Below are 70,162 nucleotides of genomic sequence, written 5' to 3' on the forward strand. Positions count from 1 at the left end.
GGATTCCCGCAATGGGGAGGGAGAACACATTCTCTGCGTCTCCCAGGGACTCACAGCTGTGCATCGGAAGCCTTCTCCACCATCTTGTCCAGACCTGTCTCCCTCACGCTTCCGTCCTTGGCTCCAGACCTCCCTCCTTGGTTCCAGAGCCAGTGAGGTCTCACCGGCCTCCTCTGCTCAACTCACCAGTCTTGCATCTCATATGTCACTTCTTCCCTGGGGAAAGAGCAAGGCAACCCACTCTTCCTGAGCACGGACAGAGCCCAAGCCCCGTGCCGGGCTGTTTCGCACACGTTAGCTTATTTGATCTTTGTAGTCAGAACCGTGGCCAAGCTCCCACACTAGGAATTGGCAGAGCCAGGACTCAGACCAGATTGGTTCGGCTCTAAAGGCCACATTCTTTCCATTGCACGTTTGAACACCTACCCATGTCACTTAGTCATCGGGTCCTTCCTGAGCAAGGCTCCTGGCCCCTCAAGGGCAGGGGAGGCAGAACGGCAGAGCAGACACCGCATGGAGTCTTGCTCCGACCCTTGGGCAGACAGGAGAAGTGGGGAAGTGCTCAAGGCTCAGAAACCGGCCAGGTTGTGGCAATAATTCACTTGAGCCCAAGGCTTCCTGAATGTGGCTTCACACTGATTCCGTGCCCCATCTCAGGTCATGTCCAGCTTGGCTGACCAGCCTGGCTCGCCAGAGAGAGCTCTATCGGAGGTCCTACACAATAGCCCAAGTAACACAATGCAGGGTGTCATCACTGCCAACGCAGAGTAGATGCGTGACCTTGGGCAAGTTCCAACAAGCATCTGCATAATGGGCGTAAGATCCCCACCCAGCCCAACAGGCAGCAACAGTGAAAAGACTTCACTGGCTTTGATATAAAAAACCACATTTTTTCTTACTCTCTCACAGTGTTACCTGTAGCACATGCCTGGCAGGGATTTGTCGGATGTACTCGTATCCTAGTCTTTGATTTGGGCAGCCTGTTAGAGTTTCCTGAACATTTCCACACTTCCTATTATTCTTTCATTCTCCCAACAGACCTTTCAGAAAGCAGGGCTGCCCTTGATCTTGGCCCTGGTTTATAGATAGGGAAACTGAGTCCCATGTCTTATAGCTCCCAGCTGGCTGAGGAGTTGGGGTGTTTTTGCTGACAACTTTCTGTCTTCTTGTCATGCAGAGAGAAGAGGCCTGTCAGGGCAGCTCAGCAGTCAGCTGTGGTCCAGATGTGGAGGCCTGGAGGGCCACAGAGGAGGTGGGCGTGTGGGAACATCCTCCCACTTCCTCCCTGGAAGACAAATGGCTCGGGGGCCCCGGGAGGCTCTGCGGCTGTGGCTGGACCAGGAACCTCCCCGGAGCCTCTGTCAGGTGGGAGCTGCACTCATCTCGAAAACAGCTCCTCCACGGGAGCTGGCTACTTGGAAGATGGAACCAGAGGACAGAGGCTCAGCTAGCTGCCTCCACTTCCCCTGACAACACAGCTCCCTAAATAAGTTTGCTCAGGCCTTAGGGCCTGAGGCCCATCCTGGTTTCAGCAAAGGCGGGCGTGCTAAAAGAGGGGGCCATGTTGGCCAGCACTCTGTTGGTTTGTTTTTGGAAGACAGCATTTCGAACTCTCTCCTCTGGCCATGGAGTGAACACGTACACCCCCCACCCAAAGTATACAGACAAAGCACACGCTCATGCAACCACACACATGTGCACATGCATGTGCACCCCCCATGCACACACATGTACAAACTTGCAGGTACATCCTCACCTCCCAGGAGCAACCGTGAGCTCCCTCAAGCTCTCAGGGCTCCCTTAAGCCCCCCCGAGAGGCAGGAAGGAAGCTGGGTGTCATATATCACTTCTCCCCAAGCAGGCAGTGTCCCCTCTGCCCAAAGCGGGTGTGTGTCGGGGGGTTGGCCTCTGTGAACTGCTCTCGGGAAGGAGCCCCTCTGGCCCATATTTCACAGACACCCCAGACAGAGCCTGCTGTCAGGAGCGCTGTCTAATTTCCTCCCCTGACTGCTGGCCCAGATCCCCCCAACAAAGAGGGGCATTGTGTCCTCTTCCCCACCCCTGGCATCTGCTCCGCAGAGATCCGCCCGGGCCGCACAGAGGGGATTTGGGGGATGAAGGTGCATCCTGCACCGCGGCCCCCTGAAGGGCCACAAATTCTCGAGCTTAAAGAGCCTGGGCTAGTCTATGGGGTCCCCGAGTCTCACAGACCTCGGCCGCCCCAGCAACCCCATCCTCCCAGCAGTCCCCTCGTCCCCCCAAGGCACTGGAATAGCTTCTCCTCGGGAAAGAGGAGGGTGAGGAAAACATTTAAAGGGTAGTGGCTGAGGATGACGAGGCATTTTAAAGGGACTGGGCCTCCCCATCGTCTTCCAGAAGAAACACGGTCCCCGCCCTTGGCCTCCCCTTCTGGTGGGGACTTGCGGGCGGCCAGGTCGCCACCAGGGCAGCCCCTGGGAAGAGGCAGTTGTGCCTGGTTTTCCCTGCTCTCGAGTTTTCACAGGTTGGATATTCTGGGAAGGGCAAGTGGGGTCCTGGGGACAGGCTGAGGGGAGACAGAATGAAGGGAGGGTGAGCTGGTGAGAGAGGACTATGGGTTGAGAGCCACTGCAAGGCTTCCTGGGAGAATGCTGTCCAGCAGTGTCTGGGCAGCCACTTTCTGACTCCATCCGGGGACACTTTGGAAGTGGCTGCTCCTCTCCCCAGGTGCCAGGCCACTGGGTCAAGATCCCGTGGAGGGTGTGTGCGCACTGGGGTGGGGAGAAGACGTGTTTAACAACTGAAATCGCTCTCACGGGGTGCGCTTAAGGCTTTTGCATGTGACCACAATGTGAGAGTAGGTGGGAGTTCTGCTCTGGACCAACACATCAGAAGCAAATCTGAATCTAGCCCATTGGCTTGGGTTCTCTAAGCCCTTGACCTTCATCACCACCCCTACTGCTGCTCAGCAGTGCTCTTATGTGGACAGTTTGGTGCTTTGAAAACATTTTGCCCATAGTGTCTGGTTATCTTTTGTACTCAAGGTGGAGCAAGGTGTTAGAATGCTTTGTTTTTGTACAGCAGAAAATTGGCCCAGAGAGGGTAGGTGACTGGCTTAAAGTCACACAGCAAATGTGTAAAAGAACAGATACTGAAACCTGAGCCTCCTCCTCCTTGCTCTGTGCTTTTGTTGTCACTGGGCTGCAGACTCTGTGTAGAAAGGGAAGAAAACTCTGTCTAGAACCTGGTGCATGTGTGTGTGTGTGTGAGACAGACAGAGAGAGAGAGAGAGAGAGAGAGAGAGAATATCTCACCCTACTGAGGGCCCACTCTGAGCCAGGACCTGCACTAGGCACTCTGCAGACCTGGTCCCATTGTCCTGGGGACAGGCTGGCTCTGTCTCCACTCACCGTGCCCAGAACTTAACACACAGTTGGCACTCAAGAAATATTTTTGTGGAACAAATGAATGAATAAATCTAATTCCCCTATCAGCCTCTAAATAAAATACAATCTCTACTTTGTAGAAGTATTTTCCCACAAATGTTTTGGAGCACCACAGCTTCTGCAGGTCACTGGGATGAGGAAATTAGGCTCAGAGAAGTTGATTGACTTGACAAAAGCCACACAGCCAGCGTGTGTTGGAACCTCGGTCTGTGAGTCTCTGAAGTCCGTGTGTGTGTGAGTGTGAGTGTGAGTGTGGTGGGAGATGGGGGCGGGAAGGTGATAAGGAGTCAGGATTCCACCTCCTGCCGTGAAGAAACTGTTAAAAGAAAACAATCTGAAAAGAGCACTTTCCCACCAAGCAGGCGTTCAGCTCAGACATAGGCCTGCAGCTCTCTAGCCAGGTGTGCCGGGCGCTCCAGACAGGATTTGTGTTCCTGCAACACTGGTTTTAAATCATTAAAAAAACCCCAACCACAAATAAAACCATCCTTTACAGGCACTGGGGAAGCCTGCTGCTTGATGAAAGCCTGCAGCACATTTCTTCTATACCGTGAGGAATTCTCTAGTGACTTCGAATTTGCCCTCCTGGATTTTCTCAAAGCGCGGCAAATCAGCTGGGTGGCAGAGAAAACCGGCCGACCGGCTCTGGCCAACAGGAGCTCAGTCTCGGTGGCAGCCGCCCTTCTCGGGGGCCCTCAGACCCAGCAGAGTCTGCTCCCTTCCCAACAACGCTGGAGTTAAGCCCAGCCGTGGGCCCCAGCTCTGGGGACAGGCTGGAGTCCTGAGCCAGCAGCCCCGGTTAGAAAATTAATAAAGAATGAGAAGCTCTCGCAGCCAGGCCCATGGTGAGAGACGAGTTAGGTCATGTCTCTTTCTGTTCAATCGGATATTAGTCCCGACCCTGATGTCACCTTCCAGCTATTAAGCATCACCCTCAGAGACGCGAGTAAGCTGCTCATAAGCCTCTTATCTGCTCAGGCCCTGGACACTGTTTCTTTGCAACTGCAGGTCAAAGGGAAGAGGCTCGTTCAGACTTCAGACAGAGCTCAGGGCTCAGAGTGGTGGGGGTGGCGGGGTGGGGGCGTGAATGACAGAGAATCTTAGTCCTGTGACCAGAATCAGAGACAGCGTCTTTGGGCTATAGAACCAGGGTAAGTATTCACTGCCCCTTTTTTTAGGCAAGGGCATGGCCTGCCAGACCTGGTGGGCTCTAAAGGCCTGGACTGCTTCAGGCCAACCAGTCTAACCAGCTTTGGGACCAGAGCCTCCCCTGTGTGGTCCACAGGGCCAGCAATAGGCACTTGTGTCCTGAGAAGCCAGGCAATGCCATTAACTTAACAAATCCTCCACCCATCCATCCATCCACCCATCCATCCATCCATCCTTCCAACCATCCATCCATCCTTCCATCCATCCATCCATCCATCCATCCATCCATCCACCCACCCATCCATCCATCCACCCATCCATCCTTCCATCCATCCTTCCATCCATCCATCCATCCATCCATCCATCCATCCATCCATCCATGCCATAACTATCTATTGAGCACTTATTGTGTGCCAGACATCATGCTGGTAGCTGGGAATAAAATGCTCAGAGACATATGTCTCCCTTTCTTCCCTCCAGCTTGTGAAGCAGACCACAAATGAATAAGCAAACAACAAATAGAAGAATTATAAATTATGATGAGGGCCATAAGGGAACACAGACAAGGTGGGAAGGCAGAACTAGAAGGATAGCAGTGGCCGGGGATGATGGTGGCATTTGAGAAGGGCATGGATTTGAGATAGTGTTGAAGATGTCTATTCACGGTTTGCAGCCAAAGGGACGGAGAAGGTGACCAGTGAGCAAAGGAACATGGTGAGGGCCCAGGGCCATGTGGCCAAGAGAGGAGGCGATGGACCATCGCCACATTTGGTAGTTGTAAGGGATTAATTGGCACAGGCCGCTCTGCTTGGCTGGAGATTATATAGCTCTTAATGGAAAACATTTCCACTCAGTGGAAGAAAGAAAGCCACCCACCATGGGCTCTGCTGGTGACTGGGGCGGTGGTGCGCTGGGGGGCCAGGAAAGAGTGGATCTCTGTCTGACCCTGCTTCTCTTCTTCGTATATGAGAGCTGTAGAAAAATACACTGCCCGCACAGGGCCTGGCCCAGGCAGGTGGGTAGATTTCGGAAGCCTCGAGCATCAACCACTCCCCCGCCCCCAACCAGGCCCTTCCACTTAGACATGGATTCTCTACTCGATGCGTCTCTTTCTTCTCTCCACCTCTCTCCAAAGCGCAGCCACCCACTTGCCCGTCCTGATGCTCTCTCAAGGATGGAGAAACCCATTACTGGCAAGTTACTGTCTGGGAATTCTTGGTTGCTTGGATTCCTACCATGCCACTATTTCTGGGCACAGTCATTGGCCACCAGTGGGGTGGCCTTGCTTCCCTGGTACAGATTTGCACTCCAGGAAAAGCAGAGGATTTTTACCAAATTGAGGAGCAACTGGTCCCAGCTACTGTTCACCCGGAGCTGGTGAGTCAGATGCCAAAACTGAGGAGTGGGGGGAGCGCAGGGAGTGTTCAAGAGAAACCAGAAAACGCGTGATGGGTGTGCGAGTACATTTAATTTCACGACCAGATGGCCCTCAATGGACCCTGATGCAAAGCATCGAGGATGGGTCCCAGGTTTCTAGTGTGAGTGAACGGGCAGGTGTTTGTGTTGCCAACTACAGTACAGGAATCAGGATGCAGGCCGAGGAGCCTCATCAGGGGAATGGAGACTCTCCCTTCGGATATTTCAAGTTTGCGGTGCCTGCCGTCATCTGGGTAGCAAAGGGCAATAGGCAGAGGAGTACAAAACCTTGAGCTCCCAGGTCGGGCTCAGGGAGGTGTGGGCCTCAGGCCAGAATGCCGGGGTTCAAATCCCAGTGTCATCGCTGGGGCGGTCGGTTAGCACGAGGCAGTGCGGCAGCGACAAATGACCCCCAAGGCCCAGTGGCTTACAACACCGGGCTTTTATATACTCACTGACATACAGGGCCCGGCACAAATAATTCCCCTTTTTTATTACCAAATCTCTTATTACAAAATCATAAGCATGCAATTCTGTAACATAACAATGTCACACTCAAGCACACCATATGATATTATAGGTGAAATGTTCAAATTAAAACTATAAATTATCACACGCATATTATTACCCTAACAACGACACTCAAGCAGGCCTAACACTCAAACAGGCATTACTTCTGCAGGACCCTGTATAAAGGTAACGGGTTCTGGAACCCAGGCTATCGGTGGAACCCATTTCGGCCACGTTCAGAGGGAAAAGAGCAACGGCAGAGACACAGGATGGCACTAACACTTCTGCTTAGACCCACCTGGTGCTTTTGCTCACTTTCTATTGGCTGGGGCAGGTCACACAGACAAGCCTGGAGTCAATGAGGTGGGAAAACACTCTCAGCCCTCCCCCCCACCCCAGCAACAGCAAATGCCAATGGCCATGCAGCTGTATTCCCCTCTGGAGAAGAAGGAAGAGAACTGGGCCCAATCACACGCTCCACCACAACCACTAAGGGGCTATAAAACCCTGGGGGGTTAGTTCTGCCTTAGTTATCTCATCTGTAAGACAGGAATACTAGTAGTGCCTCTTAGAACAGCGCCCAGCACAGAGTAAACACTATATGGATGGTAGGTGGCTGGAAGGGAGGAGGGAAGGGGAGTTATTTTTTAATGGGTTCAGAGTTTCAGTTTGGGAAGATGAAGAAGTTCCGGAGAGGACAGTGTCAAAGGTCGAACAACGCTGTGAAGGGACTTAATGGCACAGAACTGCACACGTAAAGTGGTTACAATTGTATGTCATGCGTATTTTACTACAATGAAAGTGATGCGGGTAGATGGGATCAGCTGGGGAGAGCTGGTTGAGGGGAGGGCGGTGGGCAGAAAGTGAAGACCTCGGGAGCCAGCGGTGCGGGTGACGGCAGTGAGAAAGGGGCCTGCCTGGGAGACAGAGAAGGAACCTTCTGGACAGACAAGGCAAACCAAGAGAGGCCGATGTCCTCTGAGGCCACTGAAGGGGTCTGTTTTGCTGGGCTTTGAACCTGAACCTCCCCTTTGGCACCTCGATTTTGGTGCTCTGCTTTCCTCTGCCAGCCCCCGATGATGTCATTTCTGGTCTCTGCCCACACCTGGCCCAGACTGCTTCAAAACCAAATCCTGGCCAGGTCTCCTCTGCGAGGTCCCTCCCTCCCTCCGCTCTCCAGCCAGTCCTATTATGTCGGTTGTTGACACCTCAGTGAGACAAATCTTTCTTGATTAAAAAGTCACAAAATAAGGGATATTTTTTCTTGTGTCATTTTTATTACTATTGATGTATATTGTTTTACCCTGAAAAACAAAACCTCCAAACTTGTATTTTGAAAATTAAGGCTAATGCCCCAGCCATGTGGCTTGGTTGGTTGAAGTGTCACCTATGATTTGAAGGGTGGCTGGTTCAACTCCCAGCAGAGCACATGCCTAGGTTGCGGGTTCTGTCCCCAGCTGGGGCACCAGGCAACCAATCACTGTTTCTCATATTGATGTTTCTCTCTCTCTCTCCCCACTCTCTTTCTAAAATCAGTGGAAATATGTCCTCGGGTGAGAAAAAAAATTAGGTTGGCTAGTTTATGTGGTCAAGATTCCTTTATTAACAAAAGAGTTCATCTTTTGTTTACAGAAGTTTGACTATTTATAAGCCATAAGCTAGAGGAGCTGAAAGCTAAAGTTTTACAAGGCGGGATAAAGACAATACAGTTGCATGGGAGGAAAGTGGTGTTGTTGTTGTTTTTGCAATGATTACATTCACACCCCCATGTTTAAAGGACCTAAGTGGGGCTCCCTTGTTCTAGACGACTCCTCCCCCTTTTTTGTTGCTTCTAGACATTGGCCCATCACCGCGTGAGCATCAGAGGTGTTACACAGAGCTGTGGTTCTAAGCTCTGCATGGAACAAGGCTTGGGCACTTTGCTTTGTAATTGATTTTATTTCTCCAAGAGTTTTCTTACTAAGTGACTTGACCTTGCACAGTTAACTTGCTGTAATCTTAAGAAAATATATGAAGTATGCCTCAGAAAAAATGATGCATGCTCTAACCAGCATCTCGTTTGGCAATGGTTTTCCACAACAGTTGTCCTTTGGGATGGGGAAGTGGGGTTCTTTCTACAAGTGAATGATTAAATATGCATACAAGAGATCCAAACTCCTTCTGACCTCCCTCTGCGACAGCAGCTGGTATGGGGAGACAGAGCACTGGGCAGGCAGGGGGTCTCCCCAGGCTTTGGTTACCCCAGGCAGTTTGGCCATCAGTCCTGGAGTGTCACCCCAGAGGACGTGGGCAGTCCACACACATATGCTTAGCAGCCCCTTCCCTGATAACAGCATCTGTAGAACCTATCAGAGGGGCTCAAATGCATCCCGTGGAGAAAGAGCCACTGTTTTTTTGTTTTGGTTTGGTTTGGTTTTCTTTTTTTTGCCTCCTTTCTTAGTCAGAGTCTTTTGAAAGCACAGGACACTGCAGCTGGAGAGCTTTCCTCTCCAGGGTTCAAGGTTTCTAGGCCCTCACCCAGCAGTCCTGGAACACAGCAGACACTTTCCAGCCCTCCACTCAATGATGTGAGCCTCTGGATGGTTTTTCAACACAGAAATTGTGGCTTTAAAAGGAAGAGCTGCTCTGTTGCTCTGGGCGCTGCTCAACACTCCCAGCTGTAGTCCTGAATTGGTTTTGAAGAAGCAGGTGGTATCCTGGGCCCATTCTCATCCCCCTCTCCCCACCCCGCCAACGCCCCCAGGGAAGCCAGTGTGAACGGGGTTGGCAGGATGGCAGACACTTACACCAGCCCGTTTTCCTGACTGCCTTCTCCCAGTGCCAGTAGACTTGCCCACCTAACAGCCAGCAGATTTGGAGACAGGGATGGTTTCTGATTTGCAGCAGCTGAATTTCTGTCCTCAACCCTCCTCACACTGATTTTCCTTGGGGCTTTGGGACAACTCGGGACCCCCAAACCTTCAGATACATAGCCCAGAAAGGAAAGGTGGTCTGGGGGTGTGTGTATGTGTGTGTGTCTCAGTAATTCCCTTTTCTTTAGAAGCATTAGCTTTCATGAGTCACCAGCTGGTCCCAAGGCTCTTCTCCCTGCAGGCCAGGTGGTGTCCAGACCTGGGGGAGGCCTGGTGGGTGGGAGGAGGGTAGCAGCAGGAGGTGGGGGCAGCAGCCGAGAGACCCTGAGGAGCAGTGTTCCTGGAGTTGTTCCCCAGATTCACTCAGGCCTGGTCTGGCCACTGGAAGATTCCACAAGAATTGTGAGAAGCAAAGGCCCTGGGGAAAGCGCTGCTAAGACAGAGCAATGTTGGACAGAACTTTCTGGAAAACTTCAAGGTTCCCAGGAATGCTGGTCAGCTTCATATCCAAAGGTCACCACAAGATGTGGCAAGGCTGCCCCGGGGTAGGTGGGAGAGGGTGATGGGATTGGGGTTGGGGGAGTTGGGTGGGGGACCCAGTCCTCAGTCTTTTATTCTTCATGGAGAATCACTCTGAACCTGGAGAAGCTGCAGAGTCCCCCTCCTCGGGGTCCTGCCCATGAGGGGAGACGGGCTGACCGCCCTTCACACGCTTCCACTTCATCCTGCGGTTCTGGAACCACACTTTGACCTGGCAAAGGAAACAAAGGGGCGGGGTCACTACACCCACCACCACAGCGGATGCTCCAGCCAGTCGGGGGCGCAGCTCCAGGGACCCCACTGCCTGCCCCTCCTCACCCCTCCAAAGGCTCCAGGGACTGAGATGCAAGGGAGGACACACCTGTCTGCCCTGAGGTCTGTCCTGTGTCTCCAGATTTTAAAAAACGCCCTAGACAGACAGGAGAACAGGTTCTACGAGTCATTCTTCATTGGCCTCATCCCCTTCCACACGCCCAGAACAAAGGATGACCAGCTTCACCTTCAGGCCCATTTATAAAGCACTGTCCAGCTTCCACAGCTCTGGTCTGCACATTGTCTCACCTGAGCTTCAGCATTACCTGAAGATGGGGTTGTAACCTGTTTTACAGGTGGAGACCCACAGAGGGTGGGAGACATGTCCCAAGGGTCACAGGGCAAGCAAGCGGTAGAATCAGGATTTGAATTCAGGTCTTCTGGTTCTAAATCCAGTACTCTGGCAGAGCGCTGTATCAGCGGAGAGCTGCTAGCACATATTAATGCTATTATCATTATTCTTCTATTTACTGTGCGTCAGAGCCTGGGTGTGGGTGGAATGCTCTGAGGGAAAGCCCAAAACAAAGGGCTAGGAAGTTCCTTGCAGCATGTGCCCAGGAAACGGCCGCATACCGGAATCACCTGGAGAACGGATTAGCGATGCAGATCCCAGGCCCACGAATTATTACTGCAGAGTTGCTCTCTGGAGCTCCAAAATCTGCATGTGAAACATGCACCGAGGGGATTCCCATGCACACTCAATGGGGGAATAACCAGACCAGAAGCTCCAGTGCTGGCTGCATGTGGGAATGACCTGGGGGAACCTTTAAAAAGTTCTCGTGCCTGCACTCCATCCCCGTCCCAGCAGCCACCCTCCTCAGCGGGGAACATCGCCCCAGGCGATTCTCAGACACAGCCACACTTGAGATCCATTGGATGGGCAGAGAGAGAGGACAAAGGAGAAGATTCAGGGAGGGGAGGGGTGAGAGGGCCGAGGAAAGGAGTGACGCCCAGAAGAGGACGCCGGGGCAGGGGGCGCGGGGACAGTGACAGAGTCCTACCTGCCTCTCGGAGAGATCCAGGTTCACCGCGATCTCGTATCTCCGCAGCCGGGTCAGGTAGTTATGGTGAGCAAACTCGGCCTCCAGCTCCCGCAGCTGCTCCTTGGTGAACGCTGTCCTCTCCTTGCGGGCCTTGCTGGCTCCCTCCACGTGCCTTCGGTTCTCCTGGTTGTCTGAGGAGAGGGCCCCCCCCCCCCATAGGAAGATGTGAGCCTCAAAGGCCTCGGTTCCCTTCAGGGGTTTCCCTTCAGGGATTTTGTCCTCTCAGGGGGACAGCCTCTCCCCATCGCTCTTATTTTCAAAGGAGGCTGAGAAAGAGCCTCCTTCTAGTGACTTAACTCCCTGAGAATTGGGAGGTTTTTTGGCTCCCAGACTCAGGTGCCAACCTCCCCACCCCCACCTTTTTGCATCCCCAAAGCACAAGAAGCTGCCTTTGGCTCTTTAATGACCTCTGCCACGCAGCTCACCACCGCCAGTGCCCCGCCCCAGCTTGCCGTTAGTAGTGGGCCAGTCGCTCTAAACCAGAGGTTCTCTGTCCTCCTCGACATCAGCAGTTCCTGAGAACTGTTAGCCATGCCAGTCCCTGGGGCCTGGCTCACCCCAGACCTGCTGAATGAGACTCTGGGAGTGGGGCCCAGAGATCTGTTTTAACAAGCCCTCCGGGTGATTCTGACTCCTGGTCAAGTTTACAAACCACTGCTCTAAGACCTGCTGAAAGGGTGTTCTGGTGGCAGATCAGCAGGGAGCTGGTCAGACTCGCAGGATCTCAGGCCATCCCTGCCCCGCCCCCCCCATCAGAATCTGTATTTTAGCAAGATCTCTAGGTGGGGCTGTGTGCATGTAGGTCAGGAAGGGCTGCTTTAAGCTTCTTTCCCCCTCTGACACCAGGAGGAGTCTGGGAAGCCCATCTATGAAGGAGGCTCCCAGGCGGCCGCAGCAGGGGCTCAACTGTAACTGCTAGCTGGGAGCAGGGACCAAGCACAGTACATGTGTCAGTCACTCAGTCCTCCCAATAACCCAGCTGGGTGAGTTCTAGTGCCGGCCCTATTTTATGGAGCAGAGAGCTAAGCACCGGGAAGTGAACTGGGCGGTGGAGGCAGGACTCAAACCCAGGCAGCTGACTCACATGCTGTTCCAATGAAGTATGTGTAGGAAGTATATACATAAACTGAAAGCACTGTCCGAATGCCAGGCTCTGTAAGTCATCTACCTGTGGGTTTAGTGGTGGTGGTGGGCGGAGACCCCCACCTCTGCACAGGTGACTGAGTGGGTGCCCCGTGTCTGATGCAGGGGACGGGAACCACTTCTCCTGCAGGCTCCTAGGTGAGGGAAGTCTTTCACTTCCTCCTCCTGGTTTTACAGACATGGAGGCGGTGCCCACAGTCAGGTGCTTTGCTGAAAGCCACCCTCACCGCCTCCAACCTGGCTGGGAGTGTTGTCGGGGAGGCTGTCTGTTTTCAGAGGGGAGTCTAAACTGACCAGCGGTGGTGGGTGAGGCAGGGAGGCAGGGAGGCGGCCCACACACCTGGGCAAGCAGTCGCACGACCGGCTGCGTTGGGGATGAGAAACCCCTCGTGCAAGTTCCCATCTCAGCCCTTCCTTTTCCTGCTTTCTGTTCAGTCCCCTCGCGTGTCAGGTTCCAGGTCCTCCGCCCCCGCGGCCCGGAGCCCGGGAGAAGGGCCGGCGTGGGGGCTGCCGGCGCTGCGCGGGTTGCAGCGATTGCCTACCAGCCACCCCCGGAGCCTGGTGCAGGGGGGAAAATGAGTGGGCGCCGCCGGCGTCCGGGGAACCGAGAAGGAGGAGGAAGGGCCGCCCCCGGGGCTCCCCGACGTCCCGATGCCCAAGTGCTGGGGTCGTGACGCCCCATGCGGTGGGCCGCCTGCCTGCCGGGAGCGCGGGGGAGCAGTACGGGGGCGCGTTTTCTGGCCCCGGGTACCCGCCTGGCGGCCTCTGGCTCCCGGCCTCCGGAAGCGGGAGCGTGGGCTGGAGGGGAAGGACGCGCAGCCCCAGCCGGGTCCCCCAGGAGTCCTCGGCCTTGGCCGCCGCAGCAGGCCCGGGAGGGCGGCGGTCACGCAGCGGAGGGACGGCCCTTGGCGCACATCCCGGTCCGCTGGCAGGCAGCAGGCCGGGAAACCCGCTCATTTCCCGCCCCCTCCCGTCCCAGGGCTCAGTGTTTTCCAGCCCTTCCCTCCAACAACCGAGGGGGTGTAAAACCCTGGATCTCCTTGCTGGAGCCTCTGAGGAAGTCACCGAACGTCCCTGGGCTTTAGTCACCTCATCAAGAAGTTGGGGAAAATAAAGCGCCTACCTGCCAGGGTTATTGGGAAGATTGGGCGAGCTCATGTGCGGAAAATGCTTTTGAAAATTTAAAGCGCTGGAAAAATATAAAGTGCAATTCCATTTTATCTACTGCATGAGATGCCACGTGAGGGGCCGGGTTAGTAGTGGCTGGCCTTCCCTAAGGCCTCCGTGTGCTTAGACGCAGCGCAGCTTTAATCCGCCCCACACAAGGTCGGCAGGAGTAGGTCCTATCATTACCCCTCAGCATTGTCACATGGATTTGTGATAATTTGATTAACAGCTCTCCTCTCTCTCTCTTTCCCCAAGGATGTAAGTGTTTTTCTCACTTACTACTGTACCGGGCACCCAGGAGGTACTTGTTAAGTATTTGCTGAATCCTTCTCACTATACAGAGGAGGAAGCAGCCTCAGAGAGGCCCAGGACCTTGCCCAGGGTATTGGGCAGCTTTCGGGCTGCAGAACTGAGATTCCAACCTAGGTCCACTGACTAGAGCCAAGGCCATCAATCCCAGCGTCAGGCTGGCCAGGGGCCGGAGCTGTACCATGCCAGCTCAGCTTATCTCCACCTCCAGGGCTCCCATGGGGTGCTCATTCTGGGTGATGCCCGTGCCCACTCACCCCTCCTCCCAGGCAGGCTTTTCAACTGGTTGTGTGGGCAGCTGACCACTGTCAGCCCAGCCCAGCCACTCCCTGTTCACGCTCCTCTCCTGTGTCTAGTGTCCTGATTTAGGTGCTCAGGCCTCAGGATGGGGAAGAAGGGACACAGGACAAAGAATCGTGAGCTGGGAACTGAGTGTCTGAGCCACTGTGTGAACCTGGGGCAATCCCCGGGGGGTGGAGGGGTGGGGGATACCGGCACACTGGGAGGACACTTGTCCCTCATCAGCTTCCCAGAGGGGGAAGACCTTCCTTCACTGGTAGAAATGACAAAAGCGCCAAGAGTATGGGAAGCTAGCTATGAAAATGGAAGTGGAACTTACTGTTCTCTTTGTTCTGCAACTTTTTCATCAAGCTAGAAAAAGACAAAGAAAAACCGAGCACTTTCATGCCGTTTCTGGCTGGGGGTGCTCAGTCTGCCGGCCCACAGGGGCGGTGCACACGCACGCTTCCTCCAGGACGGCTTGAACCCGAGCACATCTTTGCTGGGGAGCCTCCCTCCCTCTCTGGGCCTCAATTTCCCCATGTAGAGAAGTATGGGGTTGGGCTGGGTCTTCTTTCCCTTGGAGAGCTGGCGTCAGAGTCTTTCTCCAAAACACAGCCCTGATATCATCTTCTCTTCTCCTTACTCCCTCTTTTGTTGAGAACCCTTGGCCTTGAACCCAAGGCCCCTAAGAGTTTCACATGTTCTTATCTCGGCCCCTAGTCCTTCCCTTCAGTCAGATCTGTGGTCTTGCCATGTGCTCTGACCCAATCTGCCCGATCCTCCCCCCCCCCCCCCCAAGACTTCCCAAGGTCCTCAGCCCGGGGAGTTTCTCCCTCTGACATGCAGAGTTCATTGCCCCAAGCTGAGTGCAGGGGGGTTGTGTTTGCAGAGGTGTCTGTGGACCCCTTGACAAGACTGGGCCTTTCTGGCTCTAAGAAAGAGCTCTCTGACCTTGGGCAAGTCTTGTAAGTTCTCTGAGCTTCAGTTTCCTCATTTGCAGAACGAGACTAGCTACATCCACTGATATCAGAAGGCCACTGAGAAGGTCAAATGAGACGGGCAAGGTGTGTCTAACACCTGGCACAGTGCTGAGCCCCAAAGCAGCACCAGCAGAGGTTCTGCTGGAGAGGATGTTGGAGAGATGATTCACCGCGCAGGTCAGAGGCAATGTTCCTCGAAGTACCACGCCTCCGGAGCTGTGTGAAAGGCGTGCCTTTTCAGTGTCTGGCCTTTTAAACATTTTCCCCTTCTCTACTACTCTCCTATGTCTCTGCTTGGATCTGTGTCTCTGGCCGCCATTGGCCACAATTGTGTCAGCCTTCCAGGGGTCCACGATTCCAGGCACAGTGACTAGCATCGATCAGAATCATGTGTCGGTCCTCTTGGTTCTGCTTCTCTCTCAGGTGCCATGGGTGCCTCTTCCAGGACCGCAGAGGGAGGAGGCTGGCACTCAGCTGGCCGCCACAGCCCCTGCACAGCCCCCTGAGCAAGCAGGGCCACGACTGAGCAGGCGGCAGTGCCCAGAGAAATGCAAACAGGATGTGTGTGTGATTGCGGTTTCCACTGTGAGCTTCCACACCACCCAAGTGAAATTATTTCATAAGTAGCTGTCACTTTTGGCAGGCTTTCCTGAAGTTAACAGACAGCTCTATTGGACCCACAAGGAAGTTCAGGCAGACTCCCGGGGACAGTGCCTTTTTGCAGTCCTGTCTCTCTCCTCCCGAGCTCTCACAGCCATTTTATACGCATTTCTCTCCAAGAGATAGAAAGCCATGTGCCATGTATTCAAAGAACACTCCGCAGTTGACAATGTGTTTCTTTCCCCCAGAGACAAACTTCTTTGGGGCTTCCATAGTCTACGGAATCATAGAACAGTAGGGCTGGAAGGGGACGTAGTGGTAATCTAAGGTTGCTTTCTTATTTTGCAGGTGAGCCAAGAGCAGGTAAGAGGCTTGCCTGAAGACCACAGCAAGTGAGGGCCAGAGCTGGACCTAGAACCCGGACTTCCTTGATGGGAAGCTGTTTCCCCACACCAGGCTGCTTGCTGTTGTTTCCTCTTGATTATTCTGTGAGGTAGGTGAGGTACACAGTGTCCACTGAAAAGATGAGGAAATTCAGACCCAGAGACTACACGGCTTGCCAAAACTCCCCTGGGACCAGTCCCGGACCGTGGCCCCTGCGCCACACTGCCCTGGGGAGGCTGTACTCACTGCAGGGCCCAGGTCTGTCTCCCTGGGGCTCCTCAGGGAGGGATATTGGGGGCATGATGTCAGTAGGTGAGGCCGGGACAAACCCTCTGGAAACGGTGTCTGGCTTTCTTCCCAGGGCACACCTTTGACGTCCTTGTTAGTTTTGATGCTTTCCACTTCAGAGGGAGGAGTCAAAGCCCATCAAGTTAGACAAGACCAGGGTGGAGCCGGCCCAAGACCAGCAGAGCACTGGCTTCTAGGACTTCGCTGGCTTCCTAGAACTGCCTGCCTTTTCAACTGGGCCCCACTGAACTTAATATTGGGGCTGTTTCCCTCTCCCGTAGGTGCCTAAAGAGACATGGGTAGGGATATTGGCCTCTTTGAGGAGTCCAGGAGTGAGGTTAGGGAATTCAGAGTGTGTTTTCTGGGAGAGACGCAGATTCTCCTGGAATGAAAATGCCTGGTGCTACAGTAGTCTTTGCTGCGAGTCCCAGGTGGGGTGGGCAGTGAGGGTGGACAGTGGTGAAGGAGAGTGAGGTGGGTGGGGTGATGAGACGGGTGTGGGGACCAGGAAGAGGGGCAGAGGAGTGAGAGGGAAGGGAGGCAGAGAAAGTAAGAGGTGGGGGCAGCAGCAAGCCTCCCAGACGGGCCGGAGGGAGGCAGGGGGCAGCACTGGGCTTTGTTGGTGTTTATAAGTTCCAGATGTCTCCTTAGCTGTCACCAAAGGAAGTGTGGGCTCCAGGCCCCAGGCCCCACTGCTTGCACTATTCCTCCACCACTGTGTTTAAGGAAAACAGGGAAAAACATGAAATAGAAAAGGCTAGGGTAGAGGTGGGGGAGGAATGCTGGCCAGAGGCCAGGGAGGCCTGATTCAGTGAGCAGACAGGACCCTGGGGAAGGGACTAGCTCTGGGGGTCTGCAGGGGTCTGCCCCCCAGAAAGAAGGGCTGCTCTGCCTCTGGGATGGTCCCCACCTCCCTGGGTCCAGGTGCCCTGATTTATTCCAGCCACAGAAATAGGTGAGTGGGGTGGCACTCCTGAGCTCCTAGCCTGGCAGGGCGGTAGGCAGGGCTGAGGTAGCCCCTCGACTGAGCTTCTCGTGGCCAATGGGCTCTTTGGACCTTACGTCTTAGAAACTGGTCAGAATCCTGCTGCTTTGGTGGAAACTGACTTTCTCCAGAACTTCCAGAATGTATCTGGGCAGGGCCTACGCAGGCCCAGGCCCAGGGTTTGTGCTGCTGCGTCTGAGTTCAGACCGTGGCCAAGGCCTGGGGCCCTGCTTTGGGTCTGTCAGAAGAGGAGAAGCAGGAGCTCTAGCCAGCAGTCAGGGGACTCCCAGCAGGAAGGGGGAGTTCCTGTCTCCCCCCGAGCTGGCCACTCTGGATCCCAAGGCTTCTTCCTCACTGGGGGTTCTAGGTTGGAGTTGCGGTGAGAGGGGCTGCAGCCGCCGTGCACCCCTGAAACCGCATGCTGTCCAGCACTGCAGGGCCCCTGGAGCAGTGAGCCTACAGAGGCAGGTAGGCCTGGCTGGGGGCAGGCTGCCAAGGCTCCATTGGGGTTTGCGTCCCTGCCTGGCTGGGTTTTGAACATGGGCAACCGGGGATGCAGCCAGGATAAGGGAAGCCTTTGATGAGAGAAGGGTGCTACTTTGTAGGTCTGGGAAAAATAGGTCGAGGGGTTACAAAATGCTGGCTGTGGTCTTTATCATCTATGACCTGATCTATACCTGCGGCAACCCCATGAGGTACCGTTATCCTCGGAGGAGAGACTGGGACTCACTGAGGGCCAGGGCCTGCCCGAGTTCACACAGCCAGGACGCCGTGGGTCCGGGGCTTGAACCGGGCCTGCCCTGTCAGTGCTGCGGCCCAGCAAGGGGCTGGGGCGGACGTGAGATCACCCAGTGTGGTACTCAGCACCACTCTAGTGACCCAGTTGACACTCCCTGAAGTCCGTTTATTTCGTCATCACTTCCTTTCCTCCCTCCTCTGTCCAACAGCCCACTTCTTTTTTCTTTTTAGATTTTTAAAATTTATTTATTTTTAGAGAGAGGAGAAGGGAGGGAGAAAGAGAGGGAGAGAAACATCAATGTGTGGTTGCCTCTCACACACCTCCTACTGGGGACCTGGACTGCAACCCAGGCATGTGCCCTGACTGGGAATCAAACAGGGGACCCTTTGGTTTGCAGTCCAGCGCTCAATCCACTGAGTCACACCAGCTAAGGTGTCCACTTCTTTAAAGACTCATTCCTAAAACTGTCTCAACTTTTAAAATCTCTCTCTGTGGGTGTAAGATAAGGCTGTGGGGATCCGCTCCATGTGAGTGGAGGAGCTCTAGTGGCAATGGGACCCGGGGCTGGGGAAGCTTTGAGGTCACGCCCATCTCGAGATGCTGCTTTCACTAAAGGGGTTTTAACAGGAACATTTGTGCCACTGCTGAGAACCCTGTCCTTGTCCCTATACCCCCTGTTTACAGGCCGAATTTTGTCCCTCCTCTCCTCAGAATGTGTATTTGGAGATAGAGCCTTTAAAGAAGTGATTGATTTAAAGTGAGGCTGCTACAGTGAGCCCTAATCCAATCTCACTGGTGTCTGTATAAGAAGACACCAGGGATGTCCGCACACGGAGGAAAAGACCACGCGAGAATATGGCAAGAAGATGGCCATTTGCAAGCCACGGCGAGAAGCCTCAGGAGAAATCAAACCTGCCGACATCTTGATCTTTAACTTCTAGCTTCCAGAACTGTGAGAACATGTCTGTCTGTCATTTCAGCCACCCCATCTATGGTGTTTTGTTATGACGGTCTGAGCAGACTAAGGCACCCCCTAGCTCCCCACAGCCAGTGCTTACTACTGAGGAGAGGGAGCAAAGCCATGAGGGGTGCGTGGCAAGGCTGATGCTCGCCCAGAGGAGACCTCTCTGTAATTAGAAAAAGGTGCCCTTTCCTATAGCCTGGAGAACACAGCCTCATGTCCATGTGACTTCTGGGCCCTCTAGCTGCCCAGCTGTGGCAGCCCCCCTAATTGCTCTGCCATGGTGGGTCCACTTTATTGCACAGCCACCCCAGCTTCATTTGTTTCCCACGGTGGCCCTGGTACTTGGAGCCCAGTATCCCGTGGGGGATTCCTGCAGAGTCAGCTCAGCCTGCATGTGGCTGTTTGTGTGTCTTTCTGACCCCAACCCTTGCCCTGACCCTGGGCTAGTTTTACGACTGAAGTCTGCACACTTTTTCATGAGTGAGACTGTAAAAGTGCTGATGCATTTTACAGAAGCATATCACACATGGTAGAAACCCTCATGCCAGGTGGCGGAGCCAGGTTCAGAGAGAAATAAGAAAATGAATGGATGCATGCTAGGCTGCAATAGAGACTATTGACCAGACGTGGAATGGAGCTCCTCCTGTGTGCAGATGGTTCAGTAGATGCTAGGGAGACTGCACAGGTGAATCAGCTATCATTCTGACCCTGCAGACACTTCAATTTTAGGGAGAAAGCTAGCCATGTGCATCTGTAACTCTGGGTGCAAGGCCAACTGTGGTTTGATGCTAAAATGGAAGTATAAACAAGGCTTGCTCAGTGTATGTGGGGAGGGAGGACAAGAAAGCATTCTTGGACACTCAACAAACTAGAAATAGAAGGAAATTATCTCAACATAATAAAGGCCTTATATGAAAATCCTATAGCTGATATCATACTCAATGATGAAAAACTGAAAGCTTTTTCTCTAAGATCAGGAACAAGACAAGGATGCCCAATGTCACCATGTCCATTCAGCATAATATTAGGAGTACTAGCCAGAGCAATCAGGCAAGAAAAGGAAATAAAAAGAAGTAAAATAATCTCTGTTTACAGATGATATAATCTTGTATGTGGAAAACCTTACAGATTCCACAAAAAACCTCTTAGAACTGATAAACCAATTCAGGAAAGTTGCAGGATACAAAATCAACATACCAAAAAAATCAGTTGCATTTCTATACAGTAGCAATGAACAATCTGAAAAGAAAATTAAGAAAACAATTTACATTTACAATAGCATCAGATAGAATAAAATACTTAGGAATAAACTTAACCAAGGAGGCAAAAGACTTGTACACTTAACACGGCAAATCATTGCTGAAAGAAGTTAAAGAAGACAAATGAATGGAAAGATATCCTATGTTTATAGATTGGAAGACTTAACATTGTTAAAAGGTCTATACAACCCCAAATGATCTACAGGTTCAATGCAATCCCTATCAAAATCCCAATGGCATTTTTTTTTGCAAAAATAGAAAAAAAATCATCCTAAAATTCATATGGAATCTCAAAGGACCTTGAATAGACAAAACAGACTTGAGAAAGCTAAGATGTAGGCCTCATAATTCCTGATTAAAAAAACATATTGCGAAAGCCACAGTCATCAAAACAGTATGGTGCTGGAATAAAGACAGACATATAGACCAATGAAACGGAATAGATGCCCAGAAGTAAACCCTCGTGTATATGATCAAATGATCTTCAACAGAGGTGGCAAGACTACATGATGGGGAAAGGACAGTCTTCAACAAATGGTGTTGGGAAAAGCAGATATCCACTGGCAACGGAAAGAAGTTGGACCCTTACCTTCCACTATATTCAAAAATTAACTCAAAATGGATTAAAGACTTCAACAAAGACCTAAAACTATAAACCTCCTAGGAGAAAACATGGGAGGAAATCTTCATGACATTGGGTTTGGCAACAGTTCCTTGGACACGACACCAAAAACACGGGTAACAAAACCAAAAATAGACAAATGGGACCGTGTCAAACTTAGAAACTTCTGTGCAGCAAAGCGAACAATCAATAGAATGAAAACACAACCTACAGAATGGGAAAAACATTTGCAATCCACCTCTCTGATAAGGGGTTAATATCTAGAATAGATAAGGAACTACAAGTCTACAATACAAGTCAAACAATCCAGTTAAAAGCGGGCCAAGGACTTGCGTAAACAGTTCTCCGAAGAAGATGCACAAACGGCCAAAGAACGTATGAAAAATGCCCAGCGTCGCCCATCATCAGGGAAATGCAAATCAAAACCACAGTAAGGGACCACCTCACGTCCATTAGGAGGGCCACCAGCAGAAGCCAACCAACCAACCAACCCACCCAGAAAATAACAAGTATTCATGAGGAGAAATTGAAATTCTTGTTTATCGTTGGTAGAATTGCCACATGACACAGTGGCAATGGAAAAGAGTATGGGGGTTCAGCAAAAAATTCAAAATAGAAACACATGATCCAACAATCCCACTTGTGGGTAAATATCCAAAAAAATTCAAAAGTAGGATCTTGAAGACAGAGTTGTACACCATGCTTGTTGCAGAATAGCCCAGAGGCAGAAGGGACTCAAGTGTCTGTCTGTCCACCAACAGATGAATAGATGGGTAAAGAAAATGCGCTATTACGTACAATGAAATATTCCGCCTAAAAAAGGAAGGAAATCCTGTTACGATGCCACAACATAAATGCACCCTAAGGACATTCTGCTAAGAAAAATAAACCAGTTACAAAGGGACGTATTCTGCGTGAGTCCACTTATAGGAGGTATCTAATATAGTCGAACTCCTAGAAACAGAAAGTAGAATGCTGGTTGCCAGGCCTGGGGCGAGGGAAAGGGAAGCTGTCAACCCATGGGCATAGTTTCAGTTCCACAAGATGAGAAAGTTCTGGAGGACGTTTGCACAACAAGGTGCATAGAGTTAGCACTACTGCACTGTACCCTTGAACATGTTTGTGATGGTAGATTTTGTGTTATGTGTTTTTGACCACAATAAAAAGAAAGAGGAGACTTCAGATACAAGATGTCCCATGATAAGAATCTCAGGAGAGCTCCTATGTGGTCCTAAACCGTTTTCAGAAGATCAGCACGGGTTCTGGTGGATTCCACAATTTGAAACTTCGTGCTATAGCTTTCCCTGACATGATGCTATGTGCAAGTAGAGTCATCAATTAAGAAAAAAAAGTAAGAATCCTGGAAGGGGGTGGTTTTCAAGCTGGATGCTAAAATCAGTAGGGTGGTAATCCGCAGGAGAGTGGGGGAAGGGAAAGCCGGTCCGCAAATTGGGTGGGGGGAGAAAAGGCAGAGTGTGTTTGCGAGGCAAGTACACCGGTGTGGCTGTGGCTAGGCAGGTGGAGGTGAGGGGGTGGTCGGTAGAAGGGGAACAGGTGGGGAAAAGGGCTAAAGGGGCCAGTTTGTGGAGGGTTTTAACCTCAGGAGAAACGAGGGCCCACGTGGTCGGGCAGAGGCAGGCAGAGATCAGGGCTTGCAGGGGAGAAACTCGGAGGGCAGAGCCCCCGGCGGCACTCGTGTTGGAGCTGAGGGAGGAGCGGGCAAAGCGCATCTGGTGAAGGCCGAGTGAGTTCGTGAGAGCCCAGCCGGCAGTGCGGAGCCCGAGCACGGGGGGCTTTCCCCGGTGGGCGATCAGATTCACCCGATCACACGCGACCTTCCCTTGAACCCCGTCAGAAAATCACCGAGAAATCCCTCATCCCCGTAAATTAAAGACAAGCACGGTAGCAATGACAGATTGGGGGCAAACAGCAGTGGCCTCGCAGCTGTCCCTGCCAGCAGGGGTCTTTAACACCCTGGGGTGAGATAACATCACACTGGTCTCCTACATCAGCTTTGTGCTGTGAACCAGCAGAATGAAGGTCTCAGGGTGGGGGGCCAGGGACCCCCGCTCTCCTGATCATTTACTTGAGCAAATCAACCCCACTTCCAGTGGGAGCAGTTGGGGATGGCAAAAGAAGGAGAGGGGAAAGCACAGAATGTTCCCCTTGAAAGAAACCTTCAGTAACTTTCCGTTACCTGAGGTCTCACCCAGCATGGGATGCATTCACCAGGCACAACCCACTACCCCCTACCCCGGCCCCCCCACCGCCTGCCAGGCTCCCCATCCTCCCCAGCAGATCCCTGAGCTCCTAATTGATGACAACTGGATTCTTAGGATCAACAATGATTGTAAGAGCTTCCCACTGCTTATACACCAGACTCGGGAATTTCTGAGACAGTGTATTTGGAGTATTCAGTTCCATGGAGCCCATAAATACTAGGGGGATTTGACAGAGGCTGGTTCTGGAAATACGGGCCTCGTATCATTCATAGCGGCTATTTCTGGACTTCATGGACCAGGCACAGTGCTCATCTCGTGGGTCATTGTTTTTAATCGTCACGGCCACTCTACAGGGACGGTGCTATTGTTATAGTTTCATTGCACAGCTGGGAAAACTGAGGCTCCGAGAAGTTAGGAACTTTCCCGAAGTCAAGCCGTGCAAAGTTGCCGTGCGGACGCTGCGGCCTGTCTGCTGGACTGTGAAGCACGGAAAACATTTCTGGCCCCTGCTGGCTGGCTCACCTTCCAGGGCTGGCTTAGCCGGGGCTGGGGCAGGTGTGGCAGGGCTCACGCTGAGTGCAAAGTGCAAGGGGCACCTAAAACCTCAATCAAGAGAGATAATATTGTAATGCAACTTTTACAAAATAAACCTTAACACAAAAAGTCCACGATGAATAAAATAATCAAAATTTTAAATAAGAAAGAATCTAACCAGTGACTCAGGATTGGTGGGGTGAGGACTGGGGTCCTCTGTGGGTTGGTCTCTGTGAGCAGATTCCTGGAGTGGGTGGTGAGCCTAGCCCACCACTTTCCCCTCCAGTTAAATCACAAAGGAAGACTCAAAGCAACTAGCTGGGTAATAAAAATTTCCATGCTGAATGGAGAGTAGGTCTGGGATCCCAGCGAATGAATGAAAGTCAGCTTGCTCTGCTGTGCCTCATGTGGCTTCTGCCATTGCCGCTACTCCTGAGGGGGGAACTTGAGGGACAGCCCAGGGCCCCTCAGGGATGGGAACCTCCCCTGACCCGAGGCTGACCCTATGAAGAGTGCAGGAAATTCAACTGAGGGTGTCCATGTCCTCTTGGGGTGTCAACTGCTTGGCACACAAGTTTACTTCCTAATGCAGTGTCATGGGTCCCGGGCCAAAAGGAAAGATGTACAAATGAGTCTTGCTGGAGCACAGAATGATTTTTCCTAAAGCCATGCCTTCCTAGTGCCTTGGCTCCCAGTTCCCAGCAAAGTGGCTGCATGCAGTCGAGGGAGGTGTGGGCAGAGATGTTGGCCGGCGCCGTGGAGGGGAGAGCTCTTCAACCAGGCTCCCAGCCAAGTCACTGAGAGCTCCTCGGAGAGGAGGAGCACGGAGTGCCCATTTTCGGCAAATCTCCAGCCAGGGCTAGGAATAGTTCAGGATTTAAGCGGTTGGAGATTTAAAGGGCCCTTTTGTGGAGCAGCCAGGAGGGCTGTGGTCATCATTATCCATCGTGAGCCCGTGGAGGGACTTCACGCATGTTTCAGAATCCTCCTATTTCAAAAGGAGGATCGTGCTTGAGAGCTACTGAAGGGTGTGGGGCTTGGGGTCTGAGAGTCGGGGTTTGAGCTTATTTCTAGGGTGACCCACTGTCCCAGTTTGCCCAGGGCTGAGGGGGTTCCAGGGACACTGGACTTTCCACGCTAAAATCAGAAAAGTCCTGGGCAAATTGAGGTGAGGGGATCCCTCTGTCTAGACTCCCCTCTAGCAGGTGACCCCCTCAAACTGCACCTTTCCTTTTCCACACATACAGAATCTGCTGATTAGACCTGCTGGACTCACGGTGCAAAGGAGCTGACACATGTTGTCTGCCGCCCCTTGAATGTCCCCGACGGCACGTCTGCTGTCAGACAGGCATCTGTAGGCCTCTTCTCCCTCTCGGTTTATGCTCTTTGCAGGGGCTGGAGTGGGGACAGGCTGAGGCCACCTTATTCATCTCCGCACCCCAGGGCCTTGGCTAGGGCCTGGCAAGAAGAAGATGCTCGGGAAATCTGCACTACACTGAAATGCTTTGAGAAGCAAAGCGCAGAACATAGTTCCTGGCTGGCTGGCACTCTCATTTTCTGCCTGCCCCTGGTTAGCCCCGTGAGAAGGTCCTCTAGAGGACAGACAGACAGACATTGCCCCCTGGGTGGCTGTCAGGAGAACAGAGTGGGCAGAGAGGGCAGGGGGCATGGCTGAGGTGGGGCCAGGGAACCAGACAATAGGTGAACAGGCAGGGAGAGAAGATGGGGCGGGCCACACGGGTGACAAGGAAACAACAGGTCCCTGCCACGGGGGGGGGGGGGGCGCAGTTAGATGGAATTTAGCTGGGATCTTAACAAGAGGGCCAGCTTCATTATCTGGCCTCTGGGACTCAGGCCCCGAGCTGAGCTTTACCTGCATTCTGAGGTCTAGTGCTTGCCCTTGGCTGCCTTCCTCCCTGATTCTCCCCGAAGGCCGGTGATCCCTCTTGAGAGCCTTCTCTGGGGGTCACCCAGACCTCAGCATGCTGAGCTGCCCTCTTTGGCCTAGGCACAGCCCAGCTAGGCAGGGCGATACCTGGGGGGCTGTCTGCTCCCCATGTCAGCACTCCCCCTCACTCCTTGCCTCTTCCATCCCAGCCTTAGTCCTGCCCCTCTGCCTCTAGGCTCCCGGAGACACAGGGTCCTGGTTCTGCTTGACCACCCAGGCTTCTAGCCTTGGCTCCAGCCCTGAACTTTCTCAGCTGATTCCCACGGTGAGCAAACCCTGTGGCTATGAGAACGTTCGGAGCAGGTCAGGACGTAACGGGGGGACGCATGGCCCAGAGGCAGCCCGGGTTCAGAGAAGCACCTCTCCAGCCCTTGCTGGCCTACACTGGGCTCCTTCCCACATGTCCTCCAAATCTTTGTGGGTCCTGTTTCATTCTCGTGCTGCCACATCCTTCCTGGGGCCCAGGAGGGTTGGGGACACATAGACTCACCCCCAGAGAATCCTAGAACTCTGAGTAAAAGAAACCCCAAAGGTAACTCCTGTGTCTGAATAGGTTACAGAGTATTGTTTGTAGTTCAGGGCAGTTAGGCTCAGAGAAGGCAAGAAACCTCCCTAAGGTCACACAGTAAAAGAATGGTCAGCTGCTCTTCAGCCACCTACCTGAACTCTCCTTCTTCCGTCTGGTTGACTTCTTTTCCGTCTCGTTGGTGGTGCTCCCAGGGACCTCGTAGTCTTCACCTGGCCCTCCCGTGGTGTCCACCAGACCTGGGCTGCTGGCTCCCATCTCCCTGGAGCCCCCTGTTGGGCCCGGGTTGAGCCTGCGCCTGGCCTCTGAGACAGGGAAGTGCCAGTCGGGGGGCTGTGGGAAGGCAGAGTGCTGCTCAGTGAAGACCCGCTCCTCCTGGGGCAGGCTGTGCGGGGTGGCTGCCAGACAGGAGGCCGAGAAGTCGGGGTATGCTGCTGTCGCCGGGAAGTCTGGTTTCTGGTGGAAGGAGAACGGGGTTGGCGGGTAGTGGGGTAGCCCCGAGGCCCCACTGCCTTCTGAGTGGGGATTTCGAAGGCAGCCCCAGACAGGGGCTGGGGGGTGGGGGCTCCTCATGCAGCTGCTGGCCACGGGATCCATCTGTTGTCCGCCGCACACCTCAGTCTTTCAAAGGTTTGATTCGCACACTGTTTATATTCAAAATTTTTTAAATGCAAAAAAAAAAATTAAATAAGAGGGAAAAATGTTCAACAGAAAGTTCACCCCAGGAACCAAAACAAAAACCAAAACTAAAGTCTCTTTTTCAAGTCCACACACGTGTGGCTGGCTACACGTCTGTGTGTACGCACACTTGTGTCCGACTTCACTTCTGGCTTCCTGCTCCCCAACACATCAGCCTGCCTATTGGGGTCCCCTGTATGTGTACATGTCGCCGATGACACTGAACCTGTTCACTGTCCCAGCCCAGACGCACCGGCTGATGGAGTGCCCGTCCCAGAGCCCGCAGCGAATGCCTGCAGAGGGCCGGACGGGGCTGCGGAGACACACTTTTAAATGCTGCGGTGGGGAGAGAGTGACACATTTCTGAAGTGAAATGTGAGAGAGGAGAGGGAGGGGTTAACCCGCACCCACACGATCCCCTCCAACCAAAACCCGAGCAGGCAACTATTAATCATCAGAAACCTTATATGCACATCTAATGGGATTTGCAGATGGAGACTTTTAAAGAAACATTGTCTGTATTTTTTTTTAAGGGGAGAGAGCAGCTCACACACACAACTTCTTTAATGTGCCTCCTGTAACACTATGAAGTTACTTTATTGCACTGTTAACAAAATTCCCCAAGTCTTGGATTTGGAAAAAGCCTTAAGTCAGATCCAGAATCCATCAAGTGCCAAATTCCAGGGAGCGAAGCAGGGAATAAGTGCAGGAGACAAGTTTGCTGATTGCATTTGATTTAAAGGCCCTTCTACTGCTGCTTGTGAAAAGGAAGGGGGATTAAAAGAAATCTTTTTTTTTTTTTGCAAGTCTCAGTGGCCCACTAGGGTCTGTGGTATACAGAGACATACTCCAGAAAAAAATTATTTCTCTCTGCCCAAAGTGACATGCTTACTTTCTCAGTAACTGAAAAAAAACAATCAGATTCTTCCTTCCGTTCCTTAACCCCCAACTTCATGCCAATTAGCTACACTCTTCTCCAGAGGGGTTTCAAGGCATTTTTCTCCACGGCAAAGGAAAGGCTCTTAGATAAGGTCCTTGAAGTGTCTCCAGGCCTCCCCTACCTGCTCCCTGGCCCCCTAACCTTCACCCACCTGCTTCCCCCTGTCCCTTCCCAGACGCCAAGCCTTCCATGAGGTCTGGGACATGGAAATAGGAATCAGGAGTAGTTTCATTCCCAAAGGAGTTCTCTTTGGCAAATGGTCATGTGGTTGTCCTGGCTGCTGCCAATCACAGGAGGGCCAATTGCCATTTCAGCCGGTAAGTCATCCCTGTGGCCCTGTGGTCTCTGTGGAGGATTAATGCAATTTCTTGAAGGATGGCATTCCAAAACCACGGACCAGACAGAACTCCTCTCCCAAGGAGTATTTCCGCGGCCCAGAGCAGCGGGTTCCGGGCTGAAGAGGGTGTGGACTATAGTAGTGGTGTTTCTATGGCTGGTTCCAAAGGAGGAGGGGTCTTAGCTCTGTAGCCTGGGGGCTACACATGCTTTTCATGAAACAGGCATTTTGTCTTCGGCAATGGGCAGCCAGGGCATTGTCGACCACAGGAGGAGACAGGGTCACAGCCAACCACAGGAGGAGACAGGGTCACAGCCACAAAGCAGGCTCATTTCTCCACTTTGTCCAGGATGTAGTTGTTGCATGCACATTTCTTCTCTGAACCTCTCCACCCTCCTATTATGGGTAAAGGGAGAATTACATTCACATTTTTACAAACGAGGAAAACTAGGGTCAGGCAGGTAGCATGGGATGCTCCAAATCACACAGCTGGGAAATGGCAGAACCGGGAGTTGCCCCCAGGTGTGTGGAGCAGCTTGGTGCCTGGACTTTAGGCTTAAACAGGTGTGAGTTCAAATGCTGGGTCTGCCACTTGCTTACTGTGTGCCCTGGGACAAGGCGCTTTACCTCTCTGAGCTTCCGTTTCCTCAACCGGGACGACAGTCCATCCATCCACTGATGACAGCTGACATCCATCCAGATCTTCACACCTCCCAATGCTCCCCCCATGAACCCCCACAAAAGCCCTCTGAGCCCAGCACTTTACACATCATCTCTGTATTTCAGAAGAGGACTCTGAAGCACAGAGAGACTGCGTAAGCTGCACGGGGTCACACAGCTGGGAAGTGGAGGAACTGGGATTCAAACCCCGGGCAGCCTGGCCCCACTGCATCAGAATGCCTACCCCACAGACACTTAAGAAGTTTAAACCAATCATTTATGTGAATGACCTAGTCAGTAATAGATAAATGGGGCTCCCTTCCTAGCCTGCCTCACTCTCCTTAACTTGACCATCTGAGGGGAGACTGTGGGGTTGGGGAGCACTGCGGAAATTCTACGGAAATAGCCTGGTAAGGTCCCTCGTGGCTCTGGGCTGTGGGGCTCTAGAAAGAATCCACATGAGGCTGGGAGGAAGGCCTTAGGGAAACCTTCCTGAGGCCTGGCCCGGCGGGCTGTAACCGGATTCCTGCGCTGGCCTCCTCATCTGGCCCAGTGAGGCCCAGCAGCCTGGCCCTTTGCCCCTGGAAGGGGTAGGCCCTGGGTCATGGTGGGGTGGGTGGAGAGGTCAGGAGGGGCAGCGGGGAGGGGCCCTGGCACCCCAGCGCTGGCCCCCCCAACCCCAGCAGCTGCTAGCGTCTGTCAGCCACCCTGCGGGGCGCGGCCGGGGGCCCACTGGCCTCTACATCTTTCTGACAGGCCTCTCTTCTGAGGCCAGGAAAAAACAACAATAGTTCCTCCCCTCTTGGCAGCCCGTTTGTTAGATGAAGGCTGGGCACCAGCACCTTTAACCTCCTCAAAGTCAGTATTTCCCTGTCAAGGCCCCCGCAGGCCTGAGAGACAGAGATGGATAGAGGTGGCTCTTTGTGGAAAAACGGCCTGAGGCCAGGAGGCCAAAGGGAGTGGGGCTTTAAGGAAGGGAGGGGACCCTGTTTCTGGTTGTTGTTGGGGGTGGCAGGGGGAGGAAGAGGAAAAGCGTGTGCTGGGAGGAGGGGCCCTGAAGTGGGCAGTCGACTTGGCCACACCTTAACCATCCCAAAGAACTTGGAATTTCCCCCATCGTGCACGGCAAGCCGGCGTGTTCTTGGTGCCACGCAGGTAGAAGACTCGGGGTGAAGATAGGGCCTTGCCTTTCATCAGCTGTGTGGTCCCAGGCAAGTCCCACCCGTTTCCTGAGCCTCGGTTTCCTCGGTGGCAGAATGGAGGCGGCAGTACCAGCAGCAGGTGGCTGCTCTGCGGGTAGACGAGCCAGATGTCTGTGAAAAGACTTGGCTGACTGCAGAGGATGGTGCACTTGGGCCATGACGATGCCTTCTCTTTCCTTACTCTGCTGGCCCCCAGGGCATGTCACATCCCGGTGGAGGATGAAGATGGCTCATCTTAGCCCCCAAATACCATCTCCTATGGCCATATAACAGAAGGTCAAGGTCATGGCCTTGGGAACCAGGAGAGCATGGGTTCAAACCCCAGCTCTGCCATTAATAAGCTTCATGGCTTTCAGTGACTTGCTTTTGTCACTTGAGCCTCAGTTTTCTCATCTATAAATTGGGGGTAAACTTTTTCTTCTTTCCCCATTCAGTTGCTGAGAGAAGTGAGTGAGGCGGGCCTGGTGTATAGTTTTTAGTGAACTAGCTAGATGATGTTGCAAATACCTGAGGTTTTCATCCTAAGGACAACTCCAGAAGGCCCTGTGGAATAATTTGTGTGCCACCTAAGAGGGACGAGATGAAACTATTCGCATCCACTCGGAAGGTTGAACGTGCGAACCAGACAAGACACCCTTCCTGAGCAAGACCTCGGCGGATGGGGCAGGAGACGGGCAAGCTTTGAACACGGTGGAAATCTCACGGGACTAGCATGTTTACTACCGGGCCTGGCGGTCATTGGGAATGTGTATGTCCTTTGCTTCTCAGAAGGCTCTGAAGAAGCAGGGTCACTCTTGCCCTCAAGGACTTCGTGAGGCTCAAATACTAAGATGAACAGGACAGAGTTGAAGGAACCACAGGATACAGTCCTCAGGACTGTCACAGAGGCCCCGGGGGGCGGGGCGCAAGGTGGGGCGGTGGGGCCAGGCATTCCACCCTGGGGAACCAACCATGGGGCTTTCACTAAGTCCCAGAAAACGCTGAGTGGACAGAGACAGCTCCCTCAGACGAGTGCCTTCTCTCACGTGTACACATCTCAGACTTTGGTGCTGGCCATCGCTTGCCTGCTACCAAGATTGTGGGCAGATGCCATAAAAGCACAAAACACAGAGGGGCCTGCGTTGGAACCTTGGTTTTGAAAGTCACGTGACCTTGGTTCCCTCACTGGAAAAGCAGAGGCTTGCTGTATAGACGATGCACAGACACCCAGAGGGGCTCAGTACACGTTTGCTTTCCAGGGCTTCCCTGCCTGCCAGAGTCGGGGCAGCTAGATAAAGCACAGGAAGTCCAGGTTAAGTTCCATACAGTATTTGCAACACACTAAAACACTGTTTGTTGTTTATCTGAAATATAAACTTCATCTGGTGTCCTTCCTCCTCCTCCTCTCACCCTCCCCAAATCTGGAAACCCTAATCTAAGAAAAAAGTCGTCTTCACGATGGAAGAAGGCTTGGGCCTTACCTTCGGAGCCAGGGTATGTGCCCTAGGACAGAAGACTCTGGAAGGCATCTCCAAAGGAGGCCTTCCAGGGGGAGGTGTGGTAGTCGGGTAGGTTTGCAGGAGGAGCCCCAGAAAGGTCTCCCCATGAAGGGAGGCCTTTAGCGTGAGACAAAGCAGAAGGGAGGGGGAAGGGAGGAGGAAGTGTGTCCAGGTGGAGGGTGAGGATAAAGGTGAGTGCCCCTGGGCAGGAAGTGCTAAAAGAGAGGAGGAGGGAGGCCAAGGGCGCCTCCAGGGAGCCGGCTGGGGAGACTCCTGGCCGCCCACTTCCCGGGGTGCACTTTTGCCACCCTTGCTTGCAAGGCAGCAGTGCCATTATTTGGGGGGAAACCAGCTAACCAGATAGGACAGCGAACTGGGGATTTATGTGGTGTGGGAACAGCTCGGGTTTCCCTCACTGTTTATCCAGCAGTATTTTTTAAAACAGAAATCAGCACGCGGGTAACCACAGCTGTGAGTTACTGGCTCTGGCTGCAAGGCGGGGGGGCAGTGTGTGTGTGGGGGGGTCTCCTCCACAGCAGTTAGCTCTGCATTAGCTTGGAAGTTGCTAAAGGAATGTGCCCTTCCCCAGCCAGGGTCCAGGTAGAAAGGGTGGGCAGGTCCTAGGTCGCTCTCTCTCCTCCAGGACAAAGGCCAGCATCCCTGAGGGAGCCTGAAGCCTCAGAGATCACTCAGGTAGGGGTCACGACCCCACATGGGGGCCAGGCCCGGACACCGGCTGGGAGGGCACGCAGGAGTGCAATGAAAGACAGAAGGGGACCCCCAGCTCCTTGGCACGGGCCAATTTCGCCTTGCAAGAACATGGGCCTAGTTTTACCAGAGCTTTCTAGATTTCGAAAAGAGCCATGATTCTAGATTTTCATAGGTGATGTCTCAATTTTTAAACGTTGGCAATGAATTTAAAACACTGTTGTTCAATTAAAAGATGCCGACGGGCACAATCTGGTTCTTGACCCGGCCATTTGCAATCTCTGGTCTCCTCCAAGTCTGCCTGTTCCCATTTTACAGATGACAAAGCTCAGGCCCAGAGAGGCCTAGTGACTTGTCCAAGGCTGCACAGGTTGCTACTGGGAAAACCATGGGTTCAGGACACCAGCCTTATGCTCCTTGCCCAAGCAGGCCGTTTTGTTGGCTGAGCCTGGGGGTCTCACCAAACAGTTCTCCAGCGTTTCCCAAGCAGGTCTCATTTTCACAGAGGTGACATTTACAAACACCCCGGTAATTGACTTGCTTCTGGCAATGGCCCTGAGGGAGTGGGGCTGGCATTAATCCATTGTCCATAGGTGAGGACCCCCAGGCGGGGAGAAGCTAGGTGACTTGCAGAGGGACAGCCTCAGGAAGGGCTGGGGCCTGGTCCTCCAAGGACAGATCAGCGATTTTTCCACTTCCAAACTCCGTCATCCTCAGGGACGGGGGACAGGGGACAGCCTGAGATGGATAATAAACTCCTAAAAGGGACCAGAAAATGGATGGGATACTTGGGTAAACTGAATATTCTTTGTAACTGAAAGTTAATTGAAAATCCATAGGTTATCAATTTTCCAAGCAAGAGAATAAAATAGAAGGTATTTCAAAGAGCAATTATACGAGGCATGGTTTAATCTTTCTTTGATGATTCTGAAGGCATTTCAGGGGAATGTAATGCCCTGGGGCGTCGTTATGAACACCAATAATTACTGTGTAGAGCTGTGAGACAAGTCCTCATCAATTCCCTCCCGGCTGTTTGGGGTGTTCTGATCGCAGCACAGGGCAGTGAGCGTGGGAACGTGTTCCGAACTGCTCTCTGTCTCTGTCCATTTCAGGGCAGTGCTGCAGAGAGAGCAGTGCCAGGAGACAGGGTGGGGGGTGGGGGGGAACCTGCCAACCTTCTGTCAAACGAGGATAACGCCCACTCCTTCAGTAGTTCCTGTAGGAGGTTCTACCTAACAAAGGGCTGAGGATCACAGGGCGGAGTCAGAGCAGGAAGGCATCTCAGGTCATTGGGTGCACCAGCTTCATTTTACCAGGGAGGAGTCTGAGCCCAGAGAGGTTAGGGGCTTTGTCTAAGGTCACACAGCCTGGGGGGTGGGGCAGGATGCTGGAATCTGGGTTTCTGCTTTCTAGACTATTCCTGTATACCATACTGAGGCAGAAAAGTCCTGTGGGGAGCAAAAGCTTAACACAGGGTCACACATGCAAACAGAGACACACAGGGTCTCTCCAGCCACAGATCTCCCCAGCCTCAGGAGACAGGCCGGCGAACCCCTTAGTTCAGGGCAGGCAGGAACCTGGGCCGGGATAGCTGAGACACCACCTTGAGGTTTGTGGTTTCACGAATGTCGGAGCATTTTACTATGTGGTAATTTTGAGGGTTCAGGCTCCCAAGGCCTTTCTTCTTTTAATTGAAGAAATAAACAATGTCCCTGAAGGCGTGCTTGGCCATGGAGAAGGGCAGGTGCGATGCAAACCCAGGAGAGCAGCGGCCTGGAAGGACTCTGTGTCACGGAGCAGTAAAATCCGGAAGCAGAGAGCAAGCTGGCCTTGTCTGAGCCCCGGGAGAGGGAGATCACGAGGGTACCACATACAAGCGCGTGTGCACATATGCACGCCTTGTCTCTGCACAGAGACCACACACAAACAGGCCACACGTCATACGAAATCGAAGACAGGCTCAGCACAGGAGCACTGCATGTGTGTTCGTGACAGATGCTGCTGTGTGTACGTCCTCACTCTTATGGCAGAGCCCCTGTCTTCTGGGCAGAAAGACCAAAGTGGGGGCGGGCACACCCGGACACAGACACAGCGTAGCCGCAGACGCTCGATGCAGGCACTCCCACCACGCGCGCACTGAGCTGGACACGCCTGGAGGTCCATCAGCACAGGCACGCCCGCACTTCCCTCTCCCTCTGCGTGCGCGCATGTTCCCTGCACCAGGTGTCCTGAGGTGCAGTCTTATCAGCCCGAACTCACAGACAGCAGGACACAGAGATGAGCTCTGAAACCCTGGTGTCCCGGCTCTCTGGTCTCCCTCTCACACACACTCACACACGCAGACACGTGCACACAGACACACACCGATGCATGCCTTCAGCCTTGGGTTCGTTTTGAGAGCTGAATGTGGGGTTACGTTCTCAAAAATCAACAGCATTCACTCTGTTGGCTTTACATCCCCAGTCCCACTTTTGGTATCCGAACAGTTAATGTCCCAGGACCTTCAAAGCATCTCACATCCTGGTCAAAGGGTCCTGCCTGATAGTCTGTGGAGGAGCTTTCACCTACACGGAGAGGAAGAATAAGAAAAACTGATGCGAAGGTTTAAAGCGGTAACAGTTTAGTATTAGGAGGAACTGGACAGCGGGCCCGGGGGCGCCATCTGGTGGTCATCCCCAGAGCTGCAGCACATTCAGCCATAAGCCCAGGCCTAAGCTTCTACTCTTCCAGAATGTGTGGACCGGCCTCTGACCCTAGAAAGATGGAGGAGGGGTGGGGTACCAAATCCCTGCGGCCCCACAGCTGCATGCAGACACGGAGGGCAGAAAGAGAGCTGTGTTCAGATTACTGAACCCCTCTCCTCCAACACAGCCCTGGGCTTCCGTCTGCCTCAGTTTCTATTTCCTAGATTTTAAATGGAAGATAATGGGAAAGCCAGTGGACTAGGAGCAGTCCTCGCCCTCTGCTGTTAACAATAGCCAACAAATATTTATTGAGTCCCTACTGCCCGAAGTACTGGAGTGGGCAAAACAGACCAAGTTCCTGCCCTCGTGCAGCTGAGCTCTAGGGAGGGCAGAAGGGCAAGACACACACACACAGGGACTGTCCCCGAGCTCAATGCCAGGAGGAAACACGCGGGGCAAGAGAGAGAGAGAGGTGGTGTGGGTGGGGGCTTGTGTTGTCTTACACAGCGTGGGCAGGGGTGGCCGCTCCAATAAGGTGGAAGAGCAGAGGCCTGGTGGAAGCGAGGGAGGGAGGGAGGGAGCATGTGGAAATTCCAGAGGACAGCGCAGGCCAAGAGAACGGCAGCGTAGGTTCTCTCGCACAGACACAGAGAAGCACTTGGAGAGCTCGAGGAACGTCAAGGAAGCTGGAACAGGGCGAATGAGGTAGAGAGAGGTCAGAAGTGCAGCTGGGCAGGAGGAGGGGCGTCCAGGGCAGGCTACTGTACGTCGTTACCCCATCTTGTTCCAACACGGGCATTGAGCCAGCCCTTGGTGTCCCCCATGGAGGGACCGCCGTGGTCACGGCACTACCCTGAACATGCGGCCACGTGTGAGACTTGGTGCCGCTCTCTGTTTCTCACACAGTCCGGTGTCAGAGATGAGACGCACTCACATAAAACAGTAGCAAGGCATATCAGACAGCGCAAGGTGTTAGTGCTGAACAGCGCGGCATCCACAGGCATTTGCAGCGCGGAAGGTCATTTGGGGCTGGGGTGGTCATAGAAGCCGTCTTGGAGAACTTGGCGGTGTGAGGCTGGCATGGCTGCATGGAGGACAGGGGGGCAGTCTGGGCAAAGGATGGCAGGGCGTGAGAAGTGTCACTCTGAGAATAAATGTGTCTCCTTTAAGGAAGAATAGAAAGTGGCTTGATCCTTTATTTAATATGTGATTATTGAGCTAGGCACCGTTCCCCAGCTGAGGCACTTACTGACCGGATGAGCTTGGGTGAGCCTTGGGCAGCCTGGTGACAACATTGCCCATGAAGCTGGTGTATGCATGTGGGCCCACAGTGATATGCCCGGTGCTGTGGGGACCGTGGGATGAATGGGTCACAGTGTCTGCCCAGAAAGAGTTCACAGTCCAGAGAGGGGAAGGCGGAAAACCTGTTAATTCCAGGTAGAGATTCCAATTCACTGCTGCGACTGGCTGAGCGGAGTGGGGTGTGTGGAAGGCTAGTCGCCTGGCAGACTAGGGCTGAGATCCATGCTCTGTGTGGAGCAGCTGGGCCTGTCTCTCCTGCAATAAACTTTCCCAAGTAAGCCTGTGCCTCCAAAAGGCATGAAAAGAAACCTCTTAAAACCAGTCTCCTCCATGTACTTCCGGAGCTGACCTCCCAGAGAAAGGAGTATAAATGTAAGAATCTCTCATCCGTCAATCTACAAACAGGCACTGAACACCCACCTAGGAGATCAGAGAAGAGGCCCCTGGCCCGGGACCTCCTGCAGGGGCTCCCTGGGGTGGCCCAGCAGACTCCCCAGGCAGAGAGCGACTGGGCCAAGGGAGTGGGGATGGGTGCCGTGGACAGCTGATCAGAGTGGAGAGGTCTCTGGGCAGGGCTGGCCTGGGGAGGTACAGGTAGGGACGGGCTGGAGCAGGGCTGTCACGGAGGGGTAGGACTCAGGAGGTCCAGAGGAGGGCAGAAAGTGTGTGAGGTGGTGGGCGGTGTGTGCCAGGTGGGACAGGAAAGGACCAAGCAAAATGGGAAGGTAGCGTCCTAGTCAGGGCGAAGGGGAAAGGAACAAAGCAGGTTGTCCAGAGGGAAGGTGTGGTGGAAAGAAGGGGAGCTACTGCTGGGAGGGTCCTAGGAGCCAGAATGCAGAGTGGGGAATGCCAGGTGAGGCGTCCAGAGGGCCAGAGACGGTGCTGAACTTGTGTGTGTGTATGTGGGGCAATGTTTGCACAGGGGAACTGGAGGGGAAGCGGGTGGGGGAAGGGGAAGGAGGCCATTTGGGAATATGAGAGAGCAGTTCCCCAAGGTGGGCTGCTGCAGGCTGGTGGTGGGGGGAGGCAACAGAAGGCAGAAGGACTGGGCTCTGCAGGAGGCTGAAGCGGCCTGTGTCCTGTAATCAGCCCTCCTCACCCCCCAGCAGCTCTGGGTTCAATGGGTCTCTAGCATTTGCCACTGGGATGCCCCTCAGCTGGCAGAGGCTCCTTGAATTCCTTGCAGAGGCAGCCACAGGCCTCCTAGGTCTGAGGTGGGGGGCTCATACTCGGGTGGGGGGAGCACCTGTATTCGGATAGCTGTCCAGCTCGCCCTGAGTATTGTCACTGATCAGGTTTCCGGGGCAGGGTCGCCCCAAGCAGGTGCCCCTCTGGCCTCTGACACTTTTTTTCACGGTCTCTTTCCCCCCTCTGTTTCTTGACTTGGGACTCAGAGAAGAAGGTCCAAGGCCTGGCTCTGCCCCTCACTGGCTGTGCGACCAGGGTCAAGCCCCGTAGGGGCTGTTAACCTTCTCTTCAGCCCTTACTTCTCTTGTTTAAACACCGTTTTTCCTCTGACAGGGACCCTCAGAGGGGTCAGGCTGCAGTGAAAGGTCATAGCCGTCCTGTAGCTGCTGCCTCCCTGTGGGGAGCAAGGTTCCCCGGCAGCTCCCGGGAAGGCTCTGAGCCCTGGGCAGCCATCCTCGAGGAAGCATTTGGGGTGACAGGGGATTTGAATCTTTCCTCTGCCAAAGAAGGTCACTATGGCAACCGCTCCCAGGTCCCAGGCCACCATGAAATCCCTCCAGCTCCCCACCCCTGTCCATGTGGCTGGTCTCTTCCCCGCTGGGGCCGTCTGTCCTTGCACTGGAGAAAAGTTTGCACCTTGAATCCCTCCTTGGCTGGGGGAGGCTGGTGAAAGTCCCAGCCATGAGGGCCCTTGCCGCTGCATCCCGCTCTTCCTCCAGGGGAGGCCAGACCTCTGGGACCTCACCCTGCAGCTCCATTTTGTCTCTCTTAGGGCAAAGCCCTGTGTCTGGTCATTGGGTTTGATGGCAATGGCAGTGGGGACGGCACAGAGCAGCCAAGCTTAGGGGACTCGTGACAATTTTTCCCTAGGGAAGAGAGAAGAAGGCGGGGCTGGGAGAGCAGGAAGGGACCCCCACCTCTGCTGACCACACCCAACCTCCAACTTCATCTCTGTGATTTGCCGTTCTTACTTATTAAAGCAGCTGCATGCACTTGCGTTTAATGACCTCTCTTGCGTTGACATCAGGGGCATTTCAGAGTCGTGGATCGCAGAGATCGCCAGCTTCGGCAGGGTGGTCAACCCTGGGCATCTCGGTTGCTCTGGGCAGCTTTCTGGAAGGCAGATGCACCCCTTCCGCCGGGTTCTCTTAGGTGACAGAGATGCCACCACTCTTCCTTCCATGCCCCACTGCCTCCAGGGATCTAGGAGTGTGGGCAAACTAACCCTGTAGGTTCACTGAGGGGGAAACGGAGGCACCGAGGAACAGAGTGACGGGCTGGGACCAGAACCCAATAAGCAGGCCCCAGGAAATGCACCTCTGGTTATTTGCAGCGGCCTGGAGGTTTGGCCCCCACCTGCCCACAGATTTTGGCAGCAGGGCAGCCTCTGAGAAAGAAGCCAGGGTTCGGATGGATGGTCCAGGCTACAGACGCTGAAAGCAAGACCTCCTTTAGTGCGAGTCGGAGAACTGCTGAGCTCCAAGGCCTCGGCGCTCCCTCTGCTGGCAGAGTTCAGCACTACAGCCCCTCTGCCTCTGCGCAAACACCCCAGAAATCAGCCAGAAGCACCTACCTACCCTACCAGAGCCATCTCCCGCCGGGACTCTAGCCTCTCCTTGGTAAGTTTTAGCGGCATGACTTTGGGCAAGCTGACCTCTCAGAGCCCTACCTGTGAAGTAGGGATAATGGTGCTTACCTTTCAGGGTGGGTGTGAGGATTACACAGGAGACCGAAAACACAAGACGGGTGTTTTTTTTTCATGTTAGCTGTTATTCCTAATGCCAGTCTCGCATGTTGGCTGTGAAAGAGACAGGGTCTGAGAAGGCTCCTTACAAAGGTAAAATGATAACCAGTGTTGGTGCAAGGCATCTAGTGTGTTAATAATACTTCCAAGGTGGCAGGCCCTCTGGGGGTTCTCAAGAGCCATCCTCTGTTTTAGTATGGACACGAGCCTGTTTCCCTTTTCTTTCCTCTATCTACTGCTTATTCTGGGGGTCGAGGCTGAGGGGAGGGCACGGCTCCAGCAGGGCAGAGTACAACTACACCTCCTGGGGGGGGGGTTCGAAGACCAGCCTCCCAGCTTTTAGAAAAGGGCAGCTGTCTGTTGCTAATCACTTGGATTTGGCTTTTCACAGACCGTCAAACTCTATGGTGAAAGAAAAGTGAAGGAGATTTTTGTGTGTGTATGGAGGGCCAAGAGGGTGTAGGGCGGGACCCCAGGAGAGAATGTGGGGAGGAGGAGTAGTGCAAGTGCTGGATTTAAGGACAGATCTGGGGACTCACAAAGCCCCTCTGTGAGTCAGGAAGGGGTGGTGAGCAGACAGTGGGAAGAGCCATCACCAGCCAGTGGCCACGGCTGAGCCTGTCCCCACAGCCTGTGCCCAAGACCCTGTAGTTGGGTCACCCTGCCTGCACCCAGGACGGGACGTTCCCTTTGTCTCCATCCGTTCCCTGGACCCCTAGAACCCTAAAGCAAGCCCCCGGACATGGAAGCAGGTGTGGAGAAGGGTTCCCACACTTGTACTTAGGAGGAGGGCTGAGGGGAACACAGGGAACCCCCTTACACACAGGTCTTCTGGAGGGTCCTATTCGAGGACTGAGTCCCTAGAAGGAAGGGGCCACGTCTTCATCTGATCTGCTCAGCAAGGCAGCCCCAAACCAGGGAAGATGCGGAGGGACAGCTAGATGAGGCTGAGAGAGTGGGGAGGGGGGAGAAGGAAGAAGACATGGATGGAGGGGGAGACGGGGAGGCAGGTATTTATGTTAATTCTTGGAGGGTGTGGTGAGGCCAAGCCAACCTGCTGCTCCTTGACGGTTTGTTTACCTACCTGTCTGGGGGGCAGATGGGGCTGCACCCCAGTGGCCTTCCCACCCTGCCTCTGTGTTCCTCTGTGTTATGGAAGGAAGAGACTGGCGGATGGCGAGAGACGCCGAGGAGGGAAGGAAGGAAGCATGGGCCTGCTGGCCTGCGTATTAATATGATTTAGGAGATACACAGGTCACCCGCTCATGACTGGGAGCCGCCCTGGAGTGGAGGTTTGCAGCTATTTCTAGACAAAACTGTATGATGAGATGAAATGGCGCAACTCCTGACCATTAAGTCATGAAGGCTACGGTCGTCGTAAATCTCAGTGTCTTTGGCCCTCGCTGTCCTGGATGGAAGCACAGTCCAGCCCATGCCAGCTGCCTTGGGGGGGCCCTCATCTGTCCTGGCAGTGCCTCTGAGGACGGGGCAGGCCTCAGTGCCAAGGACAATGAGGGGGCCTGAAAGCCAGCCTGCACCTTCAGTGAGTTTCCTGGGCGACCCAGTGCTTCCCGATCTGTATCAGCTCAAACCGTCAACCCACATCCGACACCCTAGCCCTGCCATGTACGTGTCTGGCCACTTGGGGCAGATACGTTTCCCTTCCTGAATCATGACGTGCTTGCCTTAGAATGTGAGCAATAATAGCTCCCTGGCCAGGTTGTTTGTGAGGATGAAATGGAATAGTAAGTACAGACTGCATCCTGGCACAAACACGCCTTGTGTCCTTTCCTTGCAAAGCTCGGTTCTGTCCTCTCTGCCTCCGGTGTCTTACCCCTCTTGTCTCCTTGGCTAATTCTTACCCATCCTCAAGGGCCTCCTCCTCAGAGGGTCTCCTGACTCACCCAAACGTAGCTGATCTCCTGCTTCCTGCTATGACTGCACGCAGGGCCCTTTGGCATGGTGACTTCAAGGTTGAGAGGCAAGGTGTCTCTGAAGGGTGGAAACCACTGTGTTTTCTTAGTGTTTGAGGAACCAGTCAAGGGAGATGGGGGTTAGAGAAGGTAGTGGTTGGGGGCAATCTCAGAGTGAGAGATTTGGAATTAGGGGAGATGGGATTATTGGAGTTGGGGATATAGCTCCTTTTGCAGACCTGCAGATGGGAAGACCCTGCCTGGGCCATTGCAGATACTAGGCCTGCAATTCTACTCCTGGCCACTAGGTGTCAGTGGTGTCTTTGGGGGCAGCTGTTCTGAGAGAGGGAGCCCACAGAAACAGTGTTGCTTTTTAAAAAATTCAGGTCTCACCCACTCCCACATAACGTTAGAGCTGCAGTTCTTGCTTCTCCGGCCCTGCCACACCTTGTGATGACGTTCATTGGTGTCCCACTGCCCCGAGACTCTACATCAGGACCGTGCACAGCTCTGGCACTGGCTGTTCCTGCAGCACTTTCTCCTGCAATCAGGAAAGCCAGTAGCAAGGCAAGTGAGTGGGAGTGACACTACTTAAATGTGCCCTAATTTTTTTAAAGTCCCATCATTCACAGACCTTGCTACTTTAAAACTAGGAATATGATAACCACGGCATACTTCAAGGTGATGTGTGTTGACGTCGTAGTCGAGAAGCTCTGAGCTAGAAATGCTGAGAAGATTGTCCTCCGGGGACAAGCAAACGTGTTTCCAGCCAGGAGACTGTCACTGTCGGCTCTTCCCAGCTTTCTTTTCAGTGAGGCAGCAGAGCGCAGTGGTTGAAGCACGACCCTAGATCCAGGCTGCCTGGGACCAGCGCCTGTCTCTACCACTTACCAGCTCTGAGAACATAAGCAAGACTTACCCTGTCTTTGCCTTAGTTTCCTCATCTGTGAAGTGGGAGTTCTAATAGTCCTACTTCCGAGGGTTGTTGGGAGGATGAAATGCGTTAGCACAAGTCTAGTGCTGAATCATTCCCTAGCGCATGGTGAGGGCTACCTGAGCTGACTCGTTGTTTTAGAAAAGGCCCCAACCTACCCACCTTACTGTTCTCTTGCATCAAATGCTAGGGCCAGAGGTGTTTTGTTTTGTTTTGATCAGACACGGAGAGATGGGTGGGAAGGGACTGGTTAAAACAGACCTCTCATCCAAGCAGAGAGGGCTGGCTTCGTGGGTGGGCGACCTGTGCAGGAATACAGGGTCCCGCCTTGGAAGGCCCTGGCACTTAGTTTAATATGCTGCTGTCTGCTGTTGCCATCTTGATATTCTTGATAGTGTACGAAGAAGGGACCCTGTGTTTTCATTTTGCACTGGGCCCCCAAATAATGTAGCAGTTCCCATAAGCAGATTCCTCTGGATGCAGAAGGCCCCCTGCCTTCCTCCTCCCCTGCTCACACCGGTTCCCTTCTTCCACCACAGGCAGGCCCTCCCCCCAGGAAATTTGCCCCGGACTGAGTTTTTGCCCCTCTCCAACATTTTAATGGAAAACTTCAGCTTATAGCAATGTTGAAAGAATTATAGACACCATATACCTGCTATCAAGAATACTTCCTACCAAGAAATGGTTTTCTACCAAGAACATTTCCTGTATTTGCTTCATCGCGGGTCCATGGGGAAGCTTTTGCCACCTTATCTTATGTTCACCTCGGACTCTGTCCTCAGCTACTGGACTCTCATCTCTTGCTGACAGCTCTAAAGCTTCCAGCCCTCCTGTCTGGACCGAGAAAGGTCTCCCAGGCTTTGGGGTCAGACGGTGGCCTGTAGGAAGGGGTGCGGTAGATGCGGTGGGGGAGGCTACCGGGGAAAGGCTGGGGACAGAGTTCCTGGCCCTGTGGCACGGAGGTGCAGGGCAGGTTAGGGTGCATTCTAGACAAACAAGGGAGATGTCGTCCTGGAGTTTGTGGACTGAGACTCCTACTCGTGACCATAGTTCTTGTAAGTTCACCAAGTAGTTTCTTAAGATGGTCCCCCAGCCCTGGCCAGCGTGGCTCAGATGGTTGGGTGTCGTCCCACGAGGCTAAAAGTCGCCGGTTTGATTCCTGGTCAGGACACGACACATGCCTGGGCTGCAGCCACGTCCCCCTGGTCAGGGGCCTGCAAGAGGCAGCCAACTGATGTTCCTCTCACACATCCGTGTCTTCCCTCTCTTTCTCCTTCCCTTCCCCTCTCTCTAAAAATAAATAAAATAAAATTTTAAAATAAAAAAGATGGCCTTCCAAGCATTCCTCACAAATGGGGTGCAATGGGTAGACCCCAGCAGCCCTGTGAGGGGGATGGTGGGAGATTCTTCTCTCCGCTTTGCAGCTGGGAAACTGAGCCTCAGAGGCGCCTGCACTTACCTGGCCAAGGCCCCAGGGCTCAAAGAGGCAGAGCCAGGAACCATACCCAGGTCCTTGGACCCCCAAGAACAGTCCTCTTTCTTTTGATCCCGTGGGGGAGGGTATCAGTGTCACATTCCCCTGGGTAATTTGAGGGGAAAACCCAAACTAGGAAAAAAGAGGGCGTCTGGGCTGTGATTTAGCTCTGCGAGGGTGGCTGGGCCTGGAGTGATCACATTTCAAAGGGTTAGAACTCCTTTCTCTGCCTTTCCAGCCTGGGCGAGTGCTCCAAGTTTCTCCCTGCCCCTCCCAGCATCCCCGCCCCCTCCCCAGTGCCGCCGGCAGGTGACACCTGTATTATTGCTAAGGGTTAAAAAGCCCCCAAATCAATAAAATCCAGTAATGAGTGTTGGTACCGTGAAGGCTACAGATAAACCCCTTCTACTCAGTGAGTTCAATCCCATAAAACAGCTTTCCCCTTTCGATCCTGGCATTCATTTGATAGAAAATGTGGAAAATTTTTTAAAAGGTGACTTACTAATTGCCTGTAAAATAAAAGGCAGATGGAAGCTTTATTGCAGTTGAAGGAAGTCAGGAATATTAAGGTAAAGTGTCAAATAACAATTGATTTTCCTCAGACATAAAGGGGCGATTTATGGCTTCCTAGTTGCTACAAATGAGAAATTATTTGAAGTTCTAAAAAGATTGAGGAGAAATAAAGATTAAATAGAAGATGAAATCATAGAGACTTCCCCGGGAGGTGACTTCAGTGCCCCTGGGGGCTGGAATTCATGTGGCAGGGGCTCAGGCAGCGGGGGGGCTTGGCAGCTTCAAGATGTAGCTCCCAGGTGTCTCCAAGGAGTGCCCTCTCCGTTGGAGACACAGGACACGGGGATAGGGTTAGAGACGATGGTGGTTAGGGGCGATTTCAGATTTGAGGGGCCTGGGATCGGGGAGATGAGTGCACTGGAGCTGGGAATATAGTCCCTGCTCCCGGCTGGCAGCTCTTGGGCATCTAGGAAAAGAAAGGGTGAGGTGGCTTCCCTGGGACCTCGACAGCTTTCTTCCAGCCAGGTGGGGCCCATCCTCACCCGTCCCTGGACAGCAGTGACTACTGCACACCCCCCTCCAGGCCGCGACACTGCCCAGGGACCTGTGGTGACTTCGCCAGGGTTCCGCACTGACAGCCAAGGAGGACTGGTATCTTAGCTGTCCGCACCTGTGCTGGGTGGGGCTTAATCTTAGTCCGGGGCCCTCCCGGAGCTGACCTGAGACAAGGACAAGCTGTTCGTGTGAGAGTTGCTTGCCCAAACTCCAGAAGAGAAGTGGGGCAGGGAAGACAGTTTGCACAGGGTGTTGTCATTAGGCAAGTCACCCTGTGGGCGCCTGGGGCTTGCTCTCACTGGGGGCTTGGGTGGGGGGAGGCAGGGGGGTGTGTGAGCCACACCTCTGAGTGGCTCTGCCTGAAGGATGAGGGAGCCAGGGTGTTTAAACACCAACTCTATTCTGTCATTGGCAAGCCTGCTGAGTGGGGTGGGGGCATGCGTTCTCTGGCCCTTGCATAGTCAGAAATTAGATGCTTTGGGCTCCAGGGTGACGGGGCCCCAGGGGACACGGTCAGAGCACCCACAGCCTCTGCCTTGGTGCTTTAGGTATTTACATTAACGCTCATAATTTCTGTCACGTGCGTATCAGAGTTCCCCCCCCTCACTTTACGGGAGAGACGCAGAGGCTTGGAGAGGTTAAATGACTCCCACCTGACCTCAGAGGGCTCAGCCAGGAGCGCTGGCATCCCAGCCCTTTTCACTCTGTAATCTCCGTGCAGTCGGGTGCACCCCGGGCGCATCCTCAGGACTCGGCCCTGGCCAGGGGGCATTTATGGGGTGTCAGGAATATGCCCTTCAATAAGCCGCCAGCCAGGCTAGGCAGGCTGCTCCTGGCCTCTTTTTCACAACTTTCCACCCTCCCTCCTCCCCCCTGCCGGGTCTGCCTCCCAGGTGCTCCTCCCTGGGAGCTTTCTGGGCCACATCTCTGTCCCTGAGGCACCAGGGTTGGAGAGAGGAATCCAGACTGGAGCAGGTCCCCAAAGAGGCCTAGAGAAGGGGTGGCTCACTCTTTGGTTCCGAGGCCATGAGGGCTGGTGGGGATGACGGCTGAGAACAGGAGTGGCTGCAGGGGAATTGCCTTGAACAAGGTCACAGTCTCCCTAGCTTCTCAGAGGTAAGAAAATCCTTGAGGGGAGCAGATGGGAGAGGGGAGGGCGTAGTGCCAACTTTTTTTGAGGGGGGGGAATGACTGCGTCTCCCAAGACTGAGGTGGGTCAGGCTGCAGAAAAGCTGCAGAGGAGGGAACAGCAGGTGGGAGGCGAGCGCCTGTGGCCTCTGGACAGGAGGAGATCCTGGGCACCGGGGACGATCTGGGGTGACCTGGGGAGGGTCCCTCTCTCACAGTCTGCAGACGCTGGCAGTGCAGTTGGCCGTGACAAAGCTTCTCTCTAGCAATCTCCCTTTCTTCTCGCTGCTGTAACAAACCACAGGTTAGTGTCTTCAAACAGCACAAACATCTTACAGTTTGAGGGTGAGCGGTCCCTACACCAAGGGGTCAGCGGGGCTGCCTTCCTCCTGGAGGCTCTGAGGGAGAATGTGTCCCCTTGCTCCCCTCCCCCACCCCTGCCAGCTTCTAGAAGCCCCTACAGTTCCCGGCTCAGGGCCCCACATCACTCCAGCCTCTGTTCTGTCCTCCCTTCTCCCCTGACTCTCCTGCCTCCCTCCCCTTTTCCTTCCCAAGGACCCTTCTGATTCTATTGGACCTGTCCAGGATAATCTCCCCATCTCGGTACCCTTCATGCCGTCACACTGGGAGGTCTCTTTTGCCGGGTAAGGCAACATAGTCACGTGGGGGCGATGCGGGGGGGGGGGCAGGATGTGGACATCTCTGGGGGGTGGGAAAAGAGGCCTGGGACTCTTGTCTCACATCAACCACAGGCATCTTGGTGACTGTGAGGGTGTCGCCTTTCTGGGCCTTGGTTTACCCACCGGAGCAGTGAAGGTCGGCCCCTCCAGCCCCTTCCGCCTGAATTTCTTAGGGGCAGCTGTTGGGGGGGACGGGTATAGAGCTGCTCTAATTCCGAGCCCGTCAGAGTCCCACAGTGGCGTGCGTGTGTGTGATTTTCTACATTTGGATGTGGGCCTAATCCAATAAATGCTTAGGAGATTTCTATAGAATAGATTAATTTTACTAGAAAAAAATATAATTGGTTGATGTTAAGGCTACTGCCCTGACAAATCTGCCTTGGCCATATATCTGAGAAAGTAAAAGACCCGATCCCCTCACACATAAATATGCCATCCCCCGCCCTGCTGCGGGCCCCAGCGGAACACTCCAGGGAGGGTCCCCTCGGTGATTTATTCTTCATTAATAAGCTCTATGCTATATTAGGATCGGATTTATGACTCTGTCTTTCCAATATTTCTGACATTTCATCTGCAAAGAATTACAAATGAAATCTTGAAACTTTGCCACGGCTTCCTGCTGGGACCTGGGCACTGTGTGGCCTGGGGGAGTGGGCAGAATGGGGGAGTCCCAAGGCGTGGGGCGCAGAGGCGTGTGTCCGATGGGAAGGAACGTTGAGCTTGACTTTGGGTGGCCTTAGGTTTGCAAGGAGCTCAGAATACGAGCGGTTCAGATTGAAAGGCTGTGGACCGCAGCCACAGCGACATCGGTGGGGCCGGTAACATTTCTTAGAGGCTGTTTGGGTTGAGGGAGGTCGTGATGATGAGGATGCAGGATGACGGGAAGAACCAATGAGGAAAATGCCTTCAAAACTGTAAACCACAATGTGGGCTCTGTTGTTGCTTCTGTTTGAAGGGCTCACCGAGGCAGTGGGTGGGAGAGTTGGGGAAACCTGTGAGGTGCCAGTGGGTGACAAATACCCCCACCACAGACCAGTGGGGACTGAGAAAAAGGGTGAATCTGGGGGAAATGCTGGGACCAGGAGACAGGCCTTGTATGGAAGATGAAGGTGACAAGCACCAATTACAGAGCTAGAGAAGGGACAGGGAGGAGCTACCCTTTGCTGACTCCTACTGGGTGTCAGAGTAGTGCTGGGCATGTTCCTAACAGGTGGGGAAACTGAGGCAGAAAGAGGTTACATAACTTGCCTAAGTTCACCAGGTCAATCAGTAGCAGAGCCTGGACTTGAACCCAGGCAGCCGAACTCCAAAGTCTTTCTATTAAAACCAGGTTGCCCAAATTCACCTGGGAGTTTACTACAATTGTACATTCTCAGGCCCCTCCCTCCAAGGTTCAGAGTCAGTGGGCCTAGGATTCTCAGCCTCTGTCTGCTGCATCCGTTCATTATGCTGCATTATCACTCATGCTCAAATACCGTGTGGGTGAGAGCTCGTCTCTGGCAGTGAAGCACCACACACAACCAAGTCCGGACACGAATAGTGATGATGCCAATAATAGCTGACACTTAACGAGCACTCACAGGGCAGGCTCTAGGCAGAGCGTTTCATGCACATGATACCATTCAACTCCCACAGCCACCTGGGAGGATGTGTGTTAGCCTCCCTGCGCAGAGGAAGACTAAGACACAGAGAAGCTGTGTGACTTGCTCAGGGTTACGCAGCTTGGACGACCCGAGACTGAATCCATTTTGTTCTGGGACTGAGCTCCCCTTGTCATGCCACTCCTCCCCATTTCCCAGGTGGTATATGACCTTGTTGGCCACTCCCCAGCTGGAGAGTGAGATTTCTCAGCTTTAGGAAGTCCGTGTCCTGTAGAAATGCACCCAGAACTGTGTGCAGGCTAGGGAGGGTTTCAAATGTGTCCACATTAAATATTTGTCCTCCAAGTACCTCTCCCTGCACTCTCGTCATTCAGGGTGGACTGGGAAGCTGTCCCTTGCCAGGTCCTGGGGGGGGCGGGGGAAGGTGAAGGAGTCAGAGAACCTGCCCTCGGGAGGCCTGAAGACACAGCGCCTGGTGCTCACTCACACAAGACTCTGAGCCTCCGCACTACTGGCGTTTTGGGTTGGACCATTCTTATCGTGGGGGGTCTGCCCTGTGCATTGTAGGACATTCAACAGCGTCCCCAGCCTCTGCTCACTAGATGTCAGCACCCCCACCGTGACGACCAAATATGTCTGCAGCCATTGCCAAATGCTCCCAGGAGGCAAAATCGACCCCAACTGAGAACCATTGCATTAAAGAGAGAGAAAAAATCTTTCGTATCCTCTACCCACGGACTAAAGTTCATTGACATTGATCTAAAATGACTGATTCCATTTCCATATTAACATTTTTTCTACCAGCTGTCATTTTATTTCCTGATAAAGCACAAATCAACTGTAAGGTGCAGCTAGATTTCCCTTTGTAAATAATGCCGAATGGATTTAGCTTTGTCGGCTGCCTAGAGAGTTCTGGTGGCTCAGATGGAAGTGGAAGACAGGTTGGAGATGCTACAGCTAAGTTCTTCTGACCAGCACAGGTAACCCTGCCCCCCCTCCCCTGAAAAGTTGCCCCTACTTGGGGTTCTCAGCTAGGCTGGACCTAAAAGACAGATTCTCCCCTTCCTCTTCCTGCATCCTGGTTCTCTAGGTCTGGGGTGAGGCTCTGGTACCCTTGTGTTTTAAATCTCTATAAATAATTTAGATAGCTGTCCTAGTCTATAAAATTTATAATATAATATTTCTCCCCATTCTTCATTGTCCTCTAGAGCTTCCTTGGGGAAATGAAGACTAAAGTTCTACAACTGGCCACTAGATGTCGCTTTTCAGCCACAATTCCTGGCTGGTGGAGCGGCAGGAAGGTAGGTGCCTTCTGCAGAGAGAAATATGGCCACAGCTGATGGGCCAAGACCAGGGCATCCTGGCTCGTTCTCGAAGTACAGCCTCTTCATGGATGTGAACTGCTTCTGCTCCCTGTCTGGCCCTGCCTCAAACAAGGCCTCTTGGCAGACAAGAGCTGGGAGCCTCCAGCTGAGTTATTGCTAGTTCCTGTTGTGCTTGGAGCCACCCAGAGCAGAATTACTAGGGCTGAAAAGGACTTCAGAACATCTCGTGCGGTGGGTTTCAAGCTTTTTAAAAAGTGGTGTGGTCTTGGACAACGTATCAACTCTCTCTGCCTCAATTTCTTCATCTGTAAAATGGGATAAAAATATAGCTTGTACATATGGTTGTTACGAGGAAAAAGAGAACGAATAATTCTAAAGCCCACGTTTATACCCTCTATGAAAGGAAGCGTTTGTTGTCAGAATGGTTTTACATGCGGATACACTGAGGCTCTGTGAAGGGAAGTGACTCGCTCACTGTCGCGGAGTGAGATGGTGCAGGATCTGGGTTCCTTCTCGGAACTCCCAACTCCCAGTACACTGCTATTTCCACTGCTCTTCTCTTACTTCAGAGAAAAACCAACCCCTGAAGACAGCACAAAGAATAATTAAAAATGGCTTTTTAGAAAAGCCATATTTACATTATTTGCATTTATATGTTTACATTTAGAGAGAGGCAAAGGGAAGGAGAGAGGGAGAGAAACATTGATATGTGAGAGATACATTGATGGGTTGCCTCTCTAGCGCCCCCAACTGGGGACCTGGCCCACAACTCAGGCATGCGCCATGACTGGGAATTGAACGGCAACCCATCGGTTCACCCACAAACACTCAATCCACTGTGCTACACCAGCCAGGGCCAAAAACATAGCTTTTTAATCTGTGAGCTCTACCTGAAGTGGGGAAAAGCCCTGACCCTGGCTTGGGACGGAGCAGTGAGTTCCCCTTCAGCCTTTCTCTGGCTGGTGGGTGAGGATGAGCCCGCCTCTGGGGCCCTGAAGAGAACAATAGCGGTGCTTCCCAGGAGCGCAGGGAGGATCAGACCAGAGCTTCAGGAAGATTCAGGGCCTCCTCCATGTCTGCACTCAGCCGGGCCACAGGAACGCTCCTGCCTCCCTATGACAGGTGACCCTTCCCAGGAGGCTGGGAGTCTAAGATTCGCTTGGCACTAAACTGGGCATCAATGGACGTTGACCTAAATCTAGTTCAGAAGCAACTTTCCATTTGGTTTTTGTCTCATCACTTCCTCACCTGCAAACTGGGAAAGCTGGATGAAATTATTTGGCTCTCACAACCCTTATGTGCTCTCCAGGTCCTCGTTGGTTTAGCTAGCGCAGTCCAAGAAAGGGTTAAGCAGGGGCAGCCCCCTCCCAGGGGTAGCAGCCTCTCTCCTTCTTGGGACAGGAAGGTCAGAGGTGAGGCCAATACAGGAGGTGGCCTCTCTCGGTGGAAACGATAATATTTACTTCTTAGGCCCACATTTGTCCCCTCTCCCTGACACGGTGCCTGCAGCGCCCTCGTAAAGATGCTGGCGAGGAGCAGGTCGGTGGCTCAGGCCCTCTCTGAAATGGATACGCTGGTTGCACCCCCTCAAGGCTGGTCTCATTTGCCTTCTTCATTTTTAGACACATTCCAAACTTTTCAGCAAATTACAGTGTTTGCCAACTGGCCGTCTGGGGCTCAGGAGAGATGCTATTTATAGCGGCGCTGGGACGCTGCCACTCCAGAGCAGCCTGCATGAAATTGGGCCAGAGGAGCTGGGAGCGGCGTCCTGTGCCCTGGGGAGAAGTTGGCGCTCCTGGAGCAGGATGGCAAAGCTGGGCAGCCCACACCTGGGCCCTGGGGTCTGCCCTCCATGCCCTGCATGTTGGGGAGCTCCTTGGAGGTTCCTGAGAGCCCCCGGAGAGATGGCAATGCTGACATGGCCACTGGCCAGAGTCAAGGTTAAGACTCACCATACATCAGCGCCTGTTCACACTGACCGCTGCCCCATTTCACTTCATTCATCACTCACTCCCTGGCTCCTCTGTGTTTTAGTGCTGGCTCTGGTACCACCTGGGGGTGTGAAGTCACCTCTGTGAAACTTGCTTTTCCCATCTGTGTGGAAGGTGGGAAAGCTCCGAGGTTCCTTCTAGCCGTACATGCAGGACCCCTGTCAGGTGTCTAATAGGTGTGTTTGTATTCCTGCCTGCCCAGCGCCAGGCACTAGGGCACTGAGAGAAGACATAAGGATAGATGTGGTCCTTGTCCTCCAGTGGCTCAAGAGCCAGTGCAGGAGGTGGCACGCAGACCAGACCTTTGCCCAGGAAAGCAGCATGCCATCACATTTGTGCCCGTGTCACAGCTTACAAAGGGCTTTTGTGGCACTTGCTGCTCCCTGCGAAGTGTGGCGGTGCCCCTTCCTGTGGGGAAACGCAGCATCTCAGAGAGGCTGCGGCCACGCAGCCAGTCAGTAAGGGCTTCCTGCACTCTGACATGCTCTCTTGGACTTCCCCGACTCTGGGTCTTCCCTCTGTGGGGCTCCCCAATTTCCATCAAAAACTCAGTTCTCTTATGTTCTCTCTTCTCTCTTCCCTGCCCCTGGAAGAATGTTTCCGCTCTCGGAAGAGGCTTTGATTCGGTTGTTTGTGGCCCAGCTCACACCCGGAGTGCTGTGGGGTCCCCCGGCCGGCCTCCTCTGTCACGGAGGAAATCAAGGTTCAAGTTTGTGCTGGGAAGGGGGTATGGAGGTCAGCAGCTGAAGACCCTTTTTTTTTAAAGGAAAAAAAAAGCATTACTTTTACAAATTAAAAAAAAGGAAATCATCATCTAAAAGAATAATCAGACATAAAGCAAGATATGCTTATATGCCTAACACCAGCCCAGTGGCAGGAGAGGCATTGGCCACTGAGGCCCTGAGTGGCCCCGCCTGGAGGGAGGGGTAGGAAGGAGAGTGCATGGAGGGCTGAGGTGCCCCAGGGGTCTCTGGGGACTGTAGACTATATAAGAACAGGTTTCTGCCGGGCGTTCCCTGCTCCTTAGTACCATGGACAGTGCCTTGCACACAGTGGGTCCTCAGTAAATACCTGTTGATCACAAGGTAAGGCGAAGGCCTGGATGAAAAGTGTGCATGCTTGAGGTCAGGGCAGGGGAGTGGGGGGGTCCCACTAGGCTGCAGAGGAGGATGTACCCGGGGACAAAGGTAAGCTGGGGCCCAACTGAAGTAGTCAGTGCCAGCCCAAGAGGGTTCCTTCATCCCTTGGAGAAGAGCGGCTGCCCAAGGCCGGGGCCAAGGAGTGACATCTGAAATCAGTGTTTTAGAAAAATGAAGCCAGTAGCTCAGCCAGTGCTGACCTGTAGACTGGAGCAGACTCTGGGAGGGGCCCCTGAAGCTCCTAGGTTTCAGACAGTCCTCTGAGAACCCTTCCCCCAGTGATGGGCTCTGCTTAAACCAAGGCAGTGTGAGAGAGCCATGGGCCACCAGGGGGATGTGTCTAGACAGTGACATAATGCCCAGGGTCCCAGGGACAAGGAGGGGCTGGAGAGCTGGGAGTGGTCCCCACCTTGGGAGATGAGATGGAGCTGACTGAGAGGAGCAGAAAGGTGAGGGCTGAATGTTGGAGAAGGTCCAGTTGGGAGGGAGGGCAGAGAAGGCAGTGGTGGGGGTGATAGAGAGGTGGGAGGGAAGTTCAGTTGGGAAAAGTCACAGAGGTCGGGGGGTGGGGGGACGTCAAGGAAAAGCAGGAGAATGAGGGCTGGAAGGGCCCAGGAGGTGGCATGACTGTGTCTCACACTGGTTCTGTCCTTATAGACCCCAAACATGGGTGCGGGGGTGTCCTCCCCAGTAACCCCTTCCTCCCCAGCTCTGCTTTTTCACATGTTCTCTGGCTCCTTCAGTAGGCAGCTAGAAACACGTGATACTAGACAAGGTGAATAAAAGCCCACATCCTTCCCACAGGATCTGTCCCAGCCCCCTTCCCGAGCCCTCTCCTGCCACCCCCACCCGGCCCCCGGCTGGCTTCCTCTGCTCCAGTCACACAGTCCTGCTCCTACATGAAGCTCATTCCTGCCTCGGGACCTTTGCACTTGCTGTTTCCTCTGCCTGAAATTCCCCACCCCAGATAACCACATTACTAATCCCCCCACTTCCATCAGGCTTCTGCTCCCTTATCATGCAGCCTTCCCCACCACCCTATCTGCAACAGCACTCAGCTCTCCCTTCCCCTTCTCCAGCTTCTGTCTGCCTGTTCTTATCGCCACCTGATCTCATACATTTACTAGTTGGCTTGTTTTTCTTCCGTCTCTGCCCATCTTAGTCAGCTATTGCTGAAATAATGCTGCATAACAACTCATCCCAATACTCGGGCTTAAAACAACAAGCATTCATTCTTCTCATTTATGAGCCTGTGGGTCGGTCAGTGAGGGCACAGTGCTTCCAGGCTGTGGCTCGGGCACAGGTCTGCTCCAGGTATTTCTTTATTCTCCTAGGATCAGCAGCCCCAGGGCACGTTTCTCAGAGAGAGTGGCAGACACTTAAAAGCCAAGCTGAACCTCACAGCATGTCCAAGGATGCTCATGACATGCCGCTAACATTTTACTGGCCAAAGAAGTGTCATGGCCAAGTTCAATGCCAGTGGAGTGGGGAAGAATACACACACCCCTATAAGAGGTGTGTGAATGTGTGAGTGGGGGCAGGTGGGGTGGGTAGAGGAGTGACGATTTTCATAACAATAATCCAAACTGTCAGACCTCCCAATAGCACGAAAACACCAGGAGGCTACCGCTGGGCTCTGTCCAGCTTCATCTCCAGCACCTCGAATGGTTCTCCATTCATAGCAAGGGAGCAGCAAACGCTTGCTCATTGAGCACACAAGGGAGCCACTTAACATTCGGATGACAAGGTTGTCTCTCTCCTGCCAGTGTCTGTGCCTGAAAGGCTGGCTGTCTCCCCATCTCTCTAACAGAGCTCTCCTGCCCCCACCTATCTGGGCCCAGGGATTGGGCGCTGCAACAGGAGGTGTGGGAGCCTCTTGTCTCCCTTGGGCTCCCAGTACCTTGGAGAACCTGTGTACACCCCTTCCCCCCGGCTCACCTGGACTTGCATCCCTTGGGACCCTCTGGAAGAAGCTTCCAGGGCCCCGCTTGCCACCCCACTTGGGTTGGCCTTATTCTCTGTCCTGACTACAACTTCTTCCCTCTCCCCTGACGGCGGAGCCCTGGCTAGCTCAGGAGGCCCCTGCGGCCAGTTCCCTGAGACCCTGACTATTGAAGCGTCTATCAGGCTGGACTCAAACAAAAAGGTTGTTATAAAGGATGGTATTAGACAATCGGTGAGATCTGAAAGTGGACTGTGCTATATATTACATCATAGTATTCTGTTGATATTCAATTTCCTGGTGTTGACTAGTCTTCTGAAGATAAAGAAAAGAATTTGCTTGAGATATTTAGGGGGAGCGGTCACGATCTCTGCAACTCCTCTCAAATGGTCCAGCAGAATGAAAGAGTAAAAATCGCAGTGTGTACTATTAGTATATTAGATATACGTATATGTAGCAAGAAAGAACTCAAGCAAATGTGGCAAAATGTGAGAATGTGTGACTCGAGGTGATAGGCCTGTGGCAGTCTGTAATATCCTTGCGGCTTTTCTGTAGGGCTGGAAATTGTCAAAATAAGTTTAATCATAAAAACAAAAGCTGACAAGTGGGGTCTTTTAAGAACTCGCAGAGGGAGCTGTCCCCCTCATTTTCTGTCTCCTTGTTTTCTCTCAGGCATCCCTAACGCCACTCACGGGCCAGCGTTTTGTTTACTAAACATCTCAGCAATGAGCTCTTGCCCCCTGATTTCATCAATTATAAACGTGCTCACTACTCACCTCAGGGCAATCTGTGACGGTCCGTGGCTTGCGCTGAGAGTAGCACCATCCAAGTTCACCGCAGCCCCATGTTCACCGCAGCCCTGAGTAGAGATGAGGGTTGGCCAGACACAGGGCTGTGGGGGTGGCATGGGCACCAAGGCAGCTCTGCCACCTTCCTGTTTATCAGCCGCAAGAGGCTGCAGAGGGCAGCGGCCACTACACAGGCTGGCTGCTCCTGCCAGGCCAGCTGGTCAGTTCTGTGCAGCCAGAGCTGGAGGTGCCCTGACTCCTGGGAGCTGAGGCAGATACTTGGGCCAGCCCTGATTTAAGTGCCTTATGTGTATAAATTCATTTAATCTGCACCAAAAGCCTGGGAACAGTTATTATTATTTTTTTTTATTTTTATTATTATTATACCCATTTGGCAGATGAGGAAACCAAGTCATAGAGAACTGTTAAGTAACCTCCTCAAAATCACCGGTAAGTGACAGAGTCAGGTCTTACCCTCTTGATCATTACGCCATATTGCTAAGTATGTTTCATTGGCAGCAAATGCTTAAAAGGCGTGAAAAGCAACACTTTCACTGCTGCCTGACTCACCTCCCTGAACCCTGCGTAAAAGCATCCATTAGCTCCTACTGTCAATTTATAAAGTAGAAATCCTTAATCTGTACAAAGCCCTCTTCCTCTCTAATTTCCCATTTCCCTGGTCCCCCTTCTGGTAGCAGCCCTTGTCCCAACAGCAATACATGTAGTTCAGGGAGAGCTGACTCCAGCTGGCCACATATCAAACCAATCATGTGACCCAGGACTGGCCAATCAGGTCCTCCAATGACCCAGCTATAGTGATTGGTTTAGGGAGGGACACATGGCCCAGCAGAGCCAATGAGAATCTATTCTGGGACTTTTCTTCCCCTGAACTCTTGGGGAAAAAATCTCTCCTAACCTTGAGGTGGTTGAGAGAATGAATGTGAGCCTGGAGTTGCTGGCAGCGATTGTGCTGCTCCCTACAAGTTCTGAATAGTTTTCACTCCTTCTGATAATTCCAAATCTTCATATTTCCTGGTTCTTCCTCTTGCCAATAACATCACAGCACTCAAGGGCTTACATGGTTTCTCAAACTCTCGGTGTTAAACGCTGCCTTTTTCTTTGCGGCTCTCCTGGGTTGAGCCTGACGGCTTTCTAAAGCTGCTTGTGGGGAAATGCTCTGCCTCCCCGGTGATTTCTCAGAGTACAAATTTCCTGCCTCGCTCTTCTCCCACACGGGCAACAAAGGAGAGAGTCAGCTCGTGGCTCTAAATGCATAAGTTGCTGGTGGTGAAGCAGAGAAAATTCCAGTGTTGGGACTGAAGACTCTGGTTAGATCCTAAGCGTGGTCCTCTCTCAGGCTCGGTTGCCCCAGCAGTAAAATGCGTACTGCTGAAGGTTACATGGGATGTGGCTTTCAGAAGTGTTCTCTGGACTGTAGAGCACCGTGCTTCCTGATTGTTGCTCGACAGCAATATGACTGGGTTTCTTCTTGTCCAGGAGGTCACTGAGGTTCTGGTCACTGGGAGGTCGGCAGCTGAGGGCAGGTTTGCGCACACACCCCTCCTGTATCCGTGGGGCTTCCCCAGCCAGTGCCGACTGTGCGTGGACCCCCAATCGGAGTCTGCAGAATGTGTGGGTCAGTGAGAATTGTGTCAGAATACAAACGTAGATGCTGTCTTCTTTCACTGTTGTTACTCAATGGGACTAGTCTCACTACAGGACTACGACACAGAACCCAGAAATTCCGGCGTCCGCACTGATGGTGTTTGTGACTCCAAGTGACCTCAGGACTCTCTTGTCCCTAGGAGTGCACAGAAAAGTCACTGGCCTGTGTGAGTTTTCGTTCAGCAATGGGAGATTACTCTCCCGGAGGAAAATTTAAAGAAAGGTGGGAGACGAAGTAAAGCCGCGTTTGGATGGAACTAGGTGCTGTGCTTGTTCAGTGTGCCAGTTACATCTGCTGTCATGGAAGCTGTGCGTCAGGGCACCCAGAAGTCTGAAAGTATATCCAGAAGGCCTCGGAGGGCATGGGAGCAGGAGGGGTCCGTTGGCTAAAAATGTGAATTAAACCCCAGCAGCCTTCCCTACCTGTCAGCCCCTGTTTCTAGGGATTCTGTCCTCAAATCTCACTGCTTCTCCCACAAGCTGCTGGAAGTCTGAATCCATCCTCCAACCCCCCTTCCCCAGGCCCCAGTCGTGGGAATGGGAGCTACTGAGCAGCAAACCAAGCCCTGTTCGGCCCGGACCCAGATTCCCATCTGTGGGGTGGTGTGGGCAGTGGCCAGCCAAAGAGTGGTAATTACTGTGAGGTGCCCGGCGCTCAGGTGGCCCCCAGACCCCCACCTCCATGTGGGCAGTGAATGGCCCTGGCCTTGGGTAAGATGGTGTCAGCAGGCGCCTGCTCACCCCGTGCTGGGTTCCCAGGCCCCTGGAGCCCTCTTGTAATAGGAGCCATTTGCCCCATAACCAGTGGGTGATCGGGTTTTTAATCTTGGAGGCCCCTTGGATCTCAGCTGGGAAGTGGGATTTGTCAAATGGGGAGGGGAGAGCCTGTCTGGGAATCCAGAGGGCTTCTCAGCAGAAGGGGGTTGTCCTGGAGCAAAAGGTCTTGGTTCCAGACCAGTCCCTGCCGTCCCTCCAACCTCCCCCAGTCCCTGACAGACTAGGGCTCTGCTCCCCCTCGTGTCTCCAGCGTGCCCAGCAGCTACACGTAAAAGCCTGAATTCGAAAGCAGGGTGGCTTCTTTTGCACTAACTCAGGCACATCAACTTGGGGTGCCTCTTTGGCACTCCTCCTCCCTCCTTTGAAACTTCCTCTCTGGCCTGCTGCCTGTCAGTGACTGTCCTGCAAAGGTCCTCTACCTGGCCACTGCAGAAGCCACCTCCTGGCTGCCAGGAAGGGTGAGAAGAACCCTGGACCAAAACCTGCCTCCTCTCCATCACAACTTGCTGTGTGACCTTGGGCAAGTCATTTCCTCTCTCTGGGCCTCAGTTTCAGTAGGGGGACAGACTTGGAACTTCTTGAAGGCCCAGTTCTTGAGACACGTGACCCCATACAACCCTTGCCAATGACCCTGTGACATGTCTTCTTTTCTCATTTTACAGGGCGGAAGATGCTGCCTGGGAGAGCCGAAGCGACTGGCTCAGGCCTCACAGCAAGTTGGTCTGGGGCCAGGATCTGGAGCCAGGTGTCTCCGACGCCACTGCCTGAGCCCTTTCTCCACCACTGTGGCCTCCAGGAGACCCTGAGGATGTCTTCCAGACAAAGGTAGAGAGCTGTGATCACAGTCCCCCGGGTCCCCGTGCCTGCTCCGTGGCATTAGCTGCCTGACCACCCTGGGCCACATCTCTGAGATTGTTCCTCCTGGTTCGTCTTTCCCAAATGTTTACGGTGTGTGCAGGCTGCTCCCAGTCTAGCCTTTGAGCCCCAGTTTCCTCCTCCAGAAATTCAGCTTTCAGGGTTGATACGCTTAGATCCCACCTCCTCAGGGAGGTCTCCCCTGGCCACACTCCATGAACCAGAGCCCATCACTCATGAAGGGGTAAAAGTGTTTTACGTCTTCACTTGTTTATGATCATCGGCTCCCCAGCAGAATGGAAGTTACACAAAGACAGGGGCTTGGCCTAATGGCGTTCACTGTTTTCTCCCCAGCGCCGAGAACCAGCACCTAAAACCACGCCTGGCACATGCGGCGCTCAGCATGTACCTGTGTGTATGCATTTCTCAGTATGTGGTGCAGCATGAATGAACGGCTTTGTGATACAACACAGCTACCGCTTCTGGAGTGCTTACTGTGTGCCAGGCACCGCGTCCATATTCCTAACGACCGCACGAGGAAGGGCAATTAGTATACCCATTTTACAGATCAGAATACTGAGTCACGTGGCAGTTAAATAACGCACCCACGCCCTACAGTCTGCCTTTCAGCCCCTGTGTGTCTGACTGTAGTGCTTATCAGAATGCTTCATCAGCTCGCAAGTGCCTAAAAACAAGTGGCTCATTTCGACAGAGCATCTGCTGGTCTTGCTAAGAGCTGGACCTCTGACGTACGTGGAGCCCCCTGCGTGGCCGGCCCTCTCCCAGGCCTCCTGCCCGTGCCAAGGGGAGAAGCACTGAGGCCCCACGGGAGCCCTGAGGAGGGACTTGCCTCTTCTCCCTCTTGCGGGCAATGGTCCAACATTGAAAACAAACACTTTAAAATAAAAGCCATATTAAAAAACAAACCCACCTTTCTGCCTTAAAATATTGTGAGCCAGGGGGGCAATTAGCAATTATGCTGTATTTTATTATGAGGAGATGGAATTCTAATTGGACTGATTTGAATTCCACACACCTCCACAGATTGTTTTGGGAATTAAGGTATCAGTTGTATCGGTAATTATGGTTTACCATTAAATTACCCCCCCACAGAAAGCTGTTAAATTGTCTGTGACGGTGCTTAAATTTAGCCTGGACCCGTGTCCTATGAAGACAGCGCGAGTCAATACAAGCCACCCGGAAACCACTGGGAGCCCTGTGCCAGGCGGTAATTAGGGGTTGAGGTTTCCAAAGTTTTACCTGAGACAGCAGGGACAAGCCCTGGGCTGCAGGATGCTCACGTGGAGGGCTGGGACGGCCTCCTCCCCCACCCCAGAACAGTGTTCTTGGGCCCTGCTCCGCTTTGCTGGGCCAATACCTGAGCTGCAGCAGGCGTTCTGGAAGGCAGTGTGCTTTCAGCTGAAGGGCGATGCTTTGGCGAGGTGTACCAGCACAGAAGGAGCCCTAGGGCAGTGAGGGACAGCGTGTGGCTCAGGGACATTGCAATCACACATGTCTGGACTGAGCCCCTGCTCTGCCGTTTAGAAAAGAAACTCAGGAGGGCCACTGGATCCCTTTGAGCCTCTCTTTCCTCATTTGACAAGCGGGTATGCCACCTGCCTCCTGCATGGGTTGTTGTGAAGGTTAACTCAGAACAATAAGGGTGACAACAACCTCTCCAGCACCCTTGCAGTGTGCCCGTCACGTGCGCCTGTCTTTAATCTCTACGACAACCCTGTGAATTGGATAGAAGTGCTGAATTGGGAGGACTGTTTGACTGCAAGCCATAAACCTCGATTCCGGCTGACTTAAGCAAACTTGGAATTTATTGGAAGGGCCGGGGGCACTCACAGAATGGAGAAGAAGGCTGGAGAGGAGACTTAGAGCAGATAGGAGCCAGGAAGCATCAGCAGGCATCAGAAAATTGAACTGCTCATTACGTTCTCCCAGATTCCCCAGTCAAACAAGCAAACTCTGATCACCTCATCCCTCCCTGCCCCCCTCGTGACCCTGGTTGTGTTGTAGAACCCCCTTGGCCCTATAATGGAGGGCAGCAAGAGGAACTTCCCAAAGGGCAGGCACCTGGGTTCCATATTCCCCTAGACAATACAGCAGTGGTGAGGGCCAATTGGGGGAACGGATATGGGGCACAATGATTACTATCCCCATTTTATAGACCAGGAAACCAAGGGCCAGAGCTGTTAGCCACTTGCCCAGGTGCACACAACCAGTAGGGAGCAGAGCTGGGACTTAAACACAGGCCTCTCCTAGAAAAGAGCTTCCCTTCCTTCAGCCCCTAGTCTGGACTCTTCCAGCACAGGACCAGGCATCAGCAACTGGGGCTGCATGGTGGGGTCGTGGGGTCTTGTGCAGGTATCTGCCTCTGGGGCCCTTCCCTGGAGTGGGAAAGCCTCAGGATGGAGGGGCAGCTACCCTCACCCAATTCACAGGACCAGCTGATCAACATGCAGAGCTTCTCTCTGCCCTTTCTGTGTGCGAGACTCACGGCTGTCCAGGATGAGTTGGCGAGGAAGGCTTGTTGTCAGGACATTGAAGAGCTTACAGGTCGTCAGATGCTCAGGGGTTGTTTTGATGGGTGAAAGCCCTTCCGTCGTTTCTTACCTCCATACCTTGGCTTTTGCTGTTTCTTCCACCTGGAATGATGTCTTCCCATCAAGGTTTTACAGTCCTACACACTCCTGAAAGCTGGACCCAAATTCATTTTATCGATGAAGCTTCCCTGACTCCCCAGCCGGGGCAGACTGCTCCCTCCTCTGGCCCTTACAGGGTTTGTTCTCATTGCCCTGGCTATGCTGTGTGTGGCTGGGAGCTTGTTCTCATACCTGCCACCCTGGCAGCGACTCTGAGAGGTCTTACCTCGCTCAACCCACAGCACCGTGTTGGATCCAGGGGAGATGCAACCAAAGACAAAACGGCTCCTATCCACCCCACAAACACTCAATTTGCTGACGTCCTTTCTCCCACAATTGTGTCGGTGTCACCCCAGCTGACATCATGGACTGTGGCATTGTTTTCCTGGCAATGCTGGAGGAAGCAAGCACTTGACCGGGACGACTGGGCTCTGGGAAGACAGACTTGATTCCTGCTCCTCTATAGCCGCTCAGGGGGCAGGGGCCCCAACTTGGTCCAAGACGCAGTTCTGGGTGTTTCAGCCATGTCAGCGCCATCCGGGGGGCCCAAAAGCCCCTCACAGAGTCTCATTTATGCTCCCAAGTCTTCCTCCCATGTCTGCGCCATGGGGAAGTGGACAGAAGGTGCCCCTGGTAGGAGGGACTCTGAGGATGGATGGGAAGGTAGGGGCTTGGAAGTGACAAGTTTAAACACCTGACAGAGAGAACAGACAGGGTAGGAGAAGGAGTCCAAAATCCAGGAAACCTGCTCTTCCAGAAAGTACCGACACAGGAGACAGCACCCACACCTCTGCATCATTTTTCACGCGCACCTCTACCCCCACCTGGAGCTGCCCACAGGGACCTGTTCTTCTGATCCCCAAGGTCACGGCCTTTGCATGTGGATAAGAAAATGCAGCGTACACATTTGGTTAGCTCCTCCTTTTAAACTTTTAAAAATTATTTATTTTTAGGGAGGGGAAGGGAAGGAGAAAGAGAGGGAGAGAAACATCAATGTGTGGTTGCCTCTCACATGCCCCCCACTGGGGATCTGGCCCGCAACCCAGGCACGTGCCCTGACTGGGAACTGAACCGGTGGCCCTTCTTCAGTTTGTAGGCCGGCATTCAATCCACTGAGCTACACCAGCCAGGGCAACTCCTCCTTTTAAAACGTAAATTATCAGACACAACCTTTTTGGAAAGCAATTTGGCAATAATACCAAGTGACATAAAAATGTTCATAGCCTTTGGCCCAATAATCTTCCTCCTGGGAATTAATGCTAAGGAAATAATTCATCAGGGAGAGAGAACAATTCTCTGTCTACAGAGACATTTACTGCACTGTTATTTATGATGGGGAAAAACTGAAGACCCCTTCTCCCGCCAACATAGGGGGACGGTCCTATAAATGATGGCACGTACCATTAATAAAATCCATCCAAAGAAGTACTATACCACGAGGAAGATGGTAAATTGGAACATGGTATAACAGGAGACTGTTTAGAAATTAAAAGCATGTGGGAAAAGGAGCAGAGAACGGTACATATGCCAGGATTATCACGAGGCTGACGAGTCTGTGTATGCGTAGGGGTGAAGCGCCGCCAGAAGCTAGAGAAATTAAAATAGCCGTTGCCTTGCACGCAGGGGGTGGGAAGGTGGGTGTAACCGTGCTTCAGATGTCCTTCCCCGTGGCTGTAGGGTCCAATTGAGAAGTCATTTTTGTGAAATCGTAATTTGTCACGGCGGGTTTTGGCTTTCTTTATTGCCTCTTGGGATGTGGCCCAAGAAGCGCATCTCAGACTTAAGCCGTGGTCCTTCCTCCGCCGCCCTGGCTCCCAAAAGATGCTGCAGCTCCCAAAGCCCTGTTGCAGCGTCTGCTCTGAGCTTTCGGTGGCAGACAGAACACTTTGGGGCACTTTTTCATGATCATAATTCAAATTACCTGTTTAAGTCGGTCAAATGAAAAAATAGCAGCTCCGCCCGCACGGGGCCGGCGGGGGCGCCTGCAGCGCCGGGGCGGCTGCAGTGCGCTCTCGGCGGCGGCCAGGCCGGCCGTGAGCTCATTTCCTGGGGCGCGCGCGCCGGGCTATTTCAGCCTGGCGCTGTGCAAACAGGACAATTTACTGCGGCCAAAAGGGGCCCAAATTACAATCGTATCACAGACAAATATCCGCCACGCCAGGCCTCCGGAGGCCGGGGCGGGGCCTCTCTCCCAGTGCAGGGGGTGGCTCGGGGTCAGGCCGGCCTGAGGGGCTCAGCCCCGCTGGGACGGAGGTCCCTGCTGCGCCCCTGTCCGCAGCTGCCTGCGAGTTGTGCTCGCTCCCTAAAGGCGGATCCCTGGAAATCGTTTCTATGTGGTCTCCAATGCAAAAAGCCTTGCCTCTTCGGGGGATTCTCTCCGATTTCAGGCTCCCTTTTATTTGGCTGCTTCTCTGCGCTTAGGATAAAAGCATTCCAACGTCCAGCTCAGAAACCTCAGTGCCTCTCCCTCACCCTTAGAGAAAAGCCCCCAAACCCCAGCCTAATGGTCAAAGCGCCCCATGTCCTGGCCTGGTCCATCAGTCGGAGTTAGCTCCTCCATCTCACGCCCCACCTACATGCTCCAGCCACCGAGAGCACACCAAGCTTTTTCACAATTTCATGTCCTGGCTTTTGCCTTTCCACTCCAACTAAATGTTCCATTTTCTCTGCCTGGTGAACTCGTACACATTCTTCAAGACCAACTCATAAGTCACCTCCTCCGTGAAGCTTTCCCTGACTTCCAGGCAGAGTTAGCCCCTTTCCCTTCCTAGCACTGTGCAGAAGTCTATGATACTTCTCCCGTCCTGTAATCACTTGCTTGAGTGCCTGTGCAACAATGTCCCCTGGCCACAGGTAGTCCCTCCTCCTCTCTGGAAAAGGATGTTACATCCCTCACCCATTAGCCTGGCTCAAGCTTGGCCATGTGTTTTGCTCTGGCTAATGAAGTGGGACATATGAGTCAGTGGGGAGCAGAAGCTTCCAAAGCCAAGTGTGGTTCACCATGCTTTGTTTTCTCTCCTTACAACAGAACGAACAAAATGTGGAAAATCCCAGACACTCAGCCTTCTGGTCAGAGGAAACCCCCAAATCAACATGGCTCAAAGAGCTCTTCCAAAAGACAAGAGAGACCAAGTGCCGGCGAGGACGTGGAGAAACGGGAACCCTGGTGCGCTGTCGGTGGGAATGCAGACGGGTGCTGCCACCGTGGAAGACAGTATGGAGGGTCCTCAAAACATTAGAAACGGAACTGCCGTACCCCTCAGCAGTCGCACTTCTGGGTGGATATCTGAAGGAAATGACATCACTGTCTCGAAGAGCTACCAGCATGCCCTTGTTCATAGCAGCCGACACAGGGACACAACCTGAGTGTTCATCGCTAGGCAGGTGGATAAAGAAAACGTAGTGTATGCCCATGCAATAGAGCGTTAGTCAGTGATGGAAAAGAAAGAAATCGTGCTACATGCAACAGCATGGGTGAACCTTGAGAGGATTATGCTGAGTGGAGTAAATCAGACTGAGAAAGACAAATACGGCATGATCTCTTATATGTGGAACCTGAAAAAGCCAAGCTCACAGAGATAGAGAGTGGAATGGTGGTCTCCTGGGGCAAGGAGTAGGGGAGGGAGGATGGGGAGATGCTATTCAAAGGCTACAAACTTCCAGTTATAGGTAAGTTCTGGGGGTTTGGTGTACAGAATGACGACTGTAGTTAACAATACTGTGTTGTATATTTGAAAATTGCTAAGAGAATCATCTTTTTTTTTTTTAAAGATTTTATTTTTTAATTTATTTTAGAGAGAGGGGGAGGGAGGGAGAAAGTGAGGGAGAGAAACATGTGCCTCTCATGTGCACCCCACTGGGGACCTGGCTGGCAACCCAGGCATGTGCCCTGATGGGGAATCAAACCAGTGACCTTTTGGTTTGCAGGCCAGCACTCAATCCACTGAGCCACACCAGCCAGGGCAAGAGAATCATCTTAAGTGTTCTCACTACACACACACACAAATAGTGATGATGTGAGGTGATATGGGTGTTAATGGATCTTATCGTGTTAGTCATTTTGCAATATATCTGTGTATCAAATTGTCACATTGCATACCTTAAACTTATACAATGTTGTGTCAAGATATGTCAGTCATACCTCAGTAATGCTGGCTATATGATATTGGATATACGAGGTCTGCCCAGAAGCTATCCAGCCATATAATATGAAAAATAGAGATATTTACTGAAGAAGATACAAGATACAAGAAACATCGTACACAGGACAATGACACTTCAGTCCCCTTCAAAGTAGGTACCCTGGGACCTCACACAGTTGTCCCAATCACCATCAGTTGTCTGCCCCATCTTATTTTCCTGAATCTCATCAACGGTCTGAAATCTGTTCCCTTTCAAAGGTGATTTTGGTTTGGGGAAAAGCCAGAAGCCGCAGAGCACCAAATCTGGGCTGTAGGGGGTGCTGAGTCACCTGGGTGATTTGATGTTTTGCTAAAAAACTCTGCATGAGATGTGATGCCTGAGCAGGCACATTGTCGTGATGAAGCTGCCAGTCACCAGTTGCCCATAGCAGCGGCCTTCTGTATCATCTGAATAGATTCTGTGGAGAAATGTTCAAGTTTAATGCAGAATTTGATGCAGATGCGTTGCTCTACTTGCTCAGTCATTTTGAATGTGACGGCCACAGTACACATACTCACTCATTAGCGTTTACTGTCCCCACTGACTAGTACAGTGAAGTCATCATTGTTCACACATGCGCGTTCCAGTCCACTCTCCTTGGCTGCCAGCTTACATTGATGTCGCGCAAATCATTCTTGTTATATTAACAATGGCTGGACTTTTTCCGGACAGACCTCATGTGCATATATAACATACAACACATAACATATATAATGTTATATATATATGTATATTTTTAAAAGGTTTCAAGTGCCCTATAGAGCATCCAAGAGAGGAAACTAGAAGGCTAAGTTCATTTCAAAACCTCAAAGCTAAAATCTTTTACCTCTTCTGTTTTTAAAATATATTTTATTAATTATGCTATTATAGTTGTCCCATTTTTTCTCCCCTTTATTCCCCTCTACCCTGGACCCCCGCCCCACCATGACCTTCACGGCTTGGGAATTTTGGCAACTTCTTGAAGGCCTCCCTTTCCTGATCTAACCTTGGCCACAAAGTCATCCGTCCAGCCTGAGTGATTACGTTTACATGTCAGGCCAGGGAGAGCAGAAATGAGGAGGGTGTCTTCAAGGGGATCAGCGTCTGTGGGGACAAAGACCTCTAACAAATTAGAGGACAATGGTGTGCCGGGGGCCATAACAGCTGTGTGTGGGTGGGCTACTGAGAAAATAAAGGAGGGAAACTCCAGCTCTTATGGGAAGCTCAGGACAGTGCCGGGAAAAGTTAGAGTTGGTCTGAGTGTTTGCGCTGATTTGAGCCTTGAAGGACGAAGAGGAGTCTTCACACAGAGGAGATGGAACAGTGTCCTGGATACGCTGGGAGTCAAAGCTCAGGTCGGTAACATAAATGAATGGGGCAGGTGGGAGTGAGGCAGCAGGAATCGGTGGAGGCTGTGAACTAGAAGGCCCGCATCCTGCCTCCCTCTGCAGGGCAGGAAGCCTGCTCTGGATTCAGCCTCCACTTGCCCCATCGGCCAGGTGCCTTTGTGCACAACCTCCGCAGCCTCACACGGTTGCCCCGCCCGCCTAAGCTGGCCATCAGCTGTCTATTGCCAAAGCTGAAAAAGAGGACTTGGCTTTTTGCCACATCTTGCTTTTTTAAAGAAAAGCCAGAAACCCAGATTTTAATGTAAAATTCACCAATATGTCCAATACTATTGAGGCCAAACCATATCCAACCTCAGACTGGATCCACCCTCGAGTTCTACTTTGCAGCCACAAAGGGAACCAATTCCCTGGACACACTGCACTCTCTCCTTCCCATTTGTACCCCACACCCAGTCCTTCGCTGACATTTGCCAGGGAAAAACACAGCCATTGATGAAACCCTTCAGGAGCTGCTGCAAAGCCCTGGCAGAAGGACGAGGCTGGCTTCCGAACAAGAGGAGAACAACGTGGGGCTGCCCAACCGCGGCTGCCCCGTGAGACTGAAGGGTAAAACTTTAATTTATTGATGTACCTTGTTTTGAGAGAGCCTCCCCTGCCCTCTTCGCTGCCCTCACCCTGGCCCCTCCTGTTTTGCTAATGATAAATGACAAGCAGTGGACGTTATTAATTAAACTGCCCCCAGTAGCCAGCAGTAAGACTCAAGGCCACATGCAGACGAGGCATTCAAAGCATTCCTGCTGCCCCCACCCAGGGCGCAGGCCCTGGGCTGTCTCTTGCCCTGGCTGGAGCAGGCCCCGGCGGCCACAGCCTCACACAACAGGCCTTCCCTAGGAACTGTCTGGGCTCCACTCTGTGGAATGGAAATCACCAACCTGGGCCATACAGTAATTAAACTCCTGTCATTCTTTGGACAAAAAATGTTCCTCCTGGGACATTCCCACAGGCTGCTGAAGGGCTGTCTGGGGCCTGCAAGCTCCCAGCTGATTACCAAGGGATTTTTGAAGTTGGCCTTGACTGGGGATCAAAAGGGGACGGGAATTCAGGGGGTGAATAGGGGGTGGGAAATGCCTTATAATTAAATTTATCACTTGGTTGTTCGGCTTGAAGCACCAGTAACGGCTTCCCCAAGACAAGATGGGCAGAAAGAGAAAAACAGAACCTCAAGGCCACTTTTTTCCTATTCGTATTGTTTGTTCACTGATTTATCCCAAGCACCTAAACAGAGCCTGGTGTGTAGTAGATATTCAAATAAGTATCTGTTGACAGATCACTAGAGATGGGCTGATGTCGGTGCTGAAAAGCAGCAATCAGGAGCAATTCCCAGTGAAAGTTCTAGAACCAGTGGTTTCTAAGTGTTTGTTGCCACAAGACTATACATGTATTGAGGATGAGGCCAGTGTCTTATTCAGATGACTGTCCTCAGCACCAGGCACAGTGCCCAACCCAGGGCCGGCACACAGTGGTTTCTTAATGGTGTCTGTTGACGTAAGGACTCAGGGGCAAACCTCAGTCTGTGGCCAGGTCCCGCAGACCCCCACTGGGATGTGACTTGTGTAAACTCAGGCAGCCCCTCAAGCTGCAGCAGCAGTGGTGGCAGTGACAAGGTCAAGAAGTCCAGGGATCCGACCCATAGTGGATGTCCCAGCTGGCAGCCAGACTCTGGACAGAAAGAAGAAATGAATTAGTTACAATTGGGGATTTCTACGAAATGCAACTTAATTTCCCTATCCCTCTCTTTGAGACCCCTATGCTGCCTAGCAGCAGAAAACTTAACCAATTTCAGCTGAACTCAGAAATTTCAGATTCAAATTCAATCAGTGGAAGCCAGAGAAGGGATTATGAGGACCCCCTCACCTGTGTCAGCCAGCACAGGCTCAAAGCTTCCGTCCCCTTCACAGGGCAGATGGGAGGGCCCAGTGTGGACCTCCAGCCTTGCCTCAGACCCCCACCCCCAACACCAGCCTTTTCAGATTCCAGGGGGGAAACCCATCTCCTCCTCCCCTTGAAGCAGGGAGCTCCAAGTCATGGGCAGGGGAGTCAGCTGGGCTGGATGTGAACGCCAGCCCTGCCGCTCCCCAGCAGCCGCACCCAGCAACTTTAATCATCTGTGAACCATTTTAAAAATACACCCTTGGAAGAACTTCTTGTAAAGTCCTTAAAGGACTCGAAAGAGGAGGGAAAACTAGGATGCTAAAAGATGCAAACAGGTGATTAGGCAAATACCTCATCAGCTAAATTGGCATCCAGGTAATGGTTTCCTTTCGTCCATGACATTGGGCAAGTTCCTTGTCCTTTTCAAACCTCAGTTCCCTCCCCTGTAAAATGAGGCTAATAAATCCTATTTCACAGTTGTTATCAGGACGTTGTAACGGAGCGTGTCTTCGTGCCAGGTAGACAGTAAACATTCAATATATGTGCCTTCCCTCCCTTCCTGCGCGTGGGGACCACACAGAGGCGTCCGCTGCCCTGGGCCCTGGCGTTAAGGAGCTTGTGGTCACCAAGAGGCTTCCACACTGGAAGTCCATGCATTCCAAATTGATACCTAACTGTATATTTTCTGGTGTAAACTATATGTCGACTCTAACTTTAGCCTGGGGGAGCTTTATTATTTGTTTCCCTTTCATGGAAGCTATAATAGAGGAAGAGAAAACCCTTCCTCATACATTCCAATTCCTAACTACACAATTTACAATTTTCGGGGATATTATTTAAGCTTATTTTAGTTCTGGAGTCTCACCATCCCCATGGGGTGCTTATTTAAGTTCCGGGTGGGCTCTGGGAAGCCTGGAATATCTCAGAGGGAGGGAAGGAGACTCTTCCCATTCATTCACTAGCAGGCTTGGAGGGCTCTAGGGCTCAGAAGTCTCCCTGACACTAGCTGAGCAGCCCCAGCACGTGGGCTGTGCTCACACCAAGCTCCCCTTCTGGTGGCTTGGAGCTTTGACAGTTGAACTTCCTAGTGAAGCCAATGAGAGGGACATGCTGGACCTCGGTCTGGCGGGGGGCTAGGGCTTCCTCCCTTCTTTCTGGAGATGATCATAGGGCCTCGCTGCCTGTACCTGCGCCCCACATGTGAGCACCAGCCAATGGCTTCCGTCAGGTTCTCAGAAGGGCCAGGGGGCCCCTAGAAGGATAAATACCATCAGCCAGATGGTCAACGTCTACCTCCCTCCCATCCACTTCCTGCCCTAAGTCCTGTTCTTGGGACAAGACCATCCCTGGCACTCAATGGTGGGTCCCCAGGAAGGCCCCAGCCTTGCTGAGCATCGTCCCAGGAGGACTTCTGCTCCTGGCCCTGCGGCGAGGGCTGTCCTTGCTGCTGAGGGTGGAATGGGCAGTGTGCTGGGGTTCTCCTTCCTTGCTCTGGTTGCAGATCATAAACTCCTGTTCTGGAGCTCCACCCCAGGGCTCTCAAATCTCAGTGCGCAGAAGGATCTGGTGTGTTTTTAAAAGCAGGGGATTCTGAGGCAGATGGACACTTGGAGAAACGCTGGTTGCAAAAGCTGCTAGAAATTGGTTCCAAGTTTCTGGGTATGTTTGA

The 70,162-nt window shown here is 52.8% G+C and overlaps 1 protein-coding gene across 4 annotated transcripts; it reads right to left on the reverse strand.

Annotated features, from left to right (window-relative positions):
* Positions 1–8,090: 8,090 nt before the first annotated feature.
* On the reverse strand, positions 8,091–31,549 carry MEOX1 (mesenchyme homeobox 1). Of its 4 annotated transcripts, none has more exons than XM_045190302.3 (4): positions 31,477–31,549; positions 26,334–26,655; positions 11,206–11,378; positions 8,091–10,103 (listed from the first exon to the last, which is right to left on the reverse strand). In XM_045190302.3, exons 1-4 carry the CDS (start codon positions 31,522–31,524, stop codon positions 9,981–9,983), a joined length of 666 nt encoding a protein of 221 aa, XP_045046237.2. In that variant the 5' UTR covers positions 31,525–31,549; the 3' UTR covers positions 8,091–9,980. The 4 variants fall into 4 exon arrangements, with proteins under 4 accessions (XP_045046237.2, XP_024409711.2, XP_045046239.2 ...); XM_045190303.3 differs by lacking the exon at positions 31,477–31,549 and adding an exon at positions 10,254–10,301 and having other exon boundaries at positions 10,015–10,103; positions 26,334–27,223; XM_024553943.4 differs by lacking the exon at positions 31,477–31,549 and having other exon boundaries at positions 26,334–27,223.
* Between the last annotated feature and the right edge of the window lie 38,613 nt (positions 31,550–70,162).

This window comes from Desmodus rotundus, chromosome 9 (genome assembly GCF_022682495.2).
Source record: "Desmodus rotundus isolate HL8 chromosome 9, HLdesRot8A.1, whole genome shotgun sequence".
NCBI classification, from domain to species: Eukaryota; Metazoa; Chordata; class Mammalia; order Chiroptera; family Phyllostomidae; genus Desmodus; species Desmodus rotundus.

Excerpts from the sequence above, each read along its gene's own strand:
- MEOX1 (XM_024553943.4), bottom strand. The coding sequence starts at position 26,796 with ATGGATCCCGTGGCCAGCAGCTGCATGAGGAGCCCCCACCCCCCAGCC. Across the intron at positions 11,379-26,333 it reads ACGGAAGAAGGAGAGTTCAG|ACAACCAGGAGAACCGAAGG; the intron begins GTAGGTGGCTGA and ends CCCTCTCCTCAG. Across the intron at positions 10,104-11,205 it reads TGGATCTCTCCGAGAGGCAG|GTCAAAGTGTGGTTCCAGAA; the intron begins GTAGGACTCTGT and ends TTCCTTTGCCAG.